Source organism: Halichoeres trimaculatus, unplaced genomic scaffold (genome assembly GCF_033239565.1).
Source record: "Halichoeres trimaculatus isolate MK-OKI-2021-1 unplaced genomic scaffold, fHalTri1.1 fHalTri1_scaffold_7, whole genome shotgun sequence".
Classification (NCBI taxonomy): Eukaryota; Metazoa; Chordata; class Actinopteri; order Labriformes; family Labridae; genus Halichoeres; species Halichoeres trimaculatus.
The window spans coordinates 38,036,673-38,108,761 of NW_027437185.1; the positions used below are offsets into that span (position 1 = coordinate 38,036,673).

At 38.4% G+C, this 72,089-nt stretch overlaps 3 protein-coding genes across 3 annotated transcripts; 1 reads left to right on the forward strand and 2 right to left on the reverse strand.

Annotated features, from left to right (window-relative positions):
* The first annotated feature begins 11,167 nt into the window (after positions 1 to 11,167).
* anxa5a (annexin A5a) lies at positions 11,168 to 48,647 on the forward strand. Its single transcript, XM_074674249.1, has 12 exons — positions 11,168 to 11,309; positions 14,391 to 14,475; positions 22,364 to 22,458; positions 26,792 to 26,905; positions 32,845 to 32,935; positions 36,671 to 36,750; positions 37,027 to 37,077; positions 39,420 to 39,513; positions 43,257 to 43,352; positions 43,618 to 43,676; positions 45,211 to 45,333; positions 48,332 to 48,647. Exons 2-12 carry the CDS (start codon positions 14,463 to 14,465, stop codon positions 48,389 to 48,391), a joined length of 876 nt encoding a protein of 291 aa, XP_074530350.1. The 5' UTR covers positions 11,168 to 11,309; positions 14,391 to 14,462; the 3' UTR covers positions 48,392 to 48,647.
* A 14,010-nt stretch (positions 48,648 to 62,657) lies between these two features.
* On the reverse strand, positions 62,658 to 63,346 carry fgfbp1a (fibroblast growth factor binding protein 1a). The gene has a single exon (XM_074674872.1). The coding sequence runs from the start codon at positions 63,344 to 63,346 to the stop codon at positions 62,735 to 62,737; it is 612 nt and encodes a 203-aa protein (XP_074530973.1). The 3' UTR covers positions 62,658 to 62,734.
* Positions 63,347 to 66,173: 2,827 nt separating this feature from the next.
* Positions 66,174 to 67,106, reverse strand: fgfbp2a (fibroblast growth factor binding protein 2a). The gene is made up of 2 exons (XM_074674632.1): positions 66,436 to 67,106; positions 66,174 to 66,339 (listed from the first exon to the last, which is right to left on the reverse strand). The coding sequence occupies exon 1, from the start codon at positions 67,104 to 67,106 to the stop codon at positions 66,444 to 66,446; it is 663 nt and encodes a 220-aa protein (XP_074530733.1). The 3' UTR covers positions 66,174 to 66,339; positions 66,436 to 66,443.
* Between the last annotated feature and the right edge of the window lie 4,983 nt (positions 67,107 to 72,089).

The window sequence follows — 72,089 nt, forward strand, 5'->3', positions numbered from 1 at the left end:
AAAGCTAATACATAAGCTAAAGTCTAAACCATGAGTGAAAGGCTAAAACAAAGGCTTAAGGCTAAGACACAGGCTAAAGGATAAAAACCAAGGCTAAGACACAAGCTAAAGGCTAAATCAAGAGCTAAAGGCTAAAACACTGGCTAAAGACTTAAAAAAAGACTAAAAGCCACAACACAAGCAAAAGGTGCAAACACAAGCTAAAGGCTAAAACAATGGCTTAAAGCTAAAACAAGAGCTAATGGCTAAAACAAGGACTAAATTGTAAAACTCAAGCTAAAGGCTAAAACACAGTTTGAAGGCTTAAATAAAGGCTAAAACAAAGTCTAAAATACAAGCTTAAGGCTAAGACACAGGCTAAAGACTAATACAAAGGCTAGTATCCAAAACACAAGCTAAAGTTTAAAATACAGGCTAAAGGCAAAAAAAATAAGCAAGGGCTAAAATGATGGCTAAAAGCTTAAACATGAGCTAAAGGATAAAATACAAGCTAAAGGCTAAAACACAGGCTAAAGGCTTAAACACAAGCTAAAGACCAAAACAAAGGCTAAAGGGTAAAAACAAAGGCTAAATGCTAAGACACAGGCTTAACACTTAAACAAAGACCAAAAGCCAAAACTCAAGCTTAAGGCTAAAACACAGGCTTAAGGCTAAAGCATCTGTTAAAGTCTAAAACAATGGCTTGAAGCTAAAATAAATCTTAACCATGAGTGAATGGCAAAAACAGGAGCTAAAGGCTAAAACAAGGGCTAAAGGGTAAAACTCTAGCTAAAGGCTAATACACAGTTTAAAGGCTTAAATAACAACTAAAACAAAGTCTAAAATACAAGCTAAAGGCTAAGAAACAGGCTAAAAGGAAAAAAAAAACAGGCTAAAGGCTAAAATACAAGCTTAAGGCTTTAACACAGGCTAAAGGCTAATACACAAGCTAAAGACTAATACAAAGGCTAGTATCTAAAACACAAGCTAAAGTTTAAAATACAGGCTAAAGGCAAAAACATGAGCTTAAGGCTTAGACACAAGCTTAAGGCTAAACCACATGCTTAAGGCTAAAAAATTAGCAAGGGCTAAAACGATGGCTAAAAGCTTGAACATGAGCTAAAGGCTAAAACACAAGCTGTAGGCCAAACCATGAGTGAAAGGCTTAATCATGAGCTAAAGACTAAAACAAAGGCTAAAGGGTTATACTCTTGCTAAACGCTTAAACACAGGTTCAAGGCTAAAACATGAGCTAAAGGCTAAAACATTAGCTAAAGGGTAAAACACAGGCTCAAAGCTAAACCTTAGCCAGGCCTAAAACGATGGCTAAAAGCCAAAACACAAACTTAAGTTTAAAAAATTAACAAGGCTTTTAATGATGGCTAAAAGCTAAAACATGAGCTAAAGGATAAAACACAAGCTGTAGGCCAAACCATAAGTAAAAGGATTAATTATGAGCTAAAGACTGAAACAAAGGCTAAAGGGTAATTCTCTTGCTAAAGGCTTAAACACAGGTTCAAGGCTAAAACATGAGCTAAAGGCTAAAACAAAGGCTTAAAGGTAAATATGAGCTAAAGGCTAAAACATGAGCTAAAGGCTAGAGCACAATCTAAAGTCTAAAACACAGGCTAAAGGCTAAAACACAGGTTAAATTCTTTAAAATGAGCTGGAGGCTTAAGTAGAGCTAAAGGCTAAAACATGAGTTATAGTAGTGAAAGCTCTCTGTAACTGAATCCAGTTTTAATAATGAGCTGCATTTATTTACTGTTCAAATCCAAGTTAAGTTTTTCTAAATGAAAAAGAAATCTCAGTTAATTCAGCTTTTAGAGTCTAAAATATACAGAGAGTTGCTATAAGAAGCTGAAAACGGAGCTATGATGATTTCTGGTTTTGCTGCTGATTTCTCTCCAAAGTCAAATAGAAGCTTCGAACATAGTCTCAGTTTTCAGCAGTGTGTGCACGACTGTTTTCTGTTCAGGAGTGACTCGATCAGGAGATGCACAGTGCAGGGTTACTGACTGGGTGCAGAGGAAACCCTACAGAATATGGAGGTGTGACATTGTTCATATCATCTCCTTCTCATGAAGCTTCTTCAGTCACAGCTCCAGATTTCCATCACAGAGGAAACACAGACTTTCCATCTGTCCCTGGAGGAAAACCTGCCAGACTTTACATCCACTGCTTTCAGACTTTACATCCACTGCTTCAGACTTTACATCCACTGCTTTCAGACTTTACATCCACTGCTTTCAGACTTTACATCCACTGCTTTCAGACTTTACATCCACTGCTTTCAGACTTTACATCCACTGCTTTCAGACTTTACATCCACTGCTTTCAGACTTTACATCCACTGCTTTCAGAGTGTTCACAGAATATTAGAAATGTGTATAAGAACACAACACAGACCTCTGGAGTTCAAACTCTTCATGATTTCATGAGTTCAAACTGAGCTGACCTATCGATGTTAGCATGATTCAGGTGTTGTAAAGTTCTATTGATCGACTCTCTATCCTGAAAGGCTTTTTATTCTCTGTGTGTGAGCTTGTTTGTTTGCACTCAGAGGAAACAGTCTTGGATGTCAGTGTGGGAGGGTGTGAGATGAAACAGCGAGCATCTGTAACACGATAACCTGAAGGTTGGTGTTCACGTCTCCTCACAAGTGCTCTCTTTAATTAAGGTTAGCACAGACGAGGAAAGCCATAATGACATGTGAGCTGCGTCCTGGCGCTTTGCTCTGCCGAGCTCATCGCTCCCATCAGACATAAACATCTCCAGTTTGTCTCCCGTTCGCCATAAAACACACACGATTAGCTGGGATTAATCACGCCTGAAAACACCGCGTCCTCGGAAATGTTGGGCTGGAAACACAGAGTGAATCATGGAGGCCAAAAGGGGAGTGCAGCTAATTAAAAATAACACGTTCAATTGAGTTTCACTCCAAAGTGATGAGAACAAAGAAACTTCTCTGCAGACACAGTTATTACAAACCTGTGTTCTCGTACACGTCAAGCTATTTCCCAAATGTTCAAGCTGAGTAACAGGAAGTTTATTTTCACTCATTGAAGAAGAATTAAAGAAACTTTCACTTTGTTATTCAAATGCATTTTACTGAATATTTTTACTTATTACAGCTCAGAAGGATAATTGTGTCTGAATCATCCTGAATCTTAGGATTAAAGCAGCTCATTTGAAAACTGCAAGTTTGTTTCAAACACTTGAACAGGTTGTTTTTAATAAAAATCTTTTCAGTTTTTTACTTCTTTAATTTTGCAGGAACTGACTTGGAAACATATTTTCAGTGTTTTACCCTAAACAGCAAAGAATTAAAGGGAAATAATACAGTAATGGGTAATTAAATGAATGTACAGTAATGATAATGGTCACTCTGTTACAATAGCTTACTGACTTCTTACTGTGAAATTTACATTAACTTTTTTACAGTGAACATATCAGAAATCTCCTTGTGTATGATGATGATGATGATGATGAGAGTTGCAAGTAGTTAAAGATGCTATGTGGTGGATCTGCCTCGCCACCTAGTGGCCTGGAGTCTCATGCACATTGCTGTAAATTGCTTTCAACAAGATGTGTGTTTGTTTTGGAAGTAAATGGAGATTGAATCAAAACTAACTTTATTTGTTCAGGTCAACTTTTTACTGGATACAATACCCCAAAGTAAGGTATTTATCAGTACAGTTACATAGCACTATGGTTTACAATGTGACAGCAGGGGAATGTTGTAGTAGCTGGCTAAATGTAGCGCTATAGGCAGCCCAGTGCTCTGAGACATGTCTGTAACGTGTGACGTTAGTGAATCCTGGTTCTGTCCTACCAGAGCTCATCTACCAACTCCAACCTCACCAAGCAGAGCTAACGTAACCTGGCTCTTCATTTTATTGATAGACTCTCAAGTTTGAACAGACCACTGCAGAATAACTGCTGACTGTGGGTTGGAGACAACATTAGCACAAACACATTAACCTGAGTTTTAGCCTTTAGCTTGTGCTTTAACCTTTAGCCTGTGTTTTAGCCTTTAGCCCCGGTTTTACACTACAACACAATATAACCTTTAGCCTGTGTTTTAACTGTATGCTTTCTTTTAGCCTTTAGCCTGGGTTTTGGCCTTTGGCTTGTGTTTTAGCCATTACCTCATGTCTTGGCCTTTAGCCCATGTTTTAGCCATTAGCCAGTGTCTTAACCTTTAGTTTTTTTTTTTGTTTTTTTTTTTAGCTTTCAGCTGCTGTTTTAGCCTCTAGCTAGTGTTGTAGCTCTCAGCTCCTCTTTTAACCTGTACCCTGTGCTTTAGCTTTTAGCTTTACTTTTAGCCTTTAAGTTGTGTTTTAGGTATTAGCCCATGTTTCAGCTATTAGCCCATGTTTTAGCGGTTAACCAGTTTCTTTGCTTTTAGCCTGTGTTTTGGCTTTTAGCTTTTCTTTTAGCTTTTAGCTTGGGTTCTAGCCTCTAACTTGTGTTTTAACCTCTAGCCGGTATTTTAGCCTTTAGCCTGTGCTTTAGCCTTTATCTTGTTTTTTAGATTTTAGCCTATGTTTTAGCCTCTAGCTAGTGTTTTAGCTTTTAGCACCTGTTTTAACCTGTACCCTGTATGTTAGACTTTAGTTGGTGCTCTCTCTCTCTCCTGTTTCTCTTTCTTCTGCTCTTCTGTCCTTTTTCTGTCTGACAGTTAGGCTCCAGTGTCCACCATCACTACAAAATTAATCACAGAAATCATTTTCAGCAGAGAAAAACACAGATGTCTCTTCACTCTGCTAAACTTCATCAGTCCTGCTCCATTCACTGTCCTCCTTATACTCCTCCTCTCTCCTCTATCTGATTAAAGATTACTTTAAAAAGTAAAGGAAAATAATTGAAAGTAATAAGATAATTCGGTTTGTGAAGTTTTGTATTTGTAATGTAACTGGTATTTGGGTATTTTGATGTATTGTATAGCAAAGTCTGTCTTCTTTTGACCTTTTCCATGAAAAAACAGGAAGTTAACAGTTATCATGATTATTTTTAATCATACAGATAGTTAGCTAACAGGGAGGTCACTGTAAAAGTTAATGCTGCTCGGTGGAGAAGTGTCAGTTAGTAAAACTCTCAGGGAGAGGACAGAGACTGTATTTAGAGGAGAATCTGGGTTACATAAGGAGCTGTCCACTAATGGTGTCGTTAGCGCTGACAGCGCCTGTTTTGGCATTGACAAACGCTCCCTTAGGGTCAGCTGTTTTTTTGAGTTGCAGCTTCTTTTGAGTTAAAGAATAAAGAGTTTTTATTACAACAACTTTAAGTGGAGCGACTTGAAAGAAGTCTCTGGCATTTGACCTCAATTGTGAGCAGGGTTTCTGATGTGAGCAGCAGCAGGAAAATCCCCCGTGGAGTTCAGACTCTTGAGGTGATGGTGGCTGATGACTTGCTAGGACCGGATGGTGGGTGAATAAAGACTGATGTCTCTTTGGAGACATGATGGGGAGGTGGAGGTGTGTGCATTTATTCTCAGCATGAAGGAAGCAGAGGCAGAGACAGAGTTATATTCAAACAGAGAGCAGAGAAATGACCGGCTAACAACGCCGCAGGAAAACTGAGTGCATGGCAGAAATGAGAAGTCTGCTTGACTGGACTGAAGCTGGAGGACACTTTTTTATGAGACAGCACCATTAAATGTAGATACATTCATATGGCAACAGTGTGAAAACAATCAGCATACACACAGGTCTGCAGAATCACCCAGAAACACAGGAGTCTGAATGCCACAGCAGAGACCAGAGGGACACACACAAAGACAACATCAAGTTTTACAATGAGCTTTTTCTGTAGAGGATCATAACTGACATAATGAAAACTCCTTTGTCCACAGAGGTCTCCAAACAGAAGCGTGGACAAAGTGGGGGGAGGAAGGACGATGGCCCCCTTGTGACCCAGTTTTTAAAAACCCACACTGAAATGCCCACTTAGGCCAAAACAAAGACTTAAATGCTCTCTGGAGAGCAAAAACTTGCTCTTCCTCTCTCTTTGGTGCCAAATTGTATGCTAACTTTCCCTCTTAAAGCCAAAATGATTGCTAAAGTGCCCTTTCTGAAGTCACGACATGCGCCCTATTAAGAGCTAAATAATAATGTAAGTGCCCCATCAGAGCCAAAACCCTGTAAAGGTGCCTTATTGGCACTGAAGTGCCCTCTCGAGAGCCAAAAGGTGCTATAGTGCCCTCTAAACTCTAGAGGGCACTTTTAACACATTTTGACCCTCTAGTGTCTAAAAGCCCAAAATGTGTCAAAGTGCTCTTCGGGGTACCAAAACGCACTAAAGTGCCCTCTTTGGAGCCAAAATGTGCCAAATGCCTTCTCGGGAGCCAAAATATTGGCTGAAGTGCCCTCTTTGCAATAAAGTGCCCTCTAGAAAGCCAAAATGTGCTACAGTGCCCTCTTAACTCCAGAGACCTAAAGTGACCTTTTCTGAGCTAAAAAAGACCAAAGTGCCCCCTAGAGAGCCAAACATGTTAAATTCCCTCCAGAAAGCAAAAACATGTGCTAGAGTGCTGTCTAGGAAGCCAAAATACACTTAAGTGTCCTCCAGAAGGCCAAAACACAGTAATGAGCCGTCCAGGGAGCCAAAATGTGCCAAAGCCCCCTCTTTGGGACCAAAATATGCTAAAGTGCTCTCTAGAGAGCAATAACTTGCTCTAAAGTCCCCTTATGGGTGGCAAATGTCAGCAAACTCTTCCTTTTGAAAGCCAAAATGGTCACTGAAGTGCCCTTTCAGGAGCCACAACACTCGCCACGGTGCCTTTTTAAGAACCAAAACATATTTTGAGTGCCCCTATGGAGCCAAAACCCTGTTAAGGTGCCTTCTTGGGAGCCAAAACATGGTCTTAAGTACTCCCTTGGCACTGAAGTGCCCTCTAGAGAGCCAATACATGCTGTAGTGCCCTCTAAACTCCAGAGGGCACTTTAACACGTTTTGCCACTCTAGAGTCTAGAAGGCTTAAATGTGTCAAAGAGCTCTCTAGGGGGCCAAAACGCACCAAAATTCTCCAGAGAGCCAATACGTGTGCTAAAATTCCCTTTAGAGAGCAAAAACATGTGCTAAAGAGCTCTCTAGGGAGCCAAAACATACCAAAGTGCCCTCCAGAGAGCAATAAACTCGCTCTAAAGTCCCCTCTTGGGTGCCAAACTGTACGCTAACACTTCCTCTTGAAGCCAAAATGCTTGCTGTAGTGACCTTTTAGGAGCCAAAGCATGTGCCATTGCGCTCTCTTGAGAAACAAAACATAATTTAAGTGCCCCTTTGGAGCCAAAACCCTGTTAGCATGCTATTCTGGGAGCCAAAACATGGGCTAAAGTGCTCTCTGCAGAGCAAAAACATGCTATAGTGTCCTCTAAACTCAAGAGAGCACTTAAACACGTTTTGGCCCCTAGAGTCTAGAAGGCCAAAATGTGTCAAAGTGCTTTCTAGGGGGCCAAAACACAGTAAAGTGCCCTCTTTGGAACCAAAATGTGATACAGTGCCTTCTTGTAAGTCAGAAAACATTGGAGTGCTCTCCAGAGAGCTAATACACATGCTTAAACTCCATCTAGCGAGCCAAAACATGCTAAAGTGTCCTCGTTGGGTGCCAAATTGCTTACTCTCCCTCTTGAAAGCCAAAATGCTCACTGAATTGCCCTTTTTGGGGCCACAACAGGAACAAAGCATAATTTAAGTGCCCTCTTTGGAGCCAAAACCCTCATTGAAGTGCCCTCTTAGGAGGCAAAACTTGTGCTAAGCCCTAGTTAGCTTAACACACTGTACCGCTCTCTTTGGTGGAATAGTTGCGGGCTGTATGGACCTTTTTTTTGCCGTTGTCAAATAACAGGAAAAATACAAGATCCCATCGGCTTCTTCATGGTAAAGATCTGAAGAGCTCCTCTGTCTTCCTTAGGGCTCATAAATTGGATCCATCTGTTTTTTTTTATTTGCTTGTTTAATCAAAAAAAAGAAAGAAGAGGTAAATGTTTACAACAGAGAGCACTCTAAGTCATTTGATACATCACAAACTGGATTAGAGGAAAACAGGAAAAAGGCCTCAGGTGTATAACCTCTCTGAACACCTCTCTACCCCTCACTCAAGGCAGAAACTTTAACCCCTCGTCACTTCACCAAAGGACACACAGAGGAACCGAGCACCCAAGGTCATGATCTCCTGTTTGACTGACAGCGAGTGAAACACAACACCGCATGTGGATGAGGAAGCACAGCTCGACAGCTCTTTCCCCTGTGACGGCAGAGTCTACCTGTGCAGAGCCACCTGAGAGGACAGAGAGGACACACTTCTGCTGGTAAGAACAGACTCACAGATATTTCTTTGGATTGATGCTTACACAGCTTACAAGATTTAAGCAGTAGCGTCCTTGCTGTGTCGAGTGTATTTTAACTTTATGGTGTGTTTCAGTCTCGTTTCAGGTCATAACTTTGATCTCCCACCAGGAAAAAGATGGTAAGTGTTTCCTTTCTTTGTCTGATGAAACATTAAAGTGTGTGAGACTGGACAACAACTTTAAGACGAATGTGTTGTGGCCACAGCAGCAGAAATAACGGAAATGTTTGTGCAGTGAAGTGTGCCCTGGCTCCTCAAAGGTCAGTGCCTCTTCGAGCCACACCGAGACCTGCGCTGCATGATCGGCTCGAAACAATAAACATCTCACACAAGTGACAACACACACTCCAAATTTGCATGACATCCCAGCTGCCGTGTTCTGCAATCATTTGATTGCTTTTTCATTTCACTGAATCTCCATCATTTTTAAATTTCTCGTGTGCTGTGAGGACCAGACGCGCACAGATCTCCTGACTCTTAGATGAGCCTTTATTTCCTGAGAGGGGTTTCTGCAGACATGCATTCATTAGGAAAACATTAGCACGACTCACTTGTGCCGTATTCTCACTTTGGCTCTAAAAGAGAAAGAGCAGCTTCATTTGATACCCTTGATTTGATTTTATCCTCCCCAGCTCGTAGAGGGACCTCAGCCTGTCTGATGAGGACGAGCTGATTTAAGAAGTAAAGTGATGGCAAGAACTTAGTTTCGGCTGATGACGCTGGTCTAATTTGCACCATATTGTATTACCACGTTCATGGAAGCTGTAGGTGTCATTTGTATCCCCGCTGGGTTACAATTTCATCAAGGCACAGTGGGGAGACAAAGACTTCCTGATGGTGCTTTGAGTGAAAGAGGAGCCACTTGGAGCCTGAAGACGTTATTAACAGAGAGAGTCTTTGAGATTAGCATTTACAGCATCTTAAACATCCACAGGTCCTGTTCAAGAGGCTTATCCAACATCTGCTGATTGGAGTGTATGTGTGTGAGTGCGTCCACGTCATGATCTCCAAATCATTTAATTGAAATCATGCCTAGATAACCATTTAAATCAACAAATCAAATGTTGAAACTAAAAATTGTGCTACTTTCTTCTTATAAATAAGTTACTGATAGAGAAAAATGACCAAAGTGTCATATATCTGTAAAAATGGGGGAACGTTTCCTTTCCAATGAACTTAATTTGCTAGGTTACCTGGGTATAAAAAGCTCACTCGAGGCTGTCTCTCAACGGATAACATTCAAATTAAAGCTGCAAGCAACGTTAGACGGGTCTTTGGCTCTATTGCCAGTTCGTCATGTTGTGCGTCTCAATGAGACAAACATTTTGGCGTTGGTTTCATCTCTCTAGGACATTCCTACTGGCTGCTATGGCCGTTTAAATGTGCCTAGATGGTGAGAGCATATTATGGGATGTTGGGAATTCAGTTGCTACCATGGTAACGTATCCTCTGTTATGCTGTGACATCACCAGCTGCATGGAACTCCTAATTAGTGGGAGACAGACCTCAAGTAGAGTGTATCGTGAGAGTTTATCAGCCATCTTATGTAAAGAAGTCCTCACAGAGTCCACAATTTTTCCCCAATCTGTGTAAAAATATCATATATTTGTTGGAAATTTTGTCAGGAATCCATTTTTGGCATTTTTAAAGCTGTAGGAGTTTTACTTTTTTCTCTAAAGGCCCAAATGTGTCACAAAACCTGGCGTGAAGTGCTGAAAATAGAGGATTTATTTTTGAAAAGGGTCCAAACTACTTGTCCTATAGGCCAGAATGTTGACTTAATCTGTGTAAAAACATGATATTTTTGTAGGAAATTTTGTCAGGAATCCAACCATGTCATTTTAAAGCTCTATGAGTTTTACTTTTTTGCCTAGAGGCCCAAATGCTGCACTAGGAGGATGTGTGTGTGTGGAGCTCAAAAGTCTTCTCCTCATCTGTTAACATAGAGACAGCTGAAAGCGGTGTGTGGCTTTGAGGGCTCGCCATTCGAAAACCGGGCCCGAAATAACAACTTCCTACATAAATTTTGTAGAGCAGGGTCTGATCTGTCATGTGAGCCAATTTTCGAGCCACTGCCATTTTTGGTTTCGGAGAAGATCATTTTTGCAGAAAGGGTAAAAAAACAAAAAAAAATTATTTTGAAAGGGAAATTGACGGCTTCCTGTTGGAGATAGGTCAGGGGTATCTGTGTATGATTTTTGCGGCTCATTGAGCTGAGCATTTTAGTGTTGGTTTCATCTCTCTACGACATTCCTAGCCCCAGCTAGGGCTGTTTTTGTGTGCCCTGGTCGCTGTACAGAGCTTATTATAGGATGTTGGGGGTCATGGTTGGTATCAAACGTAAATTTTGGACCTACATAAAGTGTGTGCAAATTTTGGTGAGTTTTTGAGCATGTTAAGGGTCTCTAATAAGCGATTTATGAGAAAGAAACAGACGGAATACAATAGTATTCTAGCTCTGCTAGAAGGTGCCCTCAGCTCAGGCCTCGGACCCTAATTAATGTTTCTACAAAGAATTTGGAGATTACAGTGAAAGATTCAGAGAATCTGGAGAAATATCTGCTGAAAAAGACACAAAAATGATCACAAAAACTCCTTTCTTTGTGCATTGATCAACCAGATGTGGAGTTTAAATGATTTGCAAACCCTGAAACTCTGTGTGTGGGAAGCTAAATTGCTGTTATTGTCAAACTGTGTTCAGGCGTTTGAGACACTTGGAAATTATTATAATTGCCACCTCTCTAGATTTGTCTGCAACCGAAAAGCACATCCCATAGCCCGTATCTGTTTCCTCATGCATATTCATAGAGTTACAGTGACAGCAGGTATATTTCCCAGTTTCTTTAAAGGGGTCCTGGGGTCTGAGCAGGACCATCAGGACAGGTGGGGTGTGTAATCTGATCAGCAAACTGTGGGTCTCCCTCAGGATCTTCTTCCACTTTAACAGCCTGGATGAAAACCTCCAAAGAGAACCGTCCAGGTGGCGTATACCCTGAACTACCTTACCTGTCCGAACTTTAGCATGAGCTCACCCTTTCAGATCCGATTTCAGTCGCTGTGCCGCTTTCTGCTATCGACCAACATACATTACCTGACATGTCAACACGTTTCCCACATGATTAAGCTCTCCTTTCACCACCACACTGTCAGTCTCACTGCTGACGCTAGCGACATATCCGTCCATCACCATCGACATAACCGTCACTCGTAAAGGGACCCCGTCGACCAAGAAGCCAAAGTTAAACCACTTTAGCATCAAGCTAGCTCACTCTTTCATTAGCGTTTGATAGCGTTTCACTATTAAACTGATTTTTACCGTCATGCTATCGCGGTTTAAGAATCATTTGATCCTTTCTGGACATTTTTAACCAGAGGAGTGTTAGCTTGGTGTTGAGCGCTAGTGCTAACCGTTAGCTAACCGTTAGCTAACGGTTATCTGATACGTAGCCGATCCTGCTCCAGACTTCATCATTTATCATGATTTATGTAACATTTCAGTACGTAAGCAGTGATCTGTATGTCTTTTAAAGATATTACCAAATTCTTAAAAATGCCACGATGTTTTGTGTCAGCTTAAACACATTTTTGTAGCAGTAGTTAAAAATAATAAGCCACTGATAAGGCTGAAAGCGGGTGAACTGATTCATAGTTCTGGGCCATAAACTACAAGTAAAGACGTTATTCCTTTATGATTGTGAATAGGAATGGGGATTAAATTAAGTGCTTTTATAGTTACCGACCTAATTTCATCTGTAGCCGAGTACTGATTCACATGAAATTAAATGGTACCATGTTTAGGTACCTAAACGCATCATTGAGACTGAGGGCGTATAGGAGTAGGCGATTTTCCATGCTGGACATGAACGCAGCATGTAAAGTTAATATAATGAAAGGTTAAAACTTTTAACAGAAAAAGTTTGAGATTTTTTATGAAACCAAGTAATATTTTTTAGCACTAATTTGATTCATTTACGATTTTTGGGGTGCCAATTCAAGTTAAATTGTGATTCCTCAATATTTCCTATTTTTGTGTTATTTAGTTTGATTTTTAATGCAAGACCATGTGAAAAAGTTGAATGATGATAATCTCTATGTACTATAGCAGGAGCCATATTTTACCCAAAAATGCACATCACGTGACTCAGAAACATTTCACCCTCTGCTGGAGAAAAGTGGTAACTTTTTACCAATCCAGTTTATAAATAAAGATTGAAATCATGGATTTAAATTTGAAAAAAGGAAGATTTTTTTAATCAGCTTTTGGCTATGTGCGCTGGCTTACTGCTATTTAGCAGAGCACTGTAGGTGGTACTTTTCACCAACTGCTAACCATTTCTGAAGCACTTACACAATGTCTCACACTGTTTTTTTTAAAGACATTTCTCAGTATACAGGACTCTAACAAACCTAAACCTGACTCCATAACCAATCTTTTATCCGTCTTCTGTTTTGTATAGTTTAACAGTATTGGAGAGATTGTGAAAGGGACAGCATGCATTATGGAACCAAACAGCGTTCCTTTGTAAAAACAAGCAAAGTATCTTAGAATGAGGGGAAAACAAACCAAATGGTGAAGTTTGTGGCAGAAAATTAGAAGTTATGCTTTGGTGACATGTAGAGTAGGTTTAAAAACTTTTTCAGTCGTGTGATGTTTACAACTACAGTAAAAACATTAGCACTGGAAAAATTGAAAACTTATCAAGTGCTTTTATTTTATTTTCAGTAGAAAATGTCTTTTTAGACTTAATAAGCCACATTTACCAGACAAGTCTGGAAAAAAGTCTTATTTGAAGTCATTAAATACAAAAATGAGGTCTGAATTGCTGTAACAAGTAAAAAAATAAAATCAGCAAAATCCCTAATATTTATTGCACAAAAGCACCTGAAACTGGTGCCGTTGACTACAGATACAGATAAGCAGGTATCAGGCATCAGTACTGTATTGTTTCAAATGAGAAAGATAACCATCCCTAATTGTGGAAGATAAAACGTCCATAGACCACCATAGATTTCTGGGTCTTGTAGTAAAACATTCACTAGTTTTTGCAGGATTTTATCCCTGACCCAAAAACTTTAAAGGGAAAGTTCTGCAACAAAAGAATATTATCAATGCGTGCGCAGAGGGGGTATTTTTATGACATATAACACTTTCCACCAGCTTGCAGCACATTAAAATGTCAGGAGATTTGTTAAATCACAGTGTTTTTTTCTTTCAGGGACCTTTAAACATCATTAAATGAAGATATTTGGCCCTCCTTTGAACCGTAATGTGTCTGCGCCTGAAACTCTTTGCTGCTCAGCTCTTGACAGTTTAATTCCTCTTCCTGGGCTTTGCAGAAAACTGATACTGAATGTATAATAGAAGACACAATATAATGAAATAAAGATGATTCATATCCCAGTAATGAAAACCTAATTAAAAACAATGATGCAACATCAGTCAGTTTTAAAAAAAGACGTTCAGCTTCTGCAGAGAGAAATGTAACCTGGGTTTTATGAGGCGGGCCGGATCAAGGCTGAGACGGTGAGGTACTTGATCAGCACTTCAAGGTAAAACCTCCTGATCTTTGAAACGACAGGCGAGGTTGTTCTCCTGAGTACATCACAGGGAGAACACAACACGCTGAGAGGAGAGGGAAACATTATTGTTCCACTTCCTCCACCTGCTCACGAGTCGGAGACATGCAGCAGCTGAGGCAGATGTTTTATTGCTTTTCCTCCAAATGACATTTTCCCCTCAGTACAATCTCCTACAAGTGAGACACATCTTGTTTTTGTAAATTAGCACGGACTTGATTTAAATTATACTTCCAGTTCTTGCCACAGAGTTTGGAGACAGCAATTAATCCAGAGTGTGTTTTGATTGCCAGCTGTTTTATTGTCTGTGAAGTTACAACGGTCATTAACAGGAATACTGAGTATCTTTTAAAGCTTTTGAGCCCAGAAATGAAACGCTTCTCCTCTTTCATATTATTTCATGTCTTGAAAAAAAGGAAAACAGTGTTGTAGCTGTTTTTTATGTAAATTTTTATACTTTAATGAATTTAATCTCTTTCCACAGGAGCACAGAGGCAGTGTTCGACCTTTTGTCAACTTCAACGCCAAACATGATGCTGAAGTCCTCCATAAAGCAATGAAAGGAATCGGTGAGTGATATTTCCTTCACACACGCACATATCATCATATAAAATCATGAAATGTAGCTTATATTTATGAGTGTGACCTGTGTTGTAAAGGAAAGATGGATCCAGACACTGACATTTGTTTAAAGCAGTATTGACTGACTGTTACAGGGTTCCTGCTGATCCTTGAAAAGTCTTAAAAGGAATTGAATTCATAATTCTAAAAATAAGGCCTTAATTGGCATTAAAATGTCTTAAATCCAATTTTCAAAAGTCTTAAAAATTTAACCACATTAATAAGATTTATGTTAGATTGAACTAAAAAAATATTTAGCAAAATGTATATATTTATCAAAAAGAATTCACTGATTAATTGTCATGGCAACATCGTGCAATCACAAAAGCAGAACTAACAAAGCAGTGATGCGGCTGCACCAGGATCTTTCAGAGCAGACGCATGTCTTGGTTTTAACTACAGTGCCTGGAGAGGGAAAAAAAGGTGAAAAATTGGCAAAAAAAAAAAAAAATCCAAAAGTGGCTTTGGAAAATTGATTATGGCAGCAAACTTGGAAATTTAATTTGAAATTAAATGTCAGAAAACATGTAAAAATTCCAAAAATGTTTCTGAAGAAAAATAATGGGGGCAAAATAGGAATAAAGGTATAAAAACGGGCTTAAAAAGATAAAAATGGTCCAAAAGTGGGACAAAGTGTATGAATGAAGGTCAAAAAAGGGATAAAAATTGCAAAAACTGAGCAAAAATGGTATGAAAGTGGAGAAAGGATAACAAATAGGTGCAAACTAGGTATGAAATTGCAAAAAAAAAAAAAAGGGAAAAATTTGCAAAAAAATCCAAAAGTAGCTTAGGAAAATAGTTGTTGGCAGCATAATTGGGAATTAGATTTGATAATAAATTTCAAAAAACATGTAAAAATTACAAAAATGTTTCTGACAGTGGCCAAAAAGTGATGAATGGGGGCCAAAATAGACATAAAGCTGTAAAAATGGGGTTAAAAAGAAGACAAAAAGTGATGTTTTATTTAAAATAAACATTGGGTTAAAATGGCCTCTCACCCAGATAAATCATGTGGTGTTTTTATTTTGTTTTTTTGTTTGTTTCAATTGTGGTTCGTTGTCAACTTGGTCTTTAGTCTGATTTCAAACAGCCTCAAAAAAGTCTTAAATTGTCTTAAGTTTAACTTGGCTTGAGCTGTAGGAACCCTGTATTAGAGGAGGTGGTTCATTGAAAATCCAAGCTGCAGTGGTTTATTTACCCACATGTGGCAGTGCTGTTGTGTCATTAGCAGAAAATAAATACAGAAAAAGGACAATCAGCAGTGCTTCATCATGCAGTTTATTGTTTGTTTCGCTTCTCTCCAAAACCAGCGGTGACACAGCTGTCGGGGAACTTTTTTTCTGTGAATTGCCCTCCACAATGAGTTCAGTCCTCTGGTGCATGGCGTATAGCTTCCCCTTCCTGATGTTTTTGGTCTAATTAAAAAAGAAAAGAGTTTCACCAACTTTAAAACTCAAACTTTACAGAAATATTCTCCAGACATGTCACAAAATGAAGCAAATTCTGCAGAAACACAACAGTAATGAGGACATACACTTCTCATTACTCAGACAGTCAAAAAACTTAAGCACTAATATTTTAAAGAGGAGCGTTTACACCTGTGTTAGGCTTCCTGTGGGATGAGTGGAGGTGGGGAGAGGTCTTTCTGCTGATGATCCACCGTCTGAGGGAGTGACAGAGGAGAGCAGGAGCTCCCACTCTTTGTTTACATGTTGTCTCTGTAGCCTCTGAACGCCACACACAGAGACACCATTATTACAACATTTAGGATTCAGTGTGTGAGTCTAAAAGGCTGTCTCAGGTTTCAGAGCGTAAAGAAATAATGACAGGAGCAGAAAGCAGAGCTAGCAGCTTGATTCTGGCATGATGAGAGGATTTGAGATCTTTGAATATAAATATCAGAACAAGTCAAACTTCACTTGAATATGATAAAATACTATTTAATGGGATATGATGCAGTGAGGATCAATATGATGCAATGCGACATGGTACAATAAAGAATGGGCACCAAATTATGTTATTTTATACAGCTGCTGTTAGGCGTCTGACGATTTTCAAAAGCAACAACACAACAGAAGTGCAGCCACAATAGCAGTTAAGAGGAGAGTTATCCTAAAAAACACAGAAGAGTTGTGAAAATAAGTTAATGATTGTTTTCCTTGATAACTTTAGCTATGATAAATATAGCTCAGAAACTAACGTTATGCCATTACTGATTCACAAAGCTAATATAACGTATTACCTGTACATAAGAAATATAAGTACTATAGAAGGTATCACATGGTGGCAGCTCTGTGGAGCTGCATTTATCAAAGCTGGAGTCAGGAAAGTAAATCATTTACTGACTTTAACAACTTTTCTGAGTTCATTGAGATAACTAACCTCTTCTAACTTCCACTTTGTTGTTGCTTTTGAATTCATGTTTTGGTTTTTGAATTAATTTTGGTTTTTGCAATAAGGTTTTGGTTTTTGCATTAATTTTGTTTTTTGCGTTAATTTTAGTTTTTTGCATACGGGTTTGGTTTCTGTGTTAATGTTGGTTTTTGCATTCAGGTTTTGGTTTTTGGTTTAATTTTTGTTTTTTGAATTCAGGCTTTGGGGTTTGCTTTCAGGTTTTGTTTTTTGCTTTCATGTTTTGGTTTTTGCTTTAATTTTGTTTTTTGCTTAATTTGGGTTTTTGCTTAATTTGGGTTTTTGCATTCAGATTTTGGTTTTTGCAATCGTGTTTTGGTTTTTGCAGTGATTCTGTTTTTTGTATTCAGGTATTGGTTTTTGCATTCAAGTTTTAGCTTTTGCATTAATTTTGGTTTTTGCATTCGGGTTCTGCTTTCAGGTTTTGATTTTATGCTTTAATTTTGGCTTTTGCATTCAGATTATTGATTTTGCAATCGTGTTTTGGTTTTTGCATTAATTTCGGTTTTTGCGTTCAGGATTTGGTTTTTGCATTCATGTTTTGGTTTTTGCATCCATGTTTCAGTTTTTTCGATCAATTTTGGTTTTTGCATTCAGGTTTTGGTTTTTGCAATCGGGTTTTGGTTTTTGCATTAATTTTGGTTTCTGCGTTAATTTTAGTTTTTGCATTCGGGTTTTGGTTTTTGTGTTAATGTTGGTTTTTGCATTCAGGTTTTGGTTTTTGCATCAATTTTGGTTTTTGTGTTCAGAGTTTAGTTTTTGCATTAATGTTTTGGTTTTTGCATTCAGGTTTTGGTTTTTGCATTAATTTTGGTTTTTGCATTAAGGATTTGCTTTAAGATTTGGTTTTTGTTTTAATTTTGGTTTCTGCATTCAGGTTTTGGTTTTTGCATTAATTTTGGTTTTTGCATTAAGGTTTTGCTTTAAGATTTGGTTTTTGTGTTAATTTTGGTTTCTGCATTTAGGTTTTGGTTTTTGCATTAATTCTGTTTTTTGCATTTAGGTTTTGCTTTAAGATTTGGTTTTTGTGTTAATTTTGGTTTCTGCTTTCAGGTTTTGGTTTTTGCATTAATTTTGGTTTTTGCATTAAGGTTTTGCTTTAAGATTTGGTTTTTGTGTTAATTTTGGTTTCTGCTTTCAGGTTTTGGTTTTGCATTTATGTTTTGGTTTTTGCAAATCGTCTGACACCTACTGACCACTGTCATTGGTACTGACTGAATTCTGACTGTACGACTAAGTGCTGAAGGTGAATTTTTATGCTGGTTATGAAAACCCAGTTCACTTTGGGCTGTGAAATATCATTTCCATCATTCACTGATGAAGCTCTTCTAAAAACATGCAACATAATGGTCAGATATGAAACAACTTATCACACCTAATGAAAGGTAACGAGGCGTTGACTTCTTTACCGACTGTTTAGAAAAGCATCAAGTCAGATGGAAAGGACAAACTTTGTGGAAGTTTCATGTGAAACCTTAACTTTACACAAGTTTCTTTTCAGACCTGTGTGAAACATTATTTTTATATTCTGCAGTCTGAAATCAAGAATGTATCAAACAAAATCTTTAACTCGATGCTGAAACTCAGCAAACAGTTTCCCTATCACAGTAACCACAGAGTCTAACACACTGGATGAGGTTTTATTGCCTAAAACTGACTACGACCTCTGTTTAAGAGACACTCTCAAATAGGAAATTAGAACATCTGCTTCACCATGGGCTTACTGGGTGATTTAATAGTTGTTTTGTTGTTGTTGTTGTGGTTTTGTGAAGGGGTCTTGAACACAAAAAGCTTAGAAATGTCCTCCAACACAAAGATTAATACCGACAAAGCACTTCTTCTGCTAAAGGTGACACAGCAGTTTAGACCGATTCTTTCTGTCCATAACATGGGCTGTAAACTTGTTTTTAAGTTTTCAAACTTTTTACTATCATCAGGGGAAAAGCTGTTACTGCTGATCACTTTTGAAGTACAGGATGAAGTGTTATAGTGTTATGGAGGGTCTGATAAGACGTCAGACTGGTTTGATTTAACTTATCTCAGTGTTACCTGCAGCAGCACAGCACCTCGTGTGTGTGAGTGATTATTAGTGAATGCAGAGTTCAGCTCCACATTCATCTCTCTGACCAACATGCAGGTAAAAGAAAGTTTGGAGAAGATAAAATCATTTTGAGAGTATTTCCATCTAGAGAACCTCTTCTGATTCACTTTAGTGAAAAGTTTTAAAGATGCTGTGAGTCATCATTTTCATCTTCACTTATTCTTCACAGCAAGCACTGACAGACAGAAGAAAGAAAAAAAAATACCAGTTTAATAAAAGTGTTTGAGTCTCAAGGGCATTTGGACACCAAAATGAGAGACCAGCATGACGCTGAGTGACAATACCAGCCACGAATACACTTTATAAGCTAGAAAAAAAGAAAACATGCCTCAGGTACAGTTTCTCATCTCAACCAGAGCATTTAAAGGAACAGTGCATCTCCTGACTTCTCACTTTGTCTCTCGTCTTCACATTTTTGGTTATAGAAAAACAAAACTGATTTATTTTATAATCAGGAAATCTGAATTGTGGATTTTCCTTCAGCCGTGTCTAAATTGCGATTCTTTGATATTTCAGATTTTTTGCGTTTTAACACCAGATCATGTGAGAAAGTTGAATGATAAAGATGACTGTATCAGGAGCCATATTTCCCCAAAAAATGAAAATCACATGAGTACGTTTTTAGGATTTATTCAGGGGATCTGACACCTTTACTCGGCAGAATAGTATAGAATATACTTGATTTATCCTCGAGGGGAAATTCAGGATGTAAAGGATGATGATTTAATCAGGGTTCCTGTGGATCATTGAAAAGTCTTAAAAGGCACTGAATTCATAATTCTAAAAATAAGGCCTGAATTGGCATTAAAAAGTCTTAAATCCAAATTTCAAAAGTCTTAAAAATTTAAACACATTGGTAAGATTTATGTTAGTTTGAAGTAAAAAAAAAAAATTAAGTAACATTTATCTATTTTTCTAAATAATTTCCTGATTCACTCTAGTGGCAACATCGCATAATCACAATAGCTGAACCAACAAAACGGTGATGTGGTTGCACCAGGAACTTTAAAAGCAGACGCATGTCTTGGTTCTATCTAGGGTGCCTGGAGAGAGAAAAAAAATAAGGAAAAAATGGCAAAAAAAATAATCCAAAAGTGGCTAAGAAAAAAATGATTATGGCAGCAAAATCGAGAATTAAGTTTGAAATTAAACTTCAAAAACCATTCCAAAAATGGTTGTGACAGTGGCCAAAAAAGATTAATGGGGGCAAAATAGGCATAAAGTTGTAAAATGGGGTTAAAAAAAGGTAAAAAGTGATGTTTTATGTAAAATGAACATAGGCTTAAAATTGCCTCCAACCCAGGTAATTCATGTGGTGTTTTTGTTTGTTAGTTATGTTTGTTTCAACTCTGGTTCGTTGTCGACTTGTTTTTAAATTTGATTTCCAACATCATTAAAAAAGTCTTAAAAAGTCTTAGATTTAACTTGCCTTGAGCTGTAGGAACCCTGTTATTGCAATTCAGCTTATAAACAAAGACCAAACTTGAAGGATCTAAATTGAAAAAAAATATAGAATAAAATAAAAGATTTTTAAATAAAAAAATCACGATTTTAAATTGTTAAACAAAAAGTCACGATACTATGGCACATTGTTTTTTTTCTCCCAGCCATAGTGCAGATCAATTTAAGTCAACAAAATAAGTGAAGATATAAACTAATATAATTGATGACCCTGCAGTACATCCATTGTCCACCAGGGCTGCTGCAAAAACCTCAGGAACCTTTAGTTAAGATAACTGCTTACAACCATAGACTATAAAAAAAAAAGGACGTCCGCTTGCTCGGCTCGAAGTGAGGTCTCCACAAAAACTGCTCCCCCTGGTGGCTCGCTGCAGTGTAGGTCAAAAAGTCCATCTCCACAGTCATTTCAGATGGGCTGTGGTCAAACTTTAAAAAATTAATACACCTGGTAGAAATGTTTCTCACGTCTGATTGTTGTGGTGATTTGAAGATATCATTTGGCTGTCTTGTATTCAAGTCCTCTTTTTTCTGAAAAGTTTTGTTTTCATTAGTTTTTAGAGGTTAAAAATTAGGTTTTACGTAACGTTTAATGATGATTGACAGCTGATGTTCTTGTGTATTTTTTTCAGGGATTGTAAAATATGTCGGAAAGGTAGAGTCAAGAAGTGATTAGACTCTCGAAAGAAAAAAAATGTATATTATTTTCGTCACCCTGCTCCACTCAGATTCTCCCAGAATCCCTCACAGTCTCTACTGCACAGACTCTGGCTCCAACTGCTACAATGGCGGTGCCTGAGACGGCGGTATTTTGGAATTTGGAAAATATGTGAAAAAAAAAAAACATTTTATTTTTTGGGGGTGTTTTTTTGTCTTTTTTATTTGTTTGTGCATCATCTCAGTGTCCTTAACCATTGATTTCTGCAGCAGGCTAATAGTTATAGTTGTAAACACTGTGTCTGAAGCCTGGCTTGTTCAGAAACTGTCAGAAAGGTGGATCAAAGGAAGCTCAGCAGCCAACATGCTCACCTGTCAGTCAAACCAGCCTCATCATGCTCAATCACTCAGAGCTCTTAACCTAGATATTATTAAAATAGATGATTAATTAAAAAGGAAGTGGGAAAATGTGAAGCACCAGGATGTAAACTGCTCTAACAACAGTGTTTCCTTGGCTTGGTGAGATGGTTGGAGTAATTTTGATAGCTTGACCTTTGACCCCTCCCTCTCGCCTGTGTAATTGTCTTTTAATTGCTCATATATAAAACAGGAAATCCAAACCTGTCTCTGCGGCCATTAGCACAAATCAATAAGCCTGATGATTATCATTAAATTAAAGGTGTACTACAGGAGCAGGGTGCAGCCATTAACCCTCACTCAACCTTTGGAGTGACCAGCACCACTTCTTTCTCTTTTATCTGACTTCCTGTCTGCTTCACAATAAAAGCAATTAGAGAAAAGAAGCAAACAGAGAAACCCAAAGCAGCGCAGTGATAACCGGAGCAGGCCTGGGTGAAAGCTGTCATTAGAGGTCCTGAGGGGTTTCTGCCATAATCACCCTGGACTAATTCAACATTTTGATCCCTCAGAGGAAACTTCACACGCCTCACTTTATCTCGTTTGTCCTTCTGAGCCTCAGGAGCTATTGATCCTTTGACTATTGGCCTTTCCCAAACCTTTAGAGGCTGATCTCCAGCTTTAAGGAGCCGGCTCCTCGTGTAGGGGGAAATTTCTAACAGTCAATGATCTTTAATCAGAGTTTTCTGAAGGGACCAGGCCTCTAAACACTGACATATGCTTTAAGCCCTTTGTTCGAAAATGAGGAAGTGGTAATAACCTGGGTGTTACGTCTTTGTTTCCTGCTCCAGGTACGGATGAAGATGCCATCCTCATGCTCCTGGCAGCTCGCAGCAACGATCAACGCCAGCAAATCAAAGCGGCGTACAAAAAGGCGTACGGAAAGGTGAGGCGAGCCGCTGGGAATATAAAAACAGAGAGCTGGTGACAGTCAGCTGTCACTGTGATGGATGGTGAAAGGTCAAACCCAGCTCCGTGTCCTCTTGATTCAGCCCCGTCACCTGGGTGACGATCGGCACAGACACACTGAAGCACGGAGACGCCATCAGGAGTGAGCTGACGGCGTTCACGTCCTCTAACGCCCTTTTATTATCTCCTTTTGTTAAAGTCTCACACAGCAGGGCTGGGATTTTTCTTTTATTTGCTCTTGTTGAAAAATCTAGGGAAGCGTATTGCATTCACTTATAGAAAAAAAAAACTCAGGTTTTTCAGAGTAATTTATTCTTCTCTTTGTTTTTTGTTGTAATTTATTTTGTTTTTCTGATTAATATTATTTTTTAATGGTTTGTTTTTTGTCATAGTTATTATATTGGTTTGTTTTCTGTTATAATTATTTCTGTTTTTATGAGTATTTTTTTGTGGTAATTAATTTTGTTTTTCTGATTAATATTTTTTTTATTGGTTTGTTTTTTGTTATCATTATTTCTGTTTAAGTATTAATCAGAAAAAACAAAATTAATTACCACAAAAATTTACTCATAAAAACAGAAATAATTATAATGAAAAACAAACCAATAAAAAAAAATTATCAGAAAACAAAATTAATTACCACAAAACAAATTACTCATAAAAACAGACATATAAATACCAAAAACAAACCAATAAAAAAAATTAATCAGAAAAAAACAAACTTGATTACCACAAAAATTTACTCATAAAAACAGAAATAATCATAACAAAAAACAAACCAATAAAAAAAATATTATTTAGAAAAACAAAATTAATTACCACAAAAAAATTACTTATCAAAACAGAAATAATTAAAATGAAAAACAAACCAATAAAAAAAAAAAATCAGAAAAACAAAATTAATTACCACAAAATAAATTACTCATAAAAACAGAAATAATAATGACAAAAACAAACCAATATAATAATCATAACAGAAAACAAACCAATATAATAATCATAACAAAAAAACAGACCAATAAAATAAAATTAATCAGAAAAACAAAATTAATTACCACAAAAAACAAATGGAAGAATAAATTACTCTGAAAACCTGAGTCGTTTTTTTTTCTTCAAGTGAATGCAATAAGCTTCCGTACAAATCACATCAAACCAAAAACCAATTCTGTGACGGTTCGTCTTTCTATTCCTGTCTTTCACGTTTAAGCTGCTGGTTCAAGGCCCAGTAACGCTTTCTAAAGAAAACATTAAAACAGGTTAAAGATGCAGTTTGTGCTGAGAAGAAGCTGAGAAGATTTCTGATGTTTGACCAATTTTTGTCTGGTCTGAATTTATTTATTTGTCAGAGACCTCCAGATTCATAATCTCCTCTGCCGCCGTTGTTGTCGATGAAGCTGTGTCTTGTTTTGAGGGATAAGTGACGTTGACGAGCTCAGCAGTGCTTTAAAACTTTCTCAACAAGTGCTGCAATAAAAAACGCTGACACCAGGACTGTTTTCAGCCCGTTGGATGCTGAGCTCTGAGGGTGATGAAATGCTTTGGTTGCTGTCGGCACAAATATCAACACATTGTTGTTGGACTAAAGTCCCAGATCTGATCCCGTCAGAGTCATGTTGGCGGGTGGAGAGCTCCTGGTGTAAGGTGCTGCAGACGTCGCTGCTTACACAAGGTTGCATGAGCGTTTAATCATATCATGTGTAACAGAAAAGCAATCGGAGCGAGGATCAAGTGCTTTAACTCTTTAGATCTGAACCTTTGGTGCCGGGAACACTCCTCGTTGGTCGAGCTTTGATTATCACCGGCTACATTAGAGATTTTCCCAGGGATCCAGTCGTGGGAAACGTCAGGTCCTCTGTCATTAAGAGCCACAGAGGGAGAGATGACATTCTGTAGGAAGATTTAACAACCACTCAAGAGAATAAGCCACAGACGAGATGGAAAGACCAGTTTCCTGCAATTTCCAGCGAGCAGAGCAGAGCAGAGCGCGCCGCCACTGTCAAAGGCTGTGCCCATTAACACTTTACCGCGCTGTCACACTGTCAAGTTGCTTTATGGCCACCTGTGGATTGAAAGCAGCAAGTTAATTTCCTTTCTGTGTGGGGTTTTTTCTGAAAAGCGCTCTGACTAATGTAATTGCACCCTGGGATAAAAATAGATGAAACAGGTTGAGAGTAAAGAGGAGACGTCAGAGGAGTCAAAGTATAGCTCATTGAGAATCTGAAGATTATAGTGTTTAATGAAAATGTGCACAGACAGGAGCTTACTCTGCTTTTATCACATTTGGAGTGCGCTCTATAATGTGATATAAAACACAGTGAGGGTCTGAGATTACTCTTTTTTTAATGAGCGCTGATGTGAGAGCCAGACGAAGAGCATAAAGACAAAATCTAACCTTTAAACAGCCTCATTTTGTATTCCTGGAAGCTTTATGCATACTCGTACTTCTTTATGAGTTATCTATAACTTATGGTTGGTCATGTCTGCACTGCAGTGCAACTTTTGACTGAATAGTGAAAGAAACTAAGGCTTTGAAATGGAATGAAATCAGCATTATTGAACAAGAAAAGACACGGTCTAGAGCAGGGGTCTGCAACCTTTATGTTCATAGGAGCCGTTTAGCCTCAGCTCACCTGGATTACAGTCAGTCCAGAGCCACAAAATCTACTTTATCTGCAAAAAAAGACAAAACAGTGTGAAAATATTCTACATAAAGTTATAATCTAGTGAATAATTATATAAACCAGAAGTTTTTTTTGTATTTAGTTTATAGAATTATATGTGTTATGTCTTACTGTATTATTTTAAATATATTTGAAGTAATTTCCAAAAGTTTAAAAAAATTCAAAATTTTTAAAATTATAAATTTTCTTTATTTAAAAATTGCAGAAGTAAAAAATTTTGGAATTTAAAAAAATTGCAAGAATTTTTTGTCTCCAAAAATTAAAAATTTAAAAAGAAAAATGTAAAAAGAAATTTCCAAAAATTAAAAAAATGTCAAAAATTTTAAGTTGTAATTTTTCCCTAAATTTAAAATTTGCAAAAGAAAAGAATTTTTAAAATTTAAAATTTGCAAGAAATCATAGAAATCACCCAAAATTAAAAATGTGAAAAGAAAAATGTAAAAAGAAATTTCAAAAAATCAAAAAAATGTCAAAAAATTCTAAATTGTAATTTTTCCCCCTAAATTTTAAATTTGCAAAAGTGAAGAATTTTTTAAATTGTTAAACTTTAAAAAAAAAAAAAAAAATCATCAAAAATTAAAAATGTAAAAAAAAATCCAAATAATAAAAAAAAAAATTCAGTCTTTTTTTACATTTTATGAATTGCATTTTTAATTTGTGTAGATTTTTGAAATTTGAAAACATTATTGCAAAATTTTTAAAAATATATTAGAATTTAAAATAGAAATAGATAAATTAATAGATAAAAATAGGAATTTGATAAATCTGCAAAAATGTACTATTTCCAAAAGAATACATGAATTTGATTACATTATTGATATAATGGCTTATCTCATCATTTTTTGTTGTTTGCTAATGTCTTGCCACATATCAATCATGTATATTAATCACACACATTGTCAGTTTAATGAATCCATCCACACAGAATTAAAATCTGTATTTTCTTCCAGAAAGAAACAGATTGAAGACCGTTGGTCTAGGGTAATGGAGGGTTTTCGTGTCCCAGTCATTTATTGAGCTGATAATTTGATGATGAATGTGTGAGTCATAAGTATAATGAGGAGAATCACACACACCAGCATCAGTAACACAAATATCAGCCATTACCGGCTGTTTGCATCGATTCACCTGGAGCTCCCAGCGATGTCCGGATTTGTCATTTATTACACACAGAAATCAATGTAGAGGAAGTTGCTTATGAGTTATAGTTACAGGGTTAATAGGCTGCTGGTTTAAATAAAGATACCAGAGCGTCCATGTAGGGATGTTTTTATTCTCACAATGATCAACTTCATTACGGTTTTCTGGATGAAAGATGTCAGTGAACATAATCAGGCAGGAATAACAATGTGAGGCATCAGCGTTGGATTATCATCATTCTCTGAAAATGTCACCAATACAGTGAAAAGTTTGTAATTAATCTGTCAGACGTGAAGTTACTGAGTGCTTATTTGTTAAAAGTTGGGATACTTTTTCTTTGGACTCATTTAACGACCAAAAGTTTGATAATTAAAGACAGAGACTGGAGGAGAAACACTCTGAAGCTCATTTGTTCTGTCCTTTAAATGTTACAGAAGCTAAATGCTGAAAAGTTACAGAAAGTTCATCACAAACTCTGCCTCTCTCCAGGACCTGGTCAGCGCGCTGAAATCTGAGCTCGGGGGGCTGTTTGAAACTCTGATCGTGGCCTTGATGACCCCTCCATCGACGTATGACGCCTCCCAGCTTCATAAAGCTCTGAAGGTAACAGAGAGCACAGTCTCCTCGTGTGAATCTTCATGTTTACTGTCAAAGTGATGAGTTCAAACACTCATATGATGCCATTTGTGGTTGATATTTGTATTCATACGCTTTAACTTTTGATACTTTTTAGCACTTTTCAGCTGAACTTTGATTTGACGTTGTTAAAAAAAACAGAAGCTCAGACAATCAAGCCGACAAGAAAAGCCATATTTGCATTCAGCAAAAAGCAAAAACAAAAGAAATTGTCGGGCCCTTGATGATTGGATTTACATATCTGGAAATGAGGAGTAGGAAACACAAACTTAACTCCAGTCATAGTAATTAACAGCACAGTGAAAAGGCTTCTTTTTTACATTTTCTGTAGCAGAGATATTCAGTGAATCATAAATTTGACTTTTAAAATATCCCAGAGAGAGAAAACACTGCTTATACATGCACGGGACAAACTCCTAAATAGTCTGGTCACATACTTTGATCTCTTTTCTTTTCTTCTTTGTCTTATACATTTCATACTCACACCCATATCTGCTTTCAGACCTGTCATACCAGTAGGAACACGTATGATCTAAAAACCCTCATGAGCGCCCCCTTCTCTTCATGCCATGCTGGTGCGCTGAGAGCCAGCATGCAGAATGAATGAGCCCCAGCACTGGCCCACATAAACGGAGCTCAGCCATTATTAATGATATCAGTTACACCTGTGATCAACCCGTCCAAATGTCTGCCAGGAGAGCAGAGTTTCCAGCTGATCTGCCAGCTGAAACTAATCACGCTCACAAATCACATCACTGAGACGGAAACATCAGGAATCACTCATTAGTTCCTCTCGTTTAGTCTGTTTTTACAGTGTGCGGGAGTGTTGGCAAGAACTTCATGACACGATGTATCACAATATTCTGGTACAGTGCAATTTTCTACACAGTCAACTAAGAAAAAAATAGAAATGATGTATTTGTAAATCACACAGTATTACTCAAAATTGAAAGGACAAAAGAAAAAATTGATCTCTATGGCAGCTTGCTGAATTGCTCAGTACAACATAAACCCATATTAACATGTTTAGAAATAAAATATTTAATATACTTTGGGATTATATTCACTATGCAGTCTATAGCAGGGGTCTGCAACCTTTACTTTTATAGGAGCCAGTTTTTCTCAGATTACCTGGATTAAAGTCGTTTAGAAGCCAAAAAAATCTACTTTATCTTCACAACAAAACCTAGTGCCTGATTATCTGAAAAGTCTTTTTTTAATTTATAAAATTGTATGTGTGATATTTTGTTTTTTTGTTTTTTAATAAAGTTGCAAAAAAAAAGAAAAGAAATTTCAAAAATTTGCAAAAATGTACGTGTCAAAAATTTCAAATTTTTGGTAAAAAAAATAAAAATATTGCAATATATATATATATATATATATATATATATATATATATATATATATATATATATATATATATATATATATATATATATATATATCAAAAAGAGATTTCAAACATTTGCAAAAATATTTAAAGTGTCAAAAATGTCAATGTTTTTGTAAATTATAATTTCAAAAATATTGCAAAAAAAATACAAAAATTAAACTACAAAAATTTTAAAAAATTTTAAAAAATGGTCGAAGTTTAAAGAAATACAAAAAGAAAATGTAAATCATAATTACAACAATATTACAAAAAAAAATTAAAAAATTAAACTTTTTCAAAAAAATGCCAAAATGCCAAAAAGTTTTAAAGTTTCAAAAAGTTTTAAGAAAGGAAATAGAATAAATTAGCAAAATTTTGCAAACCTTGGAAGACTACTTGAGTTCGATTACATGTATTTATATTCCACGTTTTAGTCATGTATATTAATCCAGCACGTTGTCAGTGAAATGAATCCATCCACACAGGATTAAAATCAGTATTTTCTTCCAGATGAGTCTTTTTGTAGATGTAGTTATCTTCCCAGGGCTGTAAAATGTGAGGTTAGACCCTTTGTCCATTAGCAAAATACAGTGGAGTAGTTATTAGGCACCATCTACCATAGTGGAGTTGTGGGTATTTTATTTCAAGCTCTGCTTGGATATAGATTTTTTTTTTTTTTTTCAAAAATTGATGTTAAGACTTGAGTTTATTAAGAGTTTATTAATATTGTATCTGAGGTAAAATATTGCTATACATTGCCGTATCTATATTTCTCACACCTCTGTTTTATTCTAAATTTTCTTTCATTTACTTGTTGAAATCGATTCTTCTTCTCTGTTTAAATGTGCTGTAGAAATCCACCCTCTAGCCTTTTGGCTACGTCATCTAAAAAATTCAATGACTGATAGTAATAACAGTAGTTAAAAACACAAAGTTAGCATCAAAACTCACAGATTCCAAGAGCTAATGTCTCCATTAGATGACGGTTGCAAACATTAGCACAGTTAATGTATAATGAGCGGGTGGTAGTGATTGGCAGGGTGAGCAGGACTCCACTGTACAACACACCTTCAGATATTTAGAATTTAAATGTCATAATTTTTTATCTTTCTGTCATGTTTCTGACCTGATAAAGCTCAGGTGTGACTTATTGTGTGACATCCATGTAACATAAAGAATGAAATGAATGTCAGATTTGTAGGACTCGATCTTTCTGAAGACTCGAGGTGGTTTTTTTGTTGTTATTCATCAGCTTCTAATTTGATTTTAAAAGGATGAAAATCAAACTAAATGAAAAATTGATCACAAAGTCAAGGACACAAACCAATTAATTAGAAGATTAAGTTTTTTATTTTCTCCCAGACTTCAATTCGTTCATAGTTTTGGCTCGCTGATCTTTACTCTTCATCTCATGACTGTCAGCAAAGTGTTTCTGCTGCAGCGCTCAAAGTTTGATCAGAATCAGATTTGGTTTATTTACCCTGCAGATTAAACAAGCACAGAGTCTGACTCTGTGTTTAAAGATTATCCAACATGAGAACATGTAAACAGACCACGTGAACAGTGTGTAAAGGCATCATTCATCAGGTTCATGTGGTGAGAGCTTTGGTCTCCTGAGGGGAAAGACTGGAGGAGTCCAGGGTGAGCAGGGTCAACCACAATCTTACCTGCTCACCTCAGGGTCCTGCAGGTCCTGGAGGTCCTGGAGGTCCCGCAGAGATGGCAGATTGCAGCCGATCGCCTCTCTGGACAGTACGGGGTGGATTGTAGCTCGATGCAGGGGGATCGACTTAATGAAAAATATGCAGCCAGAGCATTCAATAAAAGCAGTCTGCAGCCTCCACACACATCATCAGTCTACTGTGAGCTCTGCTTCAACATTTAGCTTTAAGACCAAAGATTACTTTATTATAGCTTTAGCTTGACACTAGATTCATACAGGAGTAGTTTTAGCCCCTCATGGTTGCTCCACCTACCACTAGGGGGCACTTGACTGTGGGAGTACAAACGGGTTCGGTCTCAACTGATCCAACCTGAGCCAAACTGTACTGATCTGAACTGGACTGCCTGGTGGAAACAGTACGTTTTATTCCACTTAAAGCTCATGGGAAGAATCTGGGTTTTGAGTTGAATTTGGCGCCCCCTGTGGACACAATGCTGTTTGCTGAATTTGTCCTGAAGATGTGCGATTAGTTTTTCTTGACAGAATACCTCACGCTGCTCTCTTTTAACCAACACATGTCACGTATAAAAAGGCTGCAACACACACTTCCTGTAGCACCTCACCCTGCCAGTGCTTCAGACATTAAATATAACTGCCCTGATTTATTCCCTTATCCTGTCAAGAGTCTTGTTTCCTTTGTAGGTCATAAAGAGACATCTGTATTACTGCAAGTTTCACAATCAGCCAATAAATCCTCACAGGAGTTGTGGGTAATATTTAAACAGTAACTGTTGCCTGAGCAGAATATTTTAGAAAAAGAGTAAAGCTGAAAGAAAAAGAGGAAGTTATTTAACTTTTGATTTGATGTTGGGGTCATCAAACACACTAATGATGAATTCTTTTCAGGGGATTGGTTGGCCTACGGGTTTAACAGCACGCCGTGCAGACAGGAGCTATACCCCGTGTGGAGTGGTCACTGATTCACATCCAAGTGACAACCTTACAACCCATAAAGCAGAAATGTCCAAATTTAACTTTAAAGACGTTTAAAGAAGTAAAAGAAGTGATTGATTTGTTCCCCAGAAAAGAATCAGCAGTCATTTAGGTGTTGTGATATCCAAAGATAAAATCTGAAAAGGTTTATTTTTATTTTAACTGCAGAGAAATAAACTGTTTTATATCTCTGAGGTATTCTGGTGAAGTCAGGTTTTTTTAAACTGCTTTTTCATCCTGAACTAGGGGTGGGCGGATCGATCCGAATATCGATAATATAGATACCAGCGTCGTTGGTATCGATATTGAACGATACCAGTGTAAAAAGATCGATGCTCTGCTGCGGCACCGGGGAAACAAGCAAACATCGTGCAAACAAGATGAAAATAAGGAAACATAAAGATATATTTAGAACACACAACCTTACACGAATAAAATTTGTACAAACTAATAACATAAAGCTAAAAAAAAAAAAAAAACTACAGAAAATAAAAAAAACCTTTCTGAAATTGAAACGGACATACCAAATATCATATAAGTCATACTTGATTGGATATAATTAATATATTTTTTAATAACATTTGTTTTAGTGAAAAAATTCTGTAAGCTTTAATATTATTTAAAAAAAAAAAAAAAAAACAGCTCAATAATGGGAGAACTTTAATTTTAGTACTGCAGTCTTCAAAAATTATAAAATAAAATAATAATAATAATAATAATAATAATAATTTTACCTTAAAAATTATTATTTTTTTTACTCTTTTATTGTTTCTAAACATACATTTTTATTATGACACTAAAGTATTTTGTAGTCACCTTTAAATTTTGCCCAAATTCTGTCTTAGGTTTTAACATCACAATCAAAAAAATAAATAAAATAAATAACAAAACACCTGAAGGTTAGCAGTGTGATGATACATCAGCCTTTAATATTAAAAAGTATCGGTATCAGTATCGGTATCGGCGATACTAACCCTGTATTTACTTAGTATCGTTTACAGATTTCAGTTTGTGATCTGGGTCATAGCAGAGTTAACTTTGCCTCTGTGTGTGTGTGTGTGTGTGTGTCAGACGTGTATCCATTGGATACAAAGGTTAAAGCTACTGTCTGTTTGAGGCATGGCCCTGCTCCTATCATGGTTTCAGTCTTTTATTCATGACGGTATTTCTGCGTTTCTTCTTTCATTGCTCCTGTAATGCGGCTCAGACGAATACGGCTGTCACACTGAATATAGAGCTATATCATATAACCGGCGCTGTCGGCTCAGACCTATTGGCTAATTTGTTTTTATAGCAGAGATATTCAGACTTTTCTCCTCTTCAGTCTGACGTACAGTCCTCTGCTGCTCTTTATATCACACTGAAGGCTCATAAAGTTTGAGGGAAGTTTGCCTGAGGACAAAAAGGTTCAGCCGGCTCCTGATCCTCTAATAAGCTACAGATGGATTTTTCTTTACTCTTATTACACTTTAATCACATTTACATTTGCAGTACGAGTGCAAAATGAAATGTTCAATCAAAGTGAAGGCAAAGCATTAAGGACTCGGCCTCCTCTCGCCCATCACACCTACGGCTCCTTTTCTTCGAGTTCCTCTGATAAATTTCACTGCGAGGTTAATTGCAGCAAAGAGAGCAGAATGATCCTGGAAGTCTGACTGAACCCTGAAGCTAATTCACTCCAGCTGACTCAGTTTATCCTCCAATGTCACGCCTTCTTACTGTTTCATCCTTTTCTTTATCTGTTTTTAGCTTTTGTCTCTTTACCAGCCCAGAGATGAATATAATAAGTGGAGATAAGATTGCTTTGAGGACCGGCTGCCACACAAAGCCGTGTTTCCTCATATCCAGTTCATCCTTATATTGTGTTTTTGCTCCCAGGGCGCAGGGACCGATGACGACGTGCTGATTGAGATCCTGGCCTCCAGGACTGGGGAACAGATTAAAGATATCATCAAAGTCTACAAGAAAGGTGACTTTCTCAGGCGTGAAAGACAGGAACAAAAGATTTCTCAGTCACATACTGAGGAGAAATCTTGGAAATAGCTATTTGAACACAATTGAATGTTTCGAAGACTATGGAGCCGAAACGATAACTGTAATGTTTGGTATTAGAAATTGATTTTAGCATTGAAAAACATCCTGAAACTGAGCAAAGAACCTTTGACACTGAAAAAAAGTGGCATTGATAACAAAACATTGAAAGTTCCCATCTCCTGCTCCTTTCCTGCAGTTTAATATGGATCATTGATGTCTTCATTAAATGGTAGTAACATGTTTTGGTCCAAAAAGCCAATAAATCAAGCACAGCAGCATTGTTTCCAGGCTCTCATAGCCCCTCTGTTCAGAACGCTCTGATTTAGTGGGCGTGGCCTTCATATGTAAATAAGCCACCGCTGATACCGCCCCGCTCTTCCACGTCACTGAGAGCGGCGCCACGAGCTCCGAGTGCACAATGTTTAGAAAACAGAGAAGCTGGTTTACCGTAACATTACAGGCTAAAACAACAGGCTAACTGCAGCTAAAGTTAGCATCCTGAAGCTAACACAGAGACAGGGGGGACACTGAGGAAAAGCTCTTCCATCTGCTCCACAGCACACAGCATTTAAAATACTCACATTTCCAGGGTCCCAGGTTTGTTGGAGGATGGTTGGTAATGCGCCTGGATTCAGGACCAGTCTATTGGCTAGCCCTCTGTTGGACTGTCCAAAGTTGGAAAAGCAGTCGGCCGTGAAGTGACTAGCACACACATGCTCAGTTTTACTGAGTGTAGCTGGAACATTTCCTGATAAATGAACTCTAGACACTTAGTCTGTCTTCTTCTGAGATGGGAAGCTTGAGCATGGAGCTATGTGGCTGTTTACAGCCAAAAACAGAGCAGTGATGGCTCTTCAACTTTGGCATTCTCTTCCCCACTGCTGGAGAGATTTCTCTCCAGCAGTGGGGAGGGGATTCAAGGGTATCTGCTCTGGTGGACCAATCAGGTCAGACTTGCTCCTGATTGGTCAAAAAAGGGAATCGCTGATGTCAGCAAATCCCCAAAATCCAAACAGCTGGTTTTAGGTCAGGATTTTACATTAACAAGCTCTACTAAGAACAGGTTTGGTCATTAAATATCACATTTATCACATTTGTGGGCTGGGAGGAAAGACAAAGACCCACACATTTCAATAAAGACTTAATAAAGTGATTTTTGCAGAATATGGGACCTTTAACAAATCCTTTGCATTTTGATGTTTTTGAATTAAAATCATACTGTATTTATTTAATGTCACTGTTTGAACAATTACAGTTTATAATTTCACTGTTTTTCTTTTTGGATCACACTTTCTTTTTTGCTAACTGTCTTTTTTCAGTTTTAACTTCCTGTCTCTCTTTTGTCGTGGAGGGAAGGGCTTAGGGCGGGCTAGGAAAGATATAATTTGCATATTATTTGCATATTTTGATGAATCATGACACATCACTTAAATATAATATGATTTTAATTCAAAAAAATCAAAATGCAAAATTTTAAAAAAAGTGAAATAATGTAAAACCTTTCATGTCTGAGTTTTAACCTCGGCAACTTATACATTTTATTCATTTAATTTTTTATCGCCCTTTAGGTGTCTTTTAACAGTGTTTTAATTATTTTATATATTTAAAAAAAAATTTTGCATCTCACATGAAATTTTTCTTTTGTCCCATGTTGGCACTTTTTTTAAATTAAATTAAATTTAATTTAATTTTGATTAATTAATTTATCTGTACAGCACTTTGGTCAACAGTGTCTGTTTTTAAAGTGCTTAACAAATAAAGTTGGGTTGCATTTTTCAAACTCAATGGTCTTTTCTTTTTTTTGAGTTTTATAATGTTTTCAACGCCAATTTTTTTATTAATACCAAACATTAAAGTCATTGTTTTGGCTCCATAGTAGACTGCGGTTTAGCATTTTGGTTGCACCATCACAACATCTGACCCAGAAATTAGCGTATTCAGACACCAGAAACTCAGGAAGGCATACCTGAAAACATCTTCTGCTCTTCTTATAAAGCACTATAACCCATTAAATAAACACATGCTGTAATGAAGAAGGCTTTAAACATCACTTGAGATCACAAACCCATTAAAATATGATTGCTAACATCTTATAGATGGAGAGGATGGTTTTGTTCTTACCAGAAAATGATTCTCCTGTTGATAACACATGCTACCTTTAGTTTAGTAGTTATTTGATGCACAGTTGATTTATGCAAAGGGAAATACTGCCCTAGATGCAAAGAAAGGAAATCTGATATATACCCAGAGTTTTTCTTTGGGGAATTCAACTTCAGTGGTTTCAATTTCATGCCAATGCTTTCTACAGATGTTGAGAAATTTTCCTTAGATGGGAAATCCTCACTTTACCAATATCCCTGAGTCTGGATATTTCTGGACATAATTAAACAGAAACAGGTAAAAATTTCACACAATGTGACGTTGATGTTCTGTGTTATAATATATTAATAATTCAAGTAGGCCATCTAGTGTCTCAAAGTGGTTATAGCAATGGTTTAAGTTGTTTGGAACCTTCCCGTCAGCCATTAGCCTTTCATTAGCCTGTTAGCTTTTGACATTTGAAATTCTCAGTGTTTTTTACAAAGAGTTGATGTGATATGAAGTAATACTGATGTATGCTAACTGCTAGCATATCAATGGAGTTTCCCATTTACGTTAGCATCAGGCTTGTGTTATTTTATTATTTTGGTAAATAAGGTGATTTATACCATGTTGAATGTGCTGAATATGAATCTCCTGAGAGAGAGTGATGTATATTTCTTTATGAAGTCAGTTCTTCAGGAAAACTTCAAGCTGAAAATCCTGACTTGATCAGGGAATTGATAAGGGAATCGTTAAGCACAAAGGCTAATGATATCGAAGGATTGAAACATTTCTTATCGATTCCCATCCCTAGAAATACTCAATAATTCTGAAAAATTCCATGCAAATACATCCGTTTGCTGTAAAGATATTTAAGATTTGGGTCAGGGATAAGTGTTCAACAGTTTATGTTCAGGTCTATGTTGTAAGGTCGAATCCACAATCAAAATACAATGCAAAACTGAACCACTGTTATGATTTTATCAAATTAAAAACAGCACCTTTGAGATTCTGTGCAGTTTAAACACTGATTACTGCAAAACATCACATTTTCTTACTTCCCGAGAGAGCAGGGCGTCATGTTTAATTTCTCTCGGCTCTTGCGGTGAGGCGTTATCTTTCTCCTGAGACACTTCTGCAGATTCCTCTTCAACACCAGAGATCACATAAAGAGCTGTTTTCTGAGTTAAGGCTTAAAAAACAATTTTCCATCACTGAGAGGCTTTTTCTCCTGAGTGTCAGCTCACATGTTGCATGATCTTTCTGCTACCTTACGATGACTTGAAGTACTCTGGTCTCTGGGGTGCAGAATCTCTCATTACACCTGTATGTATCAGCACAGGATGATTGTACACACCAGCGTTTGAACAGCACCAGTCCTCTGTGGGAAACGAGCACCAACACAGGCTCAGAGGACCCAAAGCAAAGAGGCTGCTTTATTTGATCTGGGAAATGGAGAAGGCGTCGCTGTCTTTAGCCCAATAATCAGATCTCGCAGAGCGGAGGACGGCACAGGAGGGTGGATTGCAGACTTTTCCGAGCTGGAAGTGTAAGCAATCGTCTGTCCCTCTTCTCCTCTTTCTCCCAGAGTTCAGCGGAAAGCTGGAGAAAGATATCTGCGGTGACACCTCGGGGCACTATCAGAAACTGCTGGTGATCCTCCTGCAGGTAGGAGAGGAGGGGCTTGTGTTTCCTGTCCTGATAATGAGAGCCTCTGGTGACGCCATTACAAAGTCATGAGAGGTTTAGGTGTGCAGGCAGAAATATTATCTGTGTGTTTCTGGGACACTCTGCGGATGATGTCGTCTTCAGGGGTTAGCGGGGCTGACGGGGGCTGACGGGGGCTCAGAGTGGGTCTGAGCTTTCCGTGTTTCCATCCACACTGACCTACTTACTAACTGTTTGTCAACCTATCTCTGTCTCTCCACCTGTTCGTCCGTGAAGGGGAGCAGGGAGGAGGGAGTGGACGAGGCCAAGATCGAGAAAGACGCAAAGGTAAGACGCAAGATCACGAGAAAACCGTGGCCTTAATGTGGACAAACGTCAGAATCACACTTTATGGTTCAAAATTATCGCTAAGCAGATGCTGCTCTTTAAAATTCATTACTTTCTTTTTCCACAAATCTTTCACTGAAACATTTAGGGCCTGTGTCCACTTTTGGCTTTTTGTGCTTATAGCGCCTGTTTTTTTGCCATAATCGTCATTACTGGCTCTCAGCTGAAAATATGACAAAGTGTGGAGAGATAAGACATTATTTCTTTTGAATTGAAGAGTTTAGCACTTTAATTGCTCTTGGGACAAATTACTTCTTATAAATACGTTCGGTGGCTCGCTGAAGTCTAAAGGGCCAACTTTTTGGGGAAAACTCAAGCTTTGGATACAATGGATGGATATTTCACTTTACAAACTATTCGTTTGAGCTTATTGAGAAAATCCCAGAGCCGACTAAAAGACTGACAAAAACCCAACCCTGATTTGACTTTAAACTTCAAGCAGAATCAACAGTCATGGATAAACCAGGAGAAGTAGCCTCTACATTCTTTAGCTTTAGCAATATGTTCCCAAAATATCAGAGTCACAAAGTTAATCGTTAAGTCGCTGCCACTCAGAACGTCTTATTTCTACATACTGTAATTAGAAATTTAACAAATCAATCCATGTTTCAAAAAAAAACTTGAAGGTAAACAAATAGACACATCACTCAAACTGGGCTCCTCTTCCTTGGCTCAGTGCCAGCAGCAGCACACACCCACAGCCTCCGACTACCACTTACTATGTGAACACTCTCTAGCCCAGCAACCACCTGTTGCATCACGTTTCTACATTGGAGAGACTCAAGAGCCGTGCACCCGACTTAGCATGTTAGCACAAGCTAATCATGAGTACTTGACACATACCTGGTTAGCAGAAAGCTAACTCGCGTCACTCTTTGTCCCGTGCTGCTCTCCAAGCTTCACCCTCATTTAGGAAAAAGCTTTATCAGTTTGGAATTTTGCTTCACTTTGGTTGTTTTTCTTCTTCCATGCTACACCCGCTATCGTAGCCGCTGTGAGTAGCTTATTCCACTCGCTAATCAACATGCCAAGTCACTCATGCACTAGGCGTGCTGTGATTGGCTGATGCAACCATGCCTACTCTCCGCCCAGAAACGTCCTGATCATAGACTGTAAAAAAAAAAAAAATGGACGTCCTCTTGCGCGGCTTGAAGTGAGGTCTCCACAAAAACTGCTCCCCCTGGTGGCTGTCTGCAGTATAGGTTAAAAAATCCATCTCCCCAGTCATTCCAGATGGGCTGTGGTCAAACTTCAAAAAATTAATACACCTGGTAGAAATGTTTCTCACGTCTGATTGTTGTGGTGATTTGAAGATATCATTTGGCTGTCTTGTATCCAAGTCCTCTTTTTTCTGAAAAGTTTCTTTTCATTAGTTATACAAGATAAAAAATGAGGTTTTACGTCACGTTTAACGATGATTGACAGCTGTCGTTCTCGTGTATTTTTTTCAGGGATTGTAAAATATGTCAGGAGGTAGAGTCAGGAAGTGATTAGACTCTCGAAAGAAGAAAAAAAGTATTATTTTTGTCACCCAGCTCCACTCAGATTCTCCCAGAATCCCTCACAGTCTCTAAAGCAGTGAATGGTACAGAATCGTTTATAAAATGAAAGATGCCAAAGAAAAAATACATTTTTAAAAAGCATTTTGAAACATCAAGGTACTAAGAACTGCATTCTTGTGTTTTTCTGCTTCTAAAAAAAGAATGTATTAACATTTCTCAAATTACCAGACTCTTTTTTTAAAACGTGAAACCTCAAAACAGTTTGACACTTTCTTTCTTCTTCTATCCATCCATCTATTTTTCTTTACTGCTTATTTTCGAGGAGCTGGATCCTGACTTATCTGTCGCTCGACGGAGCCTAAATAATAAAAAACGAATGATTAAAGATTAATTAACTCCAGGAACAGTCAGTAAATAAAATAATGACATGACACAAACCTCTGAGCGCAGATCATCATCTTCCTTAATACCGTTTTTAGTGATGAATATTGAGCAGTGAATTGGGAGCCAATGATGATGATCCTTCTTGTCTGAACATCAAACGGGGTTAACGACAACCGTCTCAACAAAATATCAGTGAATCTTCCAAATAGAAGCCGACATTCAGGGTTTTTACGAGGCACAAAGAGAGCTGAGAAAATCAAACTTTATTAGCAGTTCGACACCGCTCAAGGTCTCACACGTGCTCTCTCATTCCTGCTCCTTCGCTGAATAAATCACAGCCACACAAGGTTACTGCGCGTGTGTGTGTGTGTGTGAATGCACAATCTGCCTCTGCAGGACTTGTACGCCGCCGGGGAGGGAAAGTTTGGCACGGACGAGGAGAAATTTATCACCATCCTTGGCAACAGGAGCGCAGAGCATCTGAGGAAAGGTGAGTGTGTCTGTGCCAGAGTATGTTGGTGATATGAAGTCTGAATGCTGAATAAAAGAGAAGGTTAGAGACGCCGTGCGAACATTATCCACCCGTGTTCTGTCTTAGTGTGCGATAACTCAGCTTTTTAAAGGTCAGGCTGTTCAGACACGGAGCAGAAGACGCAGTTTCTCCCTGAGATATCCTCATCCTCCATCTTCCAACACCGTGATCATAAGTAATGAGGTGAACAGAGACATCAGGGCGAGTTTATTAAAGCAGGAGTAATGTTTCCTTTCAGTACGCAGAGAAGTGACGAGCAGTCGGCAGAGTTTTTAAAAACAGAGGAAGATGAAAACAATTCACAGCTCTCACTTTGTTCAGAGAGAAGGTGTTTCCTGTCAGTTCAGTTTGATGTGAAGGCAGAGAAACATTTCTAAAAGCTGTCAGCAAGGAAGGAAGGAAGGAAGGATGTACTACTTGGTAGTTTTTCTTTGCAAGGAGCATTGTTAAAAAAAGTTACACACCAGAAGTCACGTCAAACTGATAAATGTTGTTTTAAGCTGATATCTCTTGCAACTAAATTCAAAATGTCAGATAAATCACAGTGGGTTGGTTTGACAAAAGTTTATTGAAATATTTCCCATAAATTTAATACACTCAAAGATTAAACTGATGAATCTGTTAAGTTTTCGGTATCGGCTGATATTAGCTAAAAAATAAATGATCAGATATCAGAAAACACACCGAATCCCGCTGATAAAATAAACTGATAAAACAATGGGCTGAAGCTGCAAATATTTTACACTTTTTGTGATTTTGTTTGCAGAATCCAGATTGAGTCGTCCCATATGTGGCTCCTCTTATAAGTTAAAGTTGAATTTAAGCGGCAGTCTGTTAGTCAGTCTGACTACTTTAGGCACGTTAACTGTTTACCGAAGTAAAACATTTTATTTAATTTGGGTTTAACTGCTGAACAGTTGCACTTCTGAAATGTTCCCTTTGAACAGAGGTTAAATTTACTGACTGTTAATTGTGAAATTGGCCAAATTTGTCCTGGTTGTGGGTAACGTTATGATTTTCTCAGGAAGAGCGTCGTCCAGCTTTCAAGCAGGATTTATCTTTTGGATTTTTTTTGGTTTGAAAGCGATCAGCATAGATAAATATACACTTTCACATTATATTTTTCTTATTTTGTACAAGAATTGAACAAAACAACTCACCCCAACTTTATTTATAAAGCACTTTAAAACAGCCTCAGCTGAAACACAGTGCTGTACTTAAAGAAGTGCAGGAATAAATACGTAAAAAAAAACCCAAATTAATCAATAAAACAAAGGTGCACATAGTAAAATATTTGTTGCATTGTTCTAAAAATATTTTAAAACAATGAAACGATTAATAAAAACTAAAACAAACCATAAAACACTAAAACATGAGCAGAGTCTCAAGCTGGGTTAAAAGCCAAAGAATTAAAATGGGTTTAAAGACTTGTTTTATAAGCGAACAGTGAGGGAGCTTGTTCCACAACTTGGGTGCAGCTACTGAGAAAGCCCTGTCCCCTCTGAGCTTACGCTCCGACCTCGGTACCTCCAGGAGCAGCAGGTCAGCTGACCTGAGGCACCGAGAAGGAGCGTGGGGATGGAGGAGCTCAGAGAGGTACATGGGGGCCAGACCATTTAAAGATTTAAAAACAAATAAAAGAATCTTAAAATGGACTCTAAAATGCACAGGCAGCCAGTGGAGGGAGGCCAGGATGGGAGTAATGTGCTCCCTCTTACGTGCTCCAGTTAGAAGCTGAGCAGCTGCATTCTGCACCAACTGGAGACGTGCGAGGGAGCCCTGACTGACTCCCAGGTAGAGAGCGTTACAGTAATCCAGCCGAGATGTAATAAAAGCATGGATTACTGTTTGAAAGCGCTGCTGTGCAAGAAAAGGCTTCACTTTAGCTAGCTGCCTGATGTGAAAAAAACCTGGATTTTACCACTGAGCTAATCTGCCGATTCAATTTAAAATCACTGTCCATCTTAAAATCCAAGTTGGACACTGTTGGCTTTAAATAATCTGCCAAAGGGCCCAAGTGGACAGTAGGGGGCTCACAAGGGCCACTAGGACCATATAGCATCACCTCTATTTGTTTTTTATTAAAATGTAAAAGTTCAAAGAAATCCAGGCCTTGATGTTTTCAAGACATGTTAGAAGAGGTGTTAAAGAGAAAGTGTCATTCTTTTTCAGCGGCACATATATCTATCGTCAGCGTAGCAGTGAAAAGAGATGCCATGCTTTGAGTAGAGTCCAGGGGCAGTAAATACAAAGAGAAAAGCAGGAGCCCTAAAATCGACCCCTGTGGTACCCCGTACAGCAGAGGGGCAGGGCTGGACTCTGAGTTACAAAGGTTTACACTCATGCTCCTATCAGCCAGATATGATTTCAACCACTGCAATGCCGTGCCACCAATACCTACTAAATGGCTTAGCTGAGCCACAAGGATACTGTGGTCCAAATGAGATAGGAGTATGCACCATAGGTAAGGCAAGTTTATTTATGTGGTGCATTTCAGCTAGCCAGTTAAAAGTGCTTTTCAGAGAAATCATATTACAAGAAAACAATTATAATTCAGTTAAAAGCAGCTTGGAAATATTAAGACACGATAAAACAAAACAAAACAAAAATGTTAAAACAGGTTTTAAGATACAAGAGTGAAAGTCACAGTGCAGAGCTGCAGAGTTGTGCAGTTAAAAAAGTGATTTGTTTAAATGCTCTTATAAAGGCAGCTGTAAAAAGGTGAGTCTTGTCTTGTTCCAGATATTTGGAGCATAGAAGCTGAATGCTGCCTCTCCATGTTTAGTTCTGACTTTGGGGACTGAAAGCAGACCTGATCCAGAAGACCTTAGTGGTCTTGATGCTTCATACGGGATCAAAAGATCACTGATGTATTTTGGCCCTAGTCCATTCAGAGCTTTGTAAACCAACAGGAGGTTTTAAACTCTATCCTCTTACAAACAGGAAGCCAGAGTAAAGATCACCATAAAACAATATGCTACTTCCAAAACACAAGAGAGTTGATGATCTCTGCAGTTATTTGCACAGAAAAGGTGTCGGCTAAATGAGTGGTTAAATATCGGCATATCAGCTGTAGCCAAAAAATCCCATTTCCTGCATCCCTACTAAGGCTACAGTTAGCACAGTTTGATTATAGGTGTCTTAAGTTTTAAACAAACCAACGCTATCTCTCATGCTTCAACCAAAATGATCCATCCCTGCTGCACCGTCAGAACAAAACACCAACGTTTAGGTGGAGCTGAAACATGCACAGAGATTAAAGTCTCCAAAACGTATTTTAACCCACAAGGTGAGATCATGACACAGAGAGTTGAGAGCCAGAGTTTGTAGGAGTGAGATAAACACCGAGCGTGAACTCAGCAGCATTAGACCTGAGGGCAGAAGCTGCTTTACACCGAGCCAGAGGTCAGAGGGGAAAACGGTACGACTTGTTTTTTGGAAACAAAAGACTGAAAGTGAAACTCAGCAGAATACTAAACAAGGGAAGGAGCCAGGCTTCTTCTTTCTTATAAAACGTCATAAATCGTCTGCTATAAGCTTCATTTTTTTAATACATCTTAATCTTTTTCTGTCAACACATAATCGCACATCAGACCAAACTTCAGCGCCTGTTATAGCAGCATTTTTAACAGAGAATAGAGTTTCCGTCACCCCCTAAGAGGACGTTAAAAGTGTTGTTGTTGTTTTCATTGTCCCCTCAGTGTTCGACGCCTATAAAAAGATCTCGGGCTCAGATATGGAGGACAGCATTAAAGGAGAGACCACAGGGAACCTGGAGAACTTGCTGCTGGCTGTTGGTAAGCCCAGAGATTCATCAGGATGATACCTGACTCCTCATTAAGTCTCTGTTTCTGATGTGCCTGTGCCGCCGAAACACACTGGAGAGAAGAAGTCGGGGATAATACACTGTCAGATTACTTTTGCAGGGACCGGGCGTCACACAGAAACCTGTCACAGCTCTGTGTGTGTGTGTGTGTGTGTGTGTGTGTGTGTGTGTGTGTGTGTGTGTGTGTGTGTGTGTGTGTGTGTGTGTGTGTGTGTGTGTGTGTTTTCTCCTCACAGTGCAGTGTGTGAAGAGTGTACCAGAGTTCTTCGCTGACAGCCTGTACAAATCAATGAGGGTAGGTGTCAGCGTGCATCAGCAGCTCTGTTAAGGTCTTCACATCTCATCTTGGTTTTAATGGAAGGGTTTTTGTTTGGTTTGATCCCTAAACAAAAACAAAAACACAGGTTTAAGAACATTTCTTACTGGAAAAAAAGTGAGAAAGAGAAGTTAAGTCTAGACCAACGGTCTTCAACCTGTGGCTCTTTGACTCCTCTGCAGTGGCTCCTTGTAGCTTTAGAAAAATCTTATTGAAATAAAGAATAGTTATTTTTCTTCCAGAGGGTATTGATGATTAAAGACACTGACACTAAATAAAATCCTGCGTTAACATTTAGTTGAACTAAATCTTCATCCCATCTGTCAATAAAGCCTGCCACCGCTCTACTTCACCTCCTACAACATCAACATACAATATAACCAATAAATATTATCAAATTCAATACTTATTTCAAAATTTAGGAAAAAAAAGATTTTTTTTTTTTTTGCATTTTTTTTATTAAAATTGTTCATTTTTTTAAAATAGTTTATACATTTCATTTTTTTTTATTTTTGCAAATTTTTTTTTAATTTTTTTTGACATTGTTTAAATTAAGAAAAGAAAGAAATTAATTTTTTGAAGATTTTGCAAACCTGAAATTTTCACCCATTTTATAATTTTTTTTAATTTTGCAATTTTTTTAAATTTCAAAAATTTGTAATTTAATTTGTAATATTTTTATACATAATTTATGCAACTCTATAAATTTTGCAAATTTATGAAATTTATTACATAACAATTTATTTCATTTAATTTAATTTTAATTTTTTTCTTAATTAATGCAACTTCATAAATTTTGCAAATTTATGAAATTTATTACATAACAATTTATTTCATTCAATTTAATTTTAATTTTTTTCTTAATTAATGCAACTTCATAAATTTTGCACATTTATGAAATTTATTACATAACAATTAATTTAATTTAATTTAATTATAATTTTTTTCTTAATTAATGCAACTTCATACATTTTGCATATTTATGAAATTTATTTAAAAACAAATTTTTCAGGGTTTTTTTCTAAATATTTGCCATTTTTTTACTCAAAGACTAAGGCATCACATGTACAATTTTATAAATACAAAAAACTATTTAGATAGGTATTCACCAGATTAGTTCTGTGTGAGGCAAGTTTATTTGTAGAGCACAATTCATTCACAAGGCAATTTAAAGGGTTTTACAGCTGAAATAAATAAAATCACAGTAGGCATAATAGAATCATTGCATGAAATCATACCATATAACATCAAAAATGATTAATTTAATTAAAAGAGGAGAGAGCAGATAAAATACTTTCAGTTGTTGTATGATAAGTGAAACAGAGCTGTTTTCAGCCGGTAAAGAATTAAATTCACTTTATCATCTTTGTTGTGAAGGTGAAGTAGATGTTGTGGCTCTGGATTGACTTTAATCCAGGTGAACTGAGGCCAAACGTCTCTAATGAAAGTAGAGGCTGCAGACCCCTGCTCTGAGTGTTGCCTCCAGCTGTTAAAGGAAGTTGTTTTTGTGCAGCGTGCTGGAACTGACGACGACTCCCTGATGAGGATAATGGTGTCCAGGAGCGAGGTGGACATGCTGGACATCAGAGCCATCTTTAAGAAGAAGTACGGCGTGTCTCTGTACACCACCATCCAGGTACGGCGGCTAACGTTCAGTCCCTCCTCTCACTGTTAGCGCTCCTCACTCCATCTGCTTAATATTCCAAACAGACTCATCTGAGGCTCTGCACCTTTTAAAGCAGCAGCTGGGTGTTCACTGCTCACTCTGTCTGAACACCATTCATACCAGTGATGGAGAGATTAGTGGTTTGCTTTAAACGCCTGATGAAACTGCTTCATGAATGGATCTATTCTACAGAGGCCAGATGTTCATACGGGTTATTGCCAGATAACTATGAAACAGATACTTCAGATATTATTAAACAGCATTTAATGAATCCAGTAGAAATTGTTAAACCTCCCTTTTTGAAGAAGTAATTTTCCCAGTGACACTATTTCACAAGTTTCTATGAATTCTTTTTTATTAGCCATATTTAAAGCTGGTGTTTCACATTTATATGCAGCGAGGGCGATGTTTCACTGACTACTGCACCTCTGGGGCCGAGGTTTGGCTCTGACTGGAATTACCAGCTGCTGTACGGATAAAAGTGAAATATGGAGCATCTTAACGGCTATGATGTCCCATCTTTAACCCATGAAGGAGAAGAAATACAACAAAACAAACAAACAAAAGTGTGGAGTAGACGTAAGAAAATAAGGGAAGAAAATAACCACCTCCGAGTAAAATCAGTCATGGCGCTAACTTTTAACATCTATCATAACTTTTGGCCAAAAACCAAACAAATTAAACCTCAGTGTAAGGTCTACAAATCAAGAAATAAGCTGTTCAAGCAGAAAAATTAAGCTCATGCAGGTTTGCTAAAAACTGCAGTTCCTCAGGTGTCCACTTGGGGCTCGCTCAGAAGTATCCTGAACCACATTAACACCCATTCAACAACCTCGATCTTCACAGTAAAGGTAAACATGTTTACACACTGTCCTCAGGGAGATAAAGATCTTAAAGTTTGGGTCTTGTTCGTAAACACAACTTCAGAACTGGGCTCCTCCTCCTTGGCTCAGTGCCAGCAGCAGCCCACACCTACAGCCTCCGATCATGACCACGTGAACACACTCTCTAGCCCAGCAACCACCTGTAGCATCGCGTTTCTACGTGGGAGAGACTCGAGAGCCATGCACTTGACTTAGCATCTTAGGATAAGCTAACTAGGGGTATTTGACACATACCTGGTTAGCGGAAAGCTAACTCACGTTGCTCTTTGTTTCATGCTACTCTCCAAGTTCCTGAGAGAACAGTGGTAGTTTTTTTCAATCCAGCTTAAAAACAAAGACTGAAACCAAGGATTTGAATTTGAACAAAAAATCCTGATCTCGAATTTTTTAAAGTAATGAAATAAAATTCAAAGTTATGAGATTAAAGGTCAAAAATGTGAGATAAAAAGTTGCAATAATGAGATTCAAGTCAAAGTTATGAGATAAAACTTCATAAGTATGAGATAAAAAGTCAAAGTTATGAATTAAAATACAAAGTTATGAGATAAAAAGTCAAAGTTATAAAAAACAAAAGTCAAAATTGTGAGATCAATGTGTGATAATAAAAATACTAAAAAGTCAAAATTATAAAAATAAAATTTTAAAAGTATAAGATATTTATTTCTCACAATGACAGAAAAAGTCATAATTTTTAGATAAAATATCAATATGACATAATAAGTGTTTTTTTTCTGCTTATAAACAACAACAAAGACCGAAACCAAGAATTTAAATTTAAACGAAAAAATCCTGATTTCAATTTTTTCTTTTAAAAAGAAAAGAAACATAAGTGAATCAAGTTTTCCCTCACCCCTCACTGTGCTCTCTCTAGGTTTCCTTTACAAATGAAGGTTAAAAGCTTTAAAATATAACTTAAAACATAAAAAACTGGCGTTTCAACATGGGCGTAGTGAGCTTCCTCTGCCTCTAGTGGACACTTGAGGTACTGCATATTTCCTCAATATACATCAGCTGCATTGCACAACACCGGAGGCTACTAGACTGAAAGGTGGCGCCATTTCTGTCCCGTTAGTTTTTCTTATCCGAAGCGTGGACTAACTGTAACGACTTTAAATTAATTGATGCTGCAAGAATAGTTAGCTTCTGATTTTAGCTCCAGGATATTTTGTCCGCTGTGTTTTTCTCTCCCTCTGCTCCTGACTCCAGAGAGAAATAACTTCTCTGTTTTTTAAAACACAGAGAGGTTAAGAAATAATAAACCTCCATGGAGGAAAGCCTGGAAAATGGAGGAGTGTCAGCTGACCCTGTGTGCATCTCGACGTCCTGTCAGCACTTTTACATTCGCTCCCGTTTTAATGATGGTCTTCTGGGAAAAGCACCTTCGGCGCCACAGGCAGATTCTCCACGGTGCTGTGGCCACGGGGCGACGTTAAAGTGAGGCTTGGTGACACATTCCTGTCTCCATCATTAACGCCATGTGATCACTCCCAGGACGAAGCGATCAGAGTTTTCCTCTGTTTGGATATGCTCTGCTGAGACGTGATGCACACAAACACTGAACTTTCTAAATGAGCTTTAAACCAACGCAGCGACAGAAGCAGCCTCAGCCGTGCAGGTTAAATGAGCTTTTTGGTTTCTTCTGGTTGCACCGACGCTCGGCCCGCTGACAGGATCTGTGGGAGTCAGCTGAAGGGCGACTGTGTTGAGATTCATGACAACACTGTGTCACATTAATTTGGCACTTTGACAATTCTGTTGAGAGCGACAGAGACAATACAAACAGTTCAGGGGTTTATTGTCCCCGCTCAAGGACGAACTCTCCAATAACATGTGGAGAGGAGGAGCCGGCGATGCAGTCCTCTGCACTCCAGCTGCCCACACGCATGAGGAGCGACGCTGAGCAGGACGAGAGTCATCGGGAAAAATGTCAGACACAAGCAGTGTGTTTGCAGATAATTAACGAGGAAAATACGACTGATCTGATCGTTTCCCTTCAAGTTTACATCATGTGTAGAAACTGGTCGCGACAGAACATTAAAGAGACTCTGTGTTTGTTAAAATAACGACTGGTCTTGTCTTCACAGGAGGACACAGGTGGAGACTACCAGAAGGCTCTGCTCTACCTCTGCGGTGGAAATGATTAATGACTTTTATGATGTGTTGAGCAGCGCTGAATGAACGATGAGGCTCGGCGTTGCTGCGAGACAAAGCAGCACATGAGATGAGCTTATCGATCCCCAGTCGCTGACTCTCTCCAACTTCTGCTTGTTATTGATTGAATTAGTGTGACGTACTTGCCTGTCGTTTTGACTTATGATGGTACAAACGAACAGCAGCTCACCTGTGTTTACTTTCTGTGGAAATTCAAAAAGCTGAAGTGTATTAATGTGAGGAGTGTTTAAGTTTTAATGTAAAGATTCGGTCCCTGTGTGTGCAATAAAACACGCTCTCCTTTTTGGAACAGTTTGAGTTTTTGTCTCAGTCTTTTCTATGGAAGCCCAAACCTGCCACTCAAGCAAAATTTAAAAAGTTGAAATTATGAGACAACATGGTCATAATTATAACATAAAAATTCCTAATTATGAGAAAAAAATCATAACTGTGAGACAAAATGTTGAAATTATAAGATAAAAGTCTAAGTTATGAGATAAAACTTAAAAATTGTGACGTAACAATTTTAAGTTTTGAAAAAAAAAATCAAAATAATGAAATAGGCAAAATAGTGGGATCAAAAGTCATAATTATGAGATAAAAAGTCAAAATGATGAATCAAAAATTCTAAATTAAAAGATTATTAGTCATACTAATGACAGAAAATATTTTTTGGGGATAAAAGACAATTATCAGATAAAAAGTCAAATTATGAAATGAATATTTAAAGTCATGAGACAATACAGTCATATTAATGAAATACAATGTCATGATTTAAAAAAAAAAAAAAAGCCAAAATTGTGAGACAAAATGTTGAAATTGTGAGATAAAAATCTAAGTTATGAGATAAAAGTTAAAAATTATGGCGTATCAATCTCAAGTTTTGAAAAAAAAAATTAAAAATAATGATATAAATAGGCAAAATTTTGGGATCAAAATTCATAATTATGAGATAAGTCACACTAATGACAGAAAAAGTTATTTTAGGATAAAAAAATAATAACATGAAAAGTCAAATTTTGAAATAAAAATTCAAAGTAATGAGACAATATGCTCATACTGATGAAATACAATGTCATAACTTTGAGAAAAAAAAGGCAAAATTGTGAGAAAAATGTTGATATTGTGAGATAAAAGTCTAAGTCATTAGATAAAACCTCAAAATTATTACATAAAAACTGACAGTTATAAATAATATGGAAATAATGAGATAAAAAGTTATAATTGTGAAATCAAAAATTATAGTTTAAATTCAAAAAGTTATTTGAAAATTTGAAAATTAAACATTATAAGATAATAAGTCATATTAATGGTAAAAAAAAAAAAAGTCATAATTTTGAGGTAAAATATAATTATTAGATAATAAGTCAAAAATATTAAAAATGAATTAAAAGTTATGAATAAGTAATGTCATTGAAATACAAAGTCATTATTTGGAGATTAAAAGTTGAAATTGTAAAGTCAAAGTTTAAGTTATGAGATAAAACTTCATTATTATGGCATAAAAATTTAAAGTTGTAAAAAAATCTAAATAATGAGATAAAAAGTTGAAACTGAAAATAAAAATGTATAAATATTAGATTAAAAGTTGTACTAATGACATAATGTTATATTTTCGAAATAAAACATAATTATGAGATAAAAAAATTTAAGTTATAAAAAAATCAAAGTGATCAGAAAAAAAGTTGAAATTGTGAGAACAAAATGTGATAATTAAAATATAAAAAGTCAAAATTATGAAAATAAAAATTTGAAATTATAAGATAAGTCATTCTAATGACAGTAAAACTCATAATTTTGAAATAGAATATCATTTTAGGATAAAAAGTCAAAATTTTGAAAAAATTTACAAATGTGAGAGCATAAGATCCTCATGACAGAAAAAAGTAACAATTTTGAGATAGAATATTATTATGAGGTATAAAGTTATAGTAGTGAACTTTGAGATAAAAAGTCAAAGTTATGAGATTAAAGGTCATAATTATGGAATTAAAAAGTCTTAAGTATGAGATAAAAAACAGAAAAGAGAGGAATTTTATCTCTTTATTTTGACTTTTTTTGTAAATAGATATATTTTTTTATAACTGGCAGTTATGGGCTTCCATACTTTTTGGATCTTCTTCTACATTTCTTTTCAGAACACACAGCGTGTGTTAAACGCAGCTTAAACAGCACAATACCACTACTGAATAATTCACCCCTACATGTCCACAGCCTCCTGCTCTCATTAATTACAAATGGACGGCTGATCCAGGCTCGGGTTGCAGCACAGCTGTCAATCATGAATAAGTAATGGGACACTATCAGACATTTGTTGACTCGTGCAAAGACATCCACTGGCTGTGTGCGTCTGCATGGAGGGAGCTGCTGTCAGACTATCTGGGTCTGTGGATCGATGGAGGAGAGATGGAGGCTGGGTGCAGGGGTCGGACCACAGGGTGGCAGCAGAGTCTGACGCCAGCTGACGTTTCCCCGTGTCGGTTAATAGACTTTTAGGTTGAATGTGGCCCATATCAAGTTTAATAAGACACATTTAACTGAAAATAAGACAAAAACACTTGCTCTAAGACTTTAAGATATAAAAACAGGGGGTATATGTTTGTGGTGACAGTCATCATGTCTTGGCTCCAGACTCTGGCTGTAACAGGAAGTTCACTCTCAGTGTCTCAGTTATAAATGTAAACCAGAGATGTCATGTCTGAGAAAACAGCCCTGAGTGAACATTTGTAGACGTCTCTGGTTCATAAGTCTCTCCTCGTGTTCATAAAACTCTGTCTGCCAGACGCTGTGTTCAAACACCAGCTGCAGGCTCATATTGGGAAAAATGTCTGCGTGTCTTGGCGTGTTCTTCCACAGAGGCACATGCTTCCTCTGCAGACATGTTTTCACTTCAATATCATTCCTTAAGCGCTTTAAATCCATGTCCCCTGTGCTGGAGCGAGTGGTTCAGGTGAAGAGCCACAGGTGGCGTCTGAACGTTGTGTTACAGTGAAGCCTCTGGGACGAGTTCAGATACAACATGTGGTCTATGATTATTAAACACAATGTAAAATATGACCAGGATTTTAAAATCTGTGTGCAATATTTTCAATAAATCATTCTTTTATTGCTTTAATGTTCACAAGTCATTATTATTAATTTTGAGTTTACTAGCAACCAGGATGTTACAGCGCTTTACAGCATCATTTCACAGTTAACTGCTGCATTTAGACTATCCCCTGCATTGTGGGATATTTCACCATTTTTAACAGTCTCAAAAATGCTTTAAACATAGTGCAATTAGACCAGTAATTCACTCTGGATCTGTTGCCAAAAAAATTGCTGTGTATCATTCTGTGTTAAATAGAAATTCTTCAGCATCCAAACTACTTTTTATAAACTCTCAAAACACTGATTTATTCTTAAAATGCAAGAGTACGGTCAAGAATACATGGGTGTGCATAGTTATGTAGAAAATATAAATATCTTTTAAACTCATCAACCACAGATTTTCAAACTTTTCACTCCAAAATAATGAAAACGATAATAAGAGCAAGCTATAATACATGCTAATCCAGGGCACTTAGCTCATCGAACCGGTTGCTCCTGGCAGTGCCCCGGACGAAGCTCTCCTCTCGTGGGGACAGAGCCTTCACGGTGGCGGCACCAAAGCCGTGGATCAGCTTACCTGTCCAGGTTAGAGCTGCACAGTCAACTGAGCACTTTAAAACACTGCAAAAACCATCTTTATTTTTTGACGTTCAGTCCCAGCTAAACAGGTTATCTTGGCTTTTATCTCTTTTATCTTTGCACCTTTTATCCCTTATATTTTATTTCCTGTCCTCTCTTTCACTCCTCTTTTATTGTTTTATTCTTATTTCATTTCTGTTTCTATGCATATCCAATGTTTGGCTCATGTTTTATTTTTTTACTGTTTCTATTTTCATGGCTGTTTTATTATCATTACTGGATTTTCAATGTTAAGTGTATGAGAGATTTTTGGTACCCCTATACAGCACGTGGGTCAAAGAAGGTTGTGTTTAAACGTGCTCTACAAATAAACTTTGACTTGAATTGGCTAATCATCAACCATGTTCAACACAGCAAGAAAACATGCAGTTGCTGAAGTAACAGCAATTTTAAGAGCGTTTCGTCCCAACATAGGGCCCACTTTCGAGTCTCAGAAATTTTTACACTTCAACTCCAGAGGCCATATGACACGTTCTCAGAGCACTTTTTTTATTGGAGATTAAACATTGAGGACTAAGCTGAATACAAGAGAAACCTGTTGGAAGCTCCACAGTCACTAACATTGCATCATTAACATATTGTTCCTTCAATATTACAGTTTTTACATTTTTTTTGTCTAATTACCCCAGAAAATAATAAATGATATTTAAAAAAAAATATATATATATATATATATATATAATTTTTGAATTATTTTTTAAATTAAATTATTCTTTGTAAATTTTCACTGTAGATGTTTTAAATTAATTAAATTAAATTATTTATTATATTTATATATAATTTTGCCTCATTTTTATTTTATTTTAAAATTATATATATATATATATATGTATATATATATATATGTATATATATATATATATATATATATATATATATATATATTATTTTTATTATATATATATATATATATATATAAATATATTTATAATTAAATATAAATATATATATATATATATATTTATATATATATATATATTTATATATATATATATATATATATATATATATATATATATATTATTTTTATTATATATATATATATATATATATATATATATATATAAATATATATATATATATATATATATATATATATATATATATATATATATATATATATATATATATATATATATATATATATATATATATATTTATATATATGTATGTATATTTATATATATGTATGTATATATATGGAAATTATTCAAGAGCCACTTGCAATTCCTTCACAGCCCACCAGGGGGGCATGGCCCGAGGTTGGGTATTAATGTTTTAGAGTGTTGAAGGCTTTTTGGTAATATGGAAAAGGGTTAGTGACAGTAATGTTTCAATTTCTGATATTTTTCAGCTTTTAATGTGTGTTTTGTCCGGATGAAGGAGTGTATCATTTCTCCTGCGGCGCTGCTAGCTGGATCACCTCTGCCCGTGTTTCAGCTTTGCCAGCGCAGAATTTAAACGCAGTATTAGAGTAGCTGGAAGTGCAGTGTTCACAAATGGTCTGAGCCTTTGCTGCATGTCTCCTATCTTTCATATCAGTCTGTGTCACTGTACAATAAAACCCAAAATGAGCCAAAAAAGCTTGTAAAGAAGCAGAAATTTGGAAAAAAAAATCCTCTTGGCTTTCTAATGAAAACACCTCAGGCAGCGTTAGAGGCTTTGATTTATTTCTGAGGCTTGTTTCCTCTCACACAGCACAGCTCAGGGTGGTATTGACAGCTGCTGGCTGTTGATAGCAGCTTTAATTCAGAGCAGGAGAACCTGCTGAGCGCAGGCTTTTCAGTCTCTACGCTGATGCTTTTCTGAGCGCATTTCAGGAATTCTTCAAGAGAAATTAACCAGGGCTAAGTTCAGTTGATGAAGTGTTTACTGAAGCCTGCAAAAAGTGCATCATGCTTATTTTTATCTTTATGAACATAGACAAATGAAGCAGTGAATGTAGAGTGGAGGATTTCTCAGGGAATAGTAGTCAGAGCGACTCAGAGTGGCTCATAAATCACCACGGCTCCTTCCCTGATGCTCGTTTCCACTGCAGGAGGATGATGCAAACCAGCCTTCACTGTCACCGCTCATTCTGCTCTGAGGAACGACGAGCTGTGTTATCTTCCCACTGAGCCGCGTGCTTATATAACCTCCTTATCAAAATATGTGTCACAGCCGGAGTCGCTGTGGCTGCTGGTTTCTTCAGCGGGCTCATTTCAGGCAAACAATGTGGTATTTGTGTCGTTTCATTAAGGCTCGTTAGCCCTTTGTAACTCCACCAAAGCTCTTAAGGAGCAACAAGTCACACTTACACTCTGTGCCAGGCCTCCTGCTCCCAGGCCAACCAAGGCCCACATTTCTCAGCCAATCAGGAGCCGCGTAGAGTCAGGCCACCTGTAAGTCCATCGACAGCTGAAGGAAGCCTTAGCTCAGCACAAAAACAGGGTGAACACTGCAAGAAACTGAGATCTTATCAACTGTTTTTGTCTGATTTCAGTAAAAAATGTCTTTTTAGAAATGAAAAAAAAAAAAAAAAAATTCTTGTTTTGATTTTTTTTCTTCCCACAAATACATCACAAAAATACACAGTCACAAAATCGTAACTCCAGGTGCACAAATCTTTTTCTACAGGTCGCATATTTCAACACTGACACGCTTACATTTTGCACCTATTGTTGCAGCGCACGGGGTGCAAAACATACAAAACATACTTGTGAACTTGCGCAATAAGTATGTGAAATAATTTACCACAAAAATATTTGTGTCCCCCCCACGAGTCAGACATTCTCTGTTTTCTACGAGTGCAAATCAGAAATCGTACTTCCTGTTCTGCTGAGATATCTGGTGCAAAAACTACAAAACTACAAAACGATCTGTCCTTCAGCCAATCAGAGAGTAACCACCCAGCCAATCAGAGGTTTTGATTCAATCCAAGGTTGGTCGTTCGTCCCACAGCCAACTGACTTATCGCTAAGCCCCGCCCACAAATAGCTACTGTCCAATCCTACCTTAGCAACTGTAACTTAAGCCGCGTTTCCACCAAGCAGTCCGGGTCGGTTCAGTACGGTTTGGCACGGTTTGGTAAAGTTAAGCCTGATCCCGTTTGGGTTTCCACAGCAAACTGCGCCCTCTCGTGGTAGGCGGCGTGTAAGCTGGATGCTGAAAGCCGCAGCTGTTAAACAATAGCGTGACGCCGTAGCAGTGCAACACAGTTTAACCCGCTAATAAACCCTCAACGGTTGCTAGGCGCTACCCAAGTAGCTGCCTGTTGCAGCAGCTCTCTCGTCTTTGTCCGTTTCTTGTAATTTTTTCGTCTCTTTTTCGTCATCTTTGTATTTGGAGTGGATCATCACTTTGTATGGTTCATTGTCGGTCACGGACACCAAACTTTTTGTGGCTTCGGCGATATTTTTTACTACTTTTCTCCTGTGTTTGTCTGGAGATCCTACATGTAACCATGGCTGCATTGTTTACATGCAAAATTAGCTGTTAGCAGCCTGTAGCATGTCAATGCTAACTAGTGTAGGGCTTGATGATTTCCCTCGAGCTGAGGAGGAGGAGGTGAGGACGAGGTGCTGGTTCTCGGATGTGAGCTGGGAGGTGACGACGTGGACCTGTCCTTCCATCCATCGTTGTTGGGAACGTGGGATCTCGCTCCGGGGGATGGATGAGCTAGCTGTGCTAACCCAGCAGCATCGTGCTGTTCACGGACGTGGCTGACGGAGCTGACATCGGACGCCGCAACACATGTGAAGAGCTTCACCTGCTGTGAGCAGACAGGATCCAGGAGACAGAGACTGAACAGACTGCTGGGGAGGCTCAGTCCTGGACCCTGTGGAGGTGGAGGCTGGCTGGGCTGGAGAGTGGTGGACGAGTGGTGGACGGGATGTCGTCATCTAATTTCTTATGGACATTTTTGCACTTTCTATACTCTTTCTTACTTTTGTTTTCTTAAATGCTGCGGTGACTCCTGAATTTCCCCTCGGGGATAAATAAAGTATTTTCTATTCTATTCTATTCTATTCTATTCTAATAAAACCAACGAAGAAGAAAAACGCGACACAGTAAACAAAGAGCAACGATGAAGACATGCAGCATTTGGTCCTCTCTGTGATTGTCATGTAGCTCTTTGATACAAAGAACAATCAAACTTTGTTTCAGAGAAGTCTGTGAGCCACCAGGAGAAATGCAGCCGCTGTCACACAGGAAGTGACGATTCTTTCGACCAATCAACGGTCTGCAGTGTTGTAGCTCCACCTTCCGAGAGCAGATCGGTTCAGTCTGGCACCCATACGAAAGGGTCCCAAAAAGTGGGACGGCTCATCTCGGTTTTTAGGGATCTGTTCCAGGATAAGTCAGTGGGAACGCCACAAAATGCACACTGTACCGTGACGAACCGAACGCGGCTTATGCACGAGAGGTCTGTCAAGCTTTTAGTGGAAGACAACATGCCGAATTGGTAATTTGGTGAATGTAGTTCTCAAAAGCATATTGAAGACCCTTCTGTCCGCTAAGAAGTCCACATTTCAGTAACCAAGGGGGGCGGGGCTTAGCGATTGGTCAATTGGCTGTGGGACAAACAACCGACCTCGGATTGAATAAAGACCTCTGATTGGCCGGAGGACAGATCGTTTTGTAGTTTTGTAGTTTTGCACCAAATATCTCAGCAGAACTGGAAGTACGATTTCTGATTTGCACTTGTAGAAAGGCATATACACACCTTCACTTCATAAGATACAGGTGCACAAGTATGTTTTGTATGTTTTGCACCTCGTCGATGCAACAACAGGTGCAAAATGTGAGCGTGTCGGTGTTGAAATATGCGACCTGTAGAAAAAGATTTGTGCACCTGAAATTACGATTTTGGGAATGTTTATTTTTGTGTTGTATTTGTGGGAAGAAAAAAAATCAAAACATACAAGACACAACATTTTGCGACCGAAATACCTTCATATAATCTGAGCCTCATTCACCTGACCGGTCCAGAAAAATGTCTGAGTTGCTGAATTGCAAAAACACTTGATAAGACTTATTTTTTTTGCAGCATTCATTGACTGTGGATGTTTAGTTTCTGTGTCATTTCCTGTAACAGCTGCACCTGCATCATATCTTCAGACGTAATGAAGACGTGGATTTTAATGGAGCTGAATGCAGAGCCTGAGCTGCCCTCTGCTTCCAGGAAACCATTAACAGGATGAATCACAGACCAGCAAACAAAGCCTCATGGACTCTCTGGATACTGTTCTCCAGCGTGTGTTAAGGCGGCGTAACGCACGGCCGACTGTTTGAGCTTCAGAGGGTTTGAGTTTTTCTGGTATTTACTCCTGGAGCGCTGGTTTCCCTTGCATGTCCTCTCCTGCAGAATCAAAGCCTCTGTCTTCCTGCAGCTGGAGTTTAAAGCCTCAAAGCTTGGAGGAAAACGCCTCCCTCGATGTGTTTCTATACCAACTGCATTCCTGCAGATGTTGGAGCTGGTCTCTAATTTTGCTGCAGCTGGTCTCGTCTGATGTTTGACGGTTTCTTTCACCTGCTGAGTGTTTGTGATGGATTCAGAGAGTGTGACACTTCACGTTACAGGAGATGGGGTTGATCAGGGAAAACGGCGCTCTCCTCTCTGCTCTCCTCTCTGCTCTCCTCTCTGAAACCCCGGCGTGGCCTGAGGCTGCTCGGCGCTGAATGTCAGAGCCGCTGTGCGTGGAGGAACTCGTGTCGGCCTCTTACATAAACTCTCTGAATACCTGCTGACTGCTGTTTCTGACACTTGCTGTTTGCTCTGATGATTGAGCCAAATCCAGCTCTTGGATCCCATCATGTTACCAACGCCGTGTTACGCTGTGACCCCAGGAAGAAGAAGAAGAGAAAACATCAGATTCAGAAACAGACTCTGCTCAGAGCTGCCTGGATCAGGCTTTTCTTAAGGAGAGCACAAATCAAACTCAACCTTGGAGCAGTTTCATCAATTCTTAAAGATAAATAAGAAACATTTTTTGGCAGAAGGTGAAAAAAATCTCTTAGATTTTGCTGGTGAGTGATATAAAACTCTAACTTTCTTTGTGAGGAGACTGATTTAAAAACAGTGACTTCCACCCTGACAGTCGAGGCGTCGCTGTGAGTCTTCATCAGAGCTGAAGTGACTTATTATGACATTTTGCTTTTTGGACTTGAGGATTTCTGTGCAGAGGTGAAGTCGACTCATTAACTCTTTAGAAGCTGTTAATGATCGAGACGCCAGCTTTGGACTGTTTCAGTCTACTTATGGCCGGGGGTGTCCAAACTTTTCCCCAAGAGCCGCATTCAGTTCTGTAAAAATAACCAAAGGCCAGAGTAGGAGATTTTCCTACTGGACATGAACACAGCATTACAAGCTTATATATAGAGGAGTTGATTCATCCATCCATTTTCTGAACCACTTATCCTGTTGATGGTGGCCGGTGGCTGGAGCCTATCCCAGCGGTTGTTGGGCGAGAGGCAGGGTACACCCTGGACTGGTCTCCAGCCAATCACAGGGCTCAAATGAGGGAAACTCTGTGTAGAGATTGGGTATTGAACGCGTCCCTGCGGTCCCAGGCCAAGCGCTCTAATGCCATGGCCACACCAGACGCGTATTCGCAAAGATGCGCATCAAGATTACATACAAAGTCGATGCAAAGACGCACTTGGACGCCTCTACCCTTGAGTTGAAAATATCAAACTTTTAACGCAAATTACCGTGAAGGCTGTGCCGCAGCAGCCAATCAGCGATGACATTCCCCCACAACTTCATTGATTTGATGACGTGTGACGCTCCCGCCTCCTGCTCCGGCTCCAACCCCACCGAAAGTTGATTTGTGCGGTGTGTCATTATGTGGTGTGTGAGCCACCAGGAGAAATACAGCAGCTGCTGTCACACAGGAAGTGACCATTCTTTCCACCAATCAGCAGACTGCAGTGTTTCTAGCTCCACCTTCTGGAGTCGGATCAGTTTAGTTTGACACCCCAACAGAAAGGAACCAGGAAGTGGGACGGTACGGGTCGGTAATCTGGGGATCTATCCTGGTTTGAGTCAAAAGAAACGCCACAAAATGTGTGGAAACAGCTGTGGAGGAAACATGTCAGGATGGTTTTATGGCAGGATCAGGATCTGAATTGATTATTCAGACTGTGTTGATCTGAAAAATTAGACCCAAATATTTCTTTTTTACCACTTTTAGTCTTTTCTGCTCCATTTCGTAACTTTGATCCAGTCTCGTGTCGTCTGATGTGTTTTTTGAACTCTCATATTTTCCCGTCCTGATGAATCCGTCTATCTAAAGCAACGGTCTTCAACCTGTGGCTCTGGAGCCTCATGCGGCTCTCTGACTCCTTTGCTGTGGCTCCCTGTAGATTGGAAAAAATATTAATGAAATACAGATTTTAATTTATTATTTCAATATTTATTTGTCTTATTAGTCAATAATTATTAATTTTTTTTACTTTTTGCCCATTTTTTGAAATTCATTTTTTGTAGACTTTTTGCAGATTCAGAGCTCAATAATCTAATTTTTTTTAAGATTTTGCAAATTTGAATATTTTACTTTTTTTTTCTAATATCTGCATTTTTTTCTAAAATTTAAATAAATAATAATAAATAGAGCAAATTTGTTAAAAGACAGCTTTTTTAAATATTTTTTGCAAATTTATAAAATTTTGGATTAGTGTTGAATTTTTCAATTTATTTTTGCAATTTAAGCCATTTTTTCTTTTTTTTAAGTATTTATTTATTTTCTTTTTTTTAAAATGCAATCTTACTGAGATCTCTTAAATTTTGCATATTTATGAACTATGATGTTACTTAGTTTTCTATTTTTTCAATATTTGCAAATTTATTGAAAATTAAAAAAAAAAAAAAAAGGATATAACGTACAATTTATTAAAAACAAAATCTTCTTGTACAGAGAATTATTCACTAGATTTCTAATATGTTTCAAATTTATGCACTTTTTTGTCTTTACTGTTAAGATAAAGTAGATTTTGTGGCCCCTGAATGACTTTAACTCAGGTGAGCTGAGGACAAATGGCTCCTATAAAGGTAAAGGTTGCAGAGCCCTGATGTAAAGACGTCAGCGGAGGAGTCGTAGACTTTCTGCTGAGTGCAGAGCTTCATCTTCAGACCAGCAGACCGTGAACAGTCCAGATGGAGTGTAGTGAGTTTGAACATGTGACAGAAAATGTAAATGTGCTCATCGTTTGTAAGATGATTGATTTCAGAGCCATAATTGAAACAGCATACGATGAAAGCTGGGGGCCGTACAGAGACGGACCTCAGGCCCTGCGCCTCCTCTGACACAAAGCCGTCGTCTTGGCGTGTTACACGTGTTCGCTCTGATGCTGAGACAAAGTGGACGGATTAAATGACCCCTTCATTAAACGAACATGTTGTAATAACCTTTAGTTTAATTGGCCAAATATTATCACAGTCACTTTCATCGTGTATTAAATAAACCCTGCTGCTCGGTGGCTGTGATGGTTTAACGTCTCCACGCAGGGGATGTGGTTACAGCAGCCTGTCAGGGCCAAAATATGCAGAACATGACCTCTTAAAATCACACTCTGTCTGATTAGATTACTGTGTCAATTCCCAGCATGCTCGGCGTCTAAACCTACCAGAAAGAGCCCCGACTGTGGCTGTGAGGGCTGGGGAAAATTCTTACTCAACAGACACGTTTAGATTCAGGTTTTACAGAAACAGTCTCATCGTGATATAAACAAATCTTACAAATAAAGAGAAAGATTTAAAGGTGGATTAAATGTTTGTTTATTGAGGAGTTGACCACAGCTAACAATGTGAAATACCCTAGATTTTTCTTTTTTTCGTAACTGAAATGTTTTTACACAACAAACAGTGTATGGAAGCCCTAAGAGGACACGAGTCCATACGGTTTATTCGCTCAGTTTTCCTGTGATAACGTGTGAACTGGTCGTTTTTGTTTCTGGAGCTTTCCTCTTCTCTTTCTCATTAATGAGAAATATCAGCTGATTTTCTTCAGAGCTCAGATGTTATAAACATTTCAGCACAGCAAAGCATTCTGGGATACTGATCACAGCAGACACACATTTCTTCCTCATCGTGCTAAAATCATGCATTCATAGGAAACAGTGGATTTGGATAGTAAACCTTATGAGGAGCTGGTTTCTCAGATCACTGCAACATGTGAGCTCACAGTTTGTGAATGTTCCACGACATACATGACAAAAAAAACAGATAGTTACAGCTGAAGGTTCCTGGTTTGATTCCCCGCAGTGCCGTTTTGCTTGAGGTTGACATGTTCTCTGTGTGACTGGGAACTGTACATGGTCTGTGGGTGAACAACCGTTCATGTCTGTACAGGAACTTCCTGTTGCTCACCCAGTGGCATGATGGGTGCAACAAAACAAAACAAAGAAATTACCAAAATAAATAAATAAATAAAAATTACCAAAACATAAAGAAAAAATCAAATCAAAATAAACATAAAACAACCCAAAAGGAAAGAAAAAGAAAACAGAACAAACAAAAAACAAAATACCTTCCCACCCAAAAAAAGAGAAAGAAACAAACAAAAACCAAACAACCAAAAAAGAGAAACAAAAACACACACACAAAAAAAAACTACCAAAAAAAGGAAAAAAACAAAAAGGAACAAAGAGAAACAAAACAAACAAAAATGAACAACAAAAAAAAAACAAACAAAAAAAGAAAGAAAAAAAGGGATAAAGAGAAACAAAACAAAACAAAGAACTAACCAAAAGAAAGGAAAAAAACAAAGAGGAGGAAAGAGAAAAAAAACAAACAAACAAAAACCAATTGAAAAAAGGGGAAACAGAACAAAACAAAAATGAACAACAAAAACAAACACAAAAAGAAACAAAAAAAACAAACAAACGATCAAAAACAAAGAAAAGAAAAAAAAAACAAAAAGGAAGAAAGAGAAACAAAACAAAGAACTAACCAAAAGAAAGGAAATAAACAAAGAGAAGGAAAGAGAAAAAAACAAAATAAACAAAAATCAAACAACCAAAAAACAAAAAAAAAAACAAACAAAAAAAGACAGGAAAACAAAAAAATAAAAAAATAAAAATGAACAAACAAACAAAATCTCAGCAAAGGTTTTGATTCGTATGGAGCCCCTGGAGGGACACAGGCAGAAAAATCAAAATATATGTTTTGCGTGTCCATAAGAAAGTTTCTGATGTACATGAGTTTCTTTTGGGTTAGCACCAAAATCATTTTTTTCTAAGTTTTCTCTGCCTTTGTCCCTCTAGGGGCTCCGTAGATTCTCTTAAAAACCTATGTTTGCATTTGAAGGATGATTTTCAGATTGTTGTGCTGTGATATTTACCCCAGAGGTTTCTGTCTAAACAGTTTAATTAATGTTCGTTATCATCTGGAGACCACAGAGCTCTGAGCATAAACATGTTTTCAGGAGATCTGTTAAAACAAAACCAAAGACGGGTCGGACCAGGACTAAGTCTTTCAGTCTTTCTGCTTCAGATCACCTGATCCAAAGATCTGGAGGAAACAACACCACCATCTGAGTGAATAAATGATATGGATTCTGTCCGCTTTGGGCTTCCGTAGCTTCCTAAAAAGACACCATCAGTCCGGTCCCCCTCGTGTTTCTGCCTCAGCACTCAGAATCATTGATCATGGTGAAAAAGAGTGTGCAGAAACTGGACCAGGACTTGTGGCAGACCTCCTCTGCCAGCTTCATGTTCTCAGACTGACAGGACTTGGCGGCGCCCGGCGCCGGCTGTGTGGAGGGAGGCGGGTCAGTCTTTGTCTGAGGGTCTCTGAGTCTGAAATGAGCTGCTCTGTCGGCCTTCCTGCACATCCCGGCCCGGACCAGCGCAGACCGGTCCTGGCACAGAGTCTTCTGCTTCCTCAGAGAGCGGGCCACTTGCTTCCAGTAGAGTTTGCTGTTTGAGACAAACTGTGGACACAGCGTGGGCCTGGAGACGTACTCACAGCTGAAGCTCCTCCCCCCTTTCTTACAGGAGACGCCGAGGATGAAGACGTCCTCACCTGTCGCTGCCCAGGTGCACTCTGCCCGGTCCTTGGTGAGCAGCTTCCCTTTAACGGGCTGACGGCTCACCCTCAGCCCCGTCCTGTCTTTACTCTGTCCTCTGTCCACGCCTCGTCCTCGCCGACCATGACTCCTCTGACAGCTGCTCGGCATCAGCTGATGGGAGAAACAGGCCAGCACCAGCAGGAGGGCCACATGTGTGAGCAGAGCCATGAAACCACCAGAAAACAGCCTGTAAGAGGATAAACACAGCCTCAGATACCTCACCTCCAATCCCTTTCATTTCCCCTCTCAGAAATAATCATCGTAATCCCGTATTAGACCACATTTCAGAGGGAAACTGAGTCTGCACGCAGAACAGGCCGTATGTGGCTTTACACCGTGACATTTCAAGGCAATTCAAAGAGATTTACATGAGACATGAAAGGGATTAAGAAAAGTTAGGAGGAAGACGTGAGCAGGACAAAAAGTCAAGAAAAACCTGGATTTTAAAAGAAGAAAACAAAAGCCTTCACACGTAATCCCACAGGAATGAAAAGAGTTGAACAAAAACATAAAAAGTTGTAATCCTTTGTTTAAAGGAGGAAATAATCCAACAGAAGCAGGAAAGTGATAAAAGCAGAGAGAGTAAAAAACATCTGTGAGAGCTGAAGAGGATTAAAACCAACAAACAGTTTAACAGACAGGAAACATAGGAGAGTTTAAGGAAAGTCATTAAATAAAATATTTTTTAGATAAAAGAAATAAGGAAGAAGCAGCCACAGCAGTAATACACTCAGGAAAATCAAACACTGGTGATAAAAACAGGTTTTGATGCGAACAGAGCAGAGAGGAGGAAACGTACCTTCAGCTTCACAGGAAACTCTGGACTGACAGACGAGAGCTCCTCACCTGCAGCGACAGTTTACTGCTGCTGAACAGCCCTCCCCTACACACACACACACACACACACACACACACACACACACACACACACACACACACACACAAACACACTAACAGGGATTATAAAGTTTATTAAGTTCAAACAAGCTGCTCGTAGGTGGAGGGAGCAGCCTCTCAGAAATGATTGGATTGTAAAGTACGGTGGCCCTGAGGTGCAAAACGTGAGCTTAACTTTTTTTTGGTGTTCTTTTTTGTGTTTTGTTTTTAGTGTTTTTCTTTTTCTGTGAGTTTTTCTTTTTCCTTCAGGCGCTTTGTGTGAAACTGTTTTCTTTTTTTTTTGTTCTTTTTTGATTTATGTGTCTTCTTTGTGGTTTTTATCATTTTTTCATGTTTTTTTGTTATGTCCTTTGTTTGTTTGTTTTCTCTTGTTTGTGTTTTTATGTCGCATTTTTGTTTGTGGTCTCAACCTCTCTCTAGCTGCATTTGTTTCTCCATTGTTAATGTTTTTTTTTGTTTTGTTTTGTTTTGTTTTTTTGGTATTTTTCATTTAGAAATAGTATGAAAATGGCAAAAAGAGATATAGGGAGAGACTGATAGGGAGACAGAGATCACAACCCCCCCCCCCCCCCCCCCCCCCCCCCCCAAAAAAAAAAAAAAAAAAAAAAACAAAGCAAAAAACAACAACAAAAAAAAACATGGTATAAAAACACAAGCAAGAAAAACAAAAACAAACAAAAATAAATTGACAACAAGAAAAAAAACACGAGGTGCAAAACACAACATAACTTTTTTCATGTTGTTTGTTGTTGGGTTTTTTTTGTTTGTGTTTTCTTTTTGTGTATTTTTCTTTTTTATGTTTTTTTTTTCCTTTTTTTTCTTTTTGGGAGTTTTTGTTTAGTGTTTTTTGTGTGTGTCTTGTTTGTGTTTTTATTTATTATGTCATTTATGTTTTTTTTCCTTGTTTGTGTTTTTTTTATGCCATATTTTTTCTTTGTGTGTCTCAGTCTCTATTTCTCTTTTTGCCATTTTTTATGTTTATGTTTTGGGGGGTTTCTTTTGGGCCATTTTAAGAAAAAAGGCACAAACAAAGCGAAAGCAAAAAGAGAAATAGAGACTGAGACCCCAAACAAAACAGAACAAAAAAAAATGGGCGAAAAAAACACAAGCAAGAAAAACAATAAACAAAAACACGACAAAATGATTAAACACACAAAGTAGACATAAATAAACAAGACTATACCAAAGAAAACAAGAAAACACAAACAAAAAGTAAACACAAAAACTTCCTGAACAAAAATCTGTTTCTTGTAACCCTTTTTTCTGTTATTATGATACAATTTTAACTATCATTTTTGTTCAAATTTAAAGACAATATTGCTCAAAATATATATTTATTTTCTTTTTAACCAGTGCAGAAACTTTTCCCCCCTTTTTCAAACTAATGTGAACTAATGTACTAAACTTTAAACTTGTGTCTCCAGGTGAAATTGTAAACTCTCAGTAGATTCGTGTTGAGATCAGGACCCAGAGTAATCTGCTCCTGCAGACTGTGCCGTCTGTTTTAAAAAGCTTTATGATAACTCCGTGTTAATGTGGAAGTAAAAACATGAAATAAAAAAGTCTGACTCTTTGATTGGATCAACAGAAACATCTCTGGGTGCTCTGTGAAGGAAATCTGTCTCTGAGGCCTGTTTTACTCAAACAACAGTGACACCTAAAGGCCAGAGACGGTACAGCAGGTGGTTTTAAATTTCCATGCTGGCTCTAATGATGATTTTTATAAGACATGATGATATCAAGCAGCTGTCAGTTTTAATAATCCTGCTCATTTTCTATAAAATGTCACAGGAGTTAAAAAAAAAAATCATGATTGTTTGGTTCAGGTGTAAAAAAAAACACAAACTGACGGAGACTGAGAAACAGAAAAACAAGTTTAATTATTTAACACATCATTTTCACATTCTTATCATTAAAACACAAACAGAAGTAAAAAACATCATTTTTAAACACAAATAATCTCAGTAATAATATTCATGAGGATATAAAAAGAAGCAGGTAGATGATACAGAGTCAGACTCAGGCGGTGAAGTCACACATGTCAGAGAAGAAACGTGTGTTTCTTAGCTTTAAACACAGGTAGTGTGTCAACCAAACAGTTTAAAGTGTGTGTGTGTTAATGTCAGACTCTGGATGTTGCAGCAGTACCTTCCCTTTGCCTGCAGAGAGCGCTACAGTTCTTCTGCTGCCAGTGAACAAACAGCAAACGTCTGATCTGGTTTTTCCCTCTGAAACCAGAAGTTATCTTCATCAGAAAAGTAAATCTGTGGAGGGAACGAGGAGGGAAATCATAAAACAACAAAATGAGAGCTGAGTGACGATGAGGAGGAGGAGGAGGAAGAGGAGGCTCTGCTGCTCACCTTCGTTATTAATCCCTAAACAAACCGATCACGTAGGAGCAGACGCCGTGGAGCGACCTCCAGCAGTACAGCCGAGCGATCCTCTTTGGGTTGGACTCCTCAGGAGGAGCCGTGGGTGGAGGACTGGTTCTCCGTGGAGTCTGAGCTCTGGTTGGGGATCTGGGGATGGAGGCGTACCGGGACACGTCAGGCCTGGTGGGAGCAGGTCGTGGTTGTGGTTTGGGTTGAGGCTGGGGTCGTGTTTGCGTCCTGGTCACGATCTCCGGCCACTGTCGTGAGAAAGACGCGGTGGAGAAAACCATCTGGGAGTCGTCGGTGGCCTTCCTGCACATGTGCGGTTTGATCTGCTTGGGCCCCATGCAGGCGTTCTGCAGCTTCCTGAGGCCCCACATCATCTGGACAAAGTAGTGCCGCGGGTTTTTGCTGTAGGAGCGGCAGGTGTACGGCTTGCCCAGGTACTCGCACCAGTAGGAGCGCTTGTTGCTCTGGCAGGACAGCCTCAGCCTGGTGAACTCGCCCTGACCTGTGACCACCATGGTGCACGAGTCTTTGTTCTTGGTGCTGAATCTGATGGGTTCGTCCCAGATGCTTCTCCTGCCGTCGCTCTGAGACGCCGCCGACCAAACGCAGCAGGCGAGCAGCAGCAGCAGAGGGCTGGCCTTGGTGCACATGGTGTCAGAGAGGAGGAGAGAGGAAATGCTGCAGCTCTCAGGCTCTGCTGCTATTTATCGGGCACAGAGTTGGTGGTTTAGGAGGAGGAGGAAGTGAGGGCATCATGGGATGTTTACATCGACCCTCACGTTCCTCCTGGGGTTACATAACAGGAGCATAAAGTGTCACACATACAGAAAGTCCTGAAGAACTCAATCATGTAAATTACATCTTACAGAAGAATTCAGCAGTCTGAATTATTTCTGTCGCCACGGGGAGTCTGCACTCTGCAAACATCAGAGTTTCTGATAATTCACAGCATTTCATGAGCACATCTCAATTAAAAATGAATAAATCTGAGCGCGCTCTGATGGAAAACACCATCTCCTGCAGCCCTCATGTTCCTTCTTGCTGTAAAAGCCGGTTGCAGCTCCCAAGCATGCAGCGCAGCCTATCATTTCCCTCCAAACATAAACACAATCAGGCTGAAAAACCACCGGGAAACGTGAGTGAAGCCAGTCACACTGAGCACGCTCAGAAGGACAGACTGGAGCAGGGCTGGAGAGGGGCGGGGGACAGGACGTCCTGAGTGTTCCTGAGTTTCAGGCCTGTTTGGAGAAAAAGCTAACGCCACATTTATCTTCACTGATACAGTACGGCTTTAAAAACCAGAGATAAAATAACCACAGTCCTCTTTCTGCCTGGATCAAACCAGAGTTTCTTCCTCCTCCCTCAGAGCTGTGTTCCCCTGAGATCGTGGCGTATTCCCAGCATGCTTTGCCTGATCTGAGCTGCAGCCTGTTTGAATGCACGATGTGGTGTCCTCTGGTTTTAATATTCAACAACCTTTCATCCATACGCTGCAGAGGCCTGATGGAAATCTGTCCTTTGCACTGAAAACTCTCATTTATTAAAGGCGCTGTGAGGAACTTCCTGTTTGGCGTTGATAACAGTGACACCTGTGGTCAGAATCGGTAGTGTTTTTCTGTTTCAGAGAGCAGGTCGTCTTTTTTTTTTACTCTACTTTTCTTTGTTAAAGACAACTTTTAAAATGAACGATAAACAACTGTAGGTTTGTTCCTCACAGCCCGGTGCTCTGAGACGTGTCTGTAACGTGTAACGTTAGTGAATCCTGGTTCTGTCCTACCAGAGCTCATCTACCAACTCCAACCTCATGTTTTAGCCTTTAACCCAAATTTTCGGCCTTTAGCTTGTAATCAAGCCTTAAACTTGTTTTTCAGTCTGTAATCTGTGTTTTAGCCTTTAGAGGATGTTTTAGCCTGTAGCCTTGTGTTTTAGTCTGTAGCTTGTGTTTAGCCTTTAGCTTGTAATTAAGCCTGAAGCTCATTTTTAGCCTTTTACCTGTGTTTTAGCCTTTAGCTTGTGTTTCAGTCTATAACCTGTGTTTTAGCCTTTAGACCACCTTTTAGCCTTTAGCATTGTGTCTTATTCTGTAGCCTGTGTTTTAGCCTTAAGCTTGTGTTTCAGTCTGTGTTTCAATATTTCAACCTAGCTTGTAATTTAGCCTTTTACTTGTGTTGTAGCCTTTAGCTTGTGATTCAGTCTGTAACCACTGTTTTAACCTTTAACCCGTGTTTTAGGTTTTAGCTCATTTTTAGCCTATAGCTTGTGTTGTAGCCTTTAGCTTGTGTGTAAGTCTGTAACGCGTGTTCTAGCCTTAGCCAGTGTTTTTTAGGCTTTAGCTTGTTTTTAGCCTTTTGCTTGTGTTTTAAACCTTTAGCTTGTGTTTTATTTTGTAACCTGTGTTTCAACCTTACCCTGTGCTTTAGCCTTTAACTCATTTTTAGCTTTTAGCTTGTGTTGGAGCCTTAAGCCATTGTTTTAGCCTTTAACCTCTTGCTTAGGTGTGTAACCTGTATTTTAGCCTTGAGCCTGTGTTTCAGTCTGTAACCTGTGTTTGAACCTTTAGCCCATGTTTTAGCCTATAGCTTGTGTTAAAGTGTGTAACCCGTGTTTTAGCCTTTAGCCTGTGTTTTAGCCTATAGCTCATTTTTGGCCTTTAGCTTGTGTTTTAGCCTTTAACCCATGTTTTAGCCTTTAACCCGTGTTTTAGCCTTTAGCTCATTTATAGCCATTAGCTTGTGTTTTAGTCTTTAGCTTGTGTTTCAGTCTATAACCTGTGTTTTAGCCTTCAACTCGTGTTTTAGCCTTTAGCTTATTCTAAGCCTCTAGCTTTTGTTGTAGCCTTTAGCCAGTGTTAAGCCTTTGGCTTGTGTTTGAGTGTGCAACCTGTGTTTTAGCCTTTAGTTTGTGTTTTGGCCTGTATCCTGTATTTTAACTTTTAACCTCTTTTTTAGCCTTTAGCTCATTTTCAATAAAATTTGTATATTTCATGTTTTGTCCATGTTTATATTATTTTCACCTGCTTTTATCCTGTTGTTATTTTTACCTTTTGTTCTGATACCTATCAGGCTTAAATCAGGAGCTTGAGAGTGAAATTTCATGCTATCCGTGCGCTAACATGGGCTAGTGTGATTCTTGAATTCTGAATCAGTCTAAAGTTTTGTCTTTGTCATTTTCCTAATGACAGAAATGTCTCCAAAGCGTCTTAAAGAACAAACTGTTACTGCCTGGACCTCCTGTTGGTGGTGTTATTGTTTGGACCCATGGAGCTAAAGATGGAGCTAAAGATGGAGCTAAAGATGGAGCTAAAGATGGAGCGTACATACAGTAATGTACAACTTGTACTGGATCCTGGAAATCACCTTCCCAGCATCTGACGTCCAAACAAACACGCTCAGAGCTGCTGCTGCCCGACCACTGCTGCTGTTTTTGACCTTGTCATGGCGCTCTCATCGGGGCTTATTTAGAAGGAGGGATGAGACGGCATGTGGTCGGGCTTGTTGGTGTTTGTTGGTGCCTGAGAAAACCTCAGAGCGGAGCTTCTACAGGAACATAATCACCTCCTATTGAAAATAGCTGACCAGTAACGCAGCAGAGCGGCGCTGGCTGAGCGGGCGCTGGCTGAGCGGCAGCACCACAGAGGAATGTGCAGCGTTAGGATACAGCATGAGCAGCGTGAGCAGCGTGAGCAGCGTGTCTCAGGCTACATGTTTTCCTCTGCAGAGGTCACATTATAGACTTCCATACGTGGTCGTCATGTTTACAGGCTGGGCTCCTCTCTGTGTGGAGTTAGCATGTTCTCCTGGTGCATGCGTGGGTTCTCCCTGAGTACACTGACCTGTTCCAAAACAAGCTCACTGATTGGCTGCTTTGATTGGCCTGCAGATGTTTGTCTCTACGTGGACTGGTGACCTGTCCAGGGTCAAAACACAGCCAGAGCCGGGCCAAGGCACGAGCAAACTGAGCAACGAAGCAAAAATGAGATTAAATGTGTTTTTTTTGTATGTATGAGTGATAATTTCTATACAATCAACTATATATTGTTGTAGATAAACACAACTTCATGTCAGCAGAGAGCTGCTGCTGCTGCTGCTGATGGAGGCCTCGTTATTCTGACTGTCTCTAAAACGTCAAAGCTCCACTGCTCTGTCATGTGTGTCTCCTGCTTTGCACTGTGTATCCAAAGTGAAGGAAGTTAAAGACAAAACAAGGTTGCAAAAAAAAAGTTTTCCTTCAGGACCGGAGGAAAAAAAGATGTTTATATTTAGCCTTTAGTAGCAGCTAGCTAGCAAGTTAAAAACCAGAGAAAATTAATTTTGCTAACCTGTTTGTAATCGTGTAATGCTACAAATAAAAAATAGAGGGCCCCAAATCAAATTTTGCTTAGGACCCAGTGGTGATTGCTCTAAGTCTGCAAGGGAAGCTCAGCTTCCCCTAAAATGTCCCTAAAAAGTGTTGATATGTTCTGCTGTGTGAACATTTCATGGATAAAATCTGAGCTAGAATTCCTTCATCTTTAGTTCAGAATCAGCTCCTATCACAGGTAACTGGCTCCACCTCCTTCTCATTCATCCCCGCAGCGTCTCAGCGCTTTAACACAGTCGGACGCTGAGCGTCTTCTGACTTCAGCGGGGAAGCGTAGAGTGGGTTGTTCCACTGTGGAAACTGGACGGTCATTGGATAAACGCTGGGCTTTGTCCCGCCCATCGGACGCTCAGCGTCTCTGGGGGTCTATGAGGCAGTGGGCTGGCCTGGACGCTGGGCTTCTGCATGATGATTGGATGATCTGTCTGAGGCTGAATCCCTTTTTGATTGACAGTGAAATGAGCCAGTCAGAGATCTTGAAGTATAACCCTCCACTAGAGCATCTTCTGTAGAGAGGAGCTTCTCCTAATGGGCCGAGGCCGTTTAATCAGTCTAGCTCTGCTGGCCGTGTAGAGAACTCTGGTAAAATCCCTGGAAAAAAACACCTGGTTGGTACGACAGGGTCACAGATCATTTTCTTGAGAAGAAACAGAGGGGAGAATTTATGTTTAAATAAAAAAATAAACAAATTTATGATGTAGGCTGGAAAAAATGAGCTTCCCCTCCTTGACTGACCGGCAGCTGCCACTTCAATAGAGGGCCCCTAATCCAATTTTGCTTAGGGCCCCATGGAGGCTTGTACCCCACCGCTCCCCCAATGACGGCTGGGAGAGGCTCCAGCTCACACACGACCCCAAAAAGAATAAGTGGTTAGGATTATGATGGATGGATGTTTATTGGTCATAATTAATCATGTCTGACTTTTTAAGCTTTGCTTCTCGTGGTCCTCACTTCAGCTCACGTCTCAATTTTGGCATAAAGTTCATCGATCATCTTTCTGAAGCAGCTCTGAAGCTCAGCGCCCTCGGCCTCCAAAGGGGGCGCCAGTAAACGTCTCCAACAGAAGACAACCCAGGATATAACTTGATATCTCTCACCTGCTCAAAAGACTGATGCTTTGCTTCATTTCCCAGCATCAGGTCTTCCAGTATGGCTTTTTCACATCCTACCAAAAATATTAATCCCGTAAAATGTATTTCTAAGACCAAAATATTTGACCCAAAAAGCACAAACTATCCTGTATTACTATCAGACCCCACTTCAAATAAAGTTAC

What these genes read in the sequence shown, in the direction of transcription:
- anxa5a (XM_074674249.1), top strand. An exon ending in AGCTTCATAAAGCTCTGAAG is followed by an intron (nt 26,906 to 32,844) that starts GTAACAGAGAGC and finishes TTTTGCTCCCAG; the next exon opens with GGCGCAGGGACCGATGACGA. An exon ending in CTCTGTACACCACCATCCAG is followed by an intron (nt 45,334 to 48,331) that starts GTACGGCGGCTA and finishes TTGTCTTCACAG; the next exon opens with GAGGACACAGGTGGAGACTA.
- fgfbp1a (XM_074674872.1), bottom strand. Translation starts at nt 63,346, where the DNA reads ATGGCTCTGCTCACACATGTGGCCCTCCTGCTGGTGCTGGCCTGTTTC.
- fgfbp2a (XM_074674632.1), bottom strand. Translation starts at nt 67,106, where the DNA reads ATGTGCACCAAGGCCAGCCCTCTGCTGCTGCTGCTCGCCTGCTGCGTT.